The sequence below is a fragment of the Eretmochelys imbricata genome, chromosome 11 (genome assembly GCF_965152235.1).
Source record: "Eretmochelys imbricata isolate rEreImb1 chromosome 11, rEreImb1.hap1, whole genome shotgun sequence".
NCBI classification, from domain to species: Eukaryota; Metazoa; Chordata; order Testudines; family Cheloniidae; genus Eretmochelys; species Eretmochelys imbricata.
Window position 1 is genome coordinate 55,538,177 of NC_135582.1, and position 72,089 is coordinate 55,610,265.

A 72,089-nucleotide genomic window follows, 5' to 3' on the forward strand; every position below is an offset into this window, starting at 1 on the left:
GGTTTGGGGTTGGGCTTTCACTGGGATGGCAATTAGAAAAATTAAACTTGTGAATTTAGCAAATTCAATGTGAAAATCACTGAGAGTAAATAACACCCACAAGGTTTAGATTCACTTTTCTGAATATAAATGCCTTTTTAATCCATGTTTGGTTTCTCCAGATGTCTGGAAATCTGAAAAGTCTTAATGGTAATTGGTTTTATTATAGACTATGAATATATTATTGTCTGGTTAATCTAAAACGTGTTTAGTCGAAACAAAAATGAAGTTTACAAACTGGTTTCCAGTAACTAGCTCTGACTATACAGTATGTACTCATGAAATAATTATGACAGCATTCAGACAACAGGTGGGGAAACAACACAGCCCTCTAGTCTTGGCTGTAAAACAAAAGTATATTTGTCACTCTAGACACCTCCCATTTTGCAATCAAATGTGTAACCAGCAAGATAGAGATGCACATTGCATAAATGTATATATAATATGTATTTATTAGCAGTATAGAGACGTTTCTTTATCAATAATGCATTCATCCCCAACAATATTAGTGTATCTGTTATATATTTAGATATAGTTGGTATGAGTTTTATGAACATTTATATAGGGGAGTAGCTATTGCTAAACAACTTTGTGAACAATTCTGCAGCTAGGCATGCACAGAACTCCTATTTAAACCAATAGGCATTCCAAGCACAGAGTAGCTGTGAGATCATTCCCCATATGCTAAAGAGGAGCTGTGAGAAGGTAGAAAATGGGAATGCTAAGAGGCTGTCCAGTAGGGCAGGCTCTGGCCCCTAATCCATGATACTGAATCTCCAATCTTCCAGTTTAGAGGTGCATACATTTTTCTGAACTTTTTAACCTTTTTCTAATTATTAATCTTTAAGGGGGAAATTCTTTGTTCCTTAAACAGGACACTGATGAGAGGTTGGGCTTTTCACAAGGTGTACACACACAGGAAGACACACAACCTTCACTTTCCATATACAGCCTGTGACAATTATAATCAGACCAGAGATGTCTTCCTGGCAGTGCACTTTATGCATCATCATCATCTTTTTGAGCTATTACTACCAGTGCTTAGTTCTAGTCTACACTGGGAGATGCGGTGATGTGCTGAATATTCACACACATTGAAACGACCTGATCTTGTCAAATCAATGCATATTTTCTTTATGCTGGATTGGACATGTTCAGTTTGGATTCAGTTACCACTTCTGCTTGGAAAAAATATATCATACCACAAATCATACCCAAACTCTTTAGAAAAGTAACCAGTTGATATGTAAACTAGGTTCATTGATCAGTTGGAGTACAATTTTCAAAAAGCATGTAAGTGATTTAGGAGCATATGTCCTGTTTTCAAAAGTGACAAGCATTTAGGAATCTATGACTATGACTAAAAATTTTAAAAGGTGTAAACGTATTAGTAACCTAAGTCCCACTGAATCTCAGTGGGTTTTAGGCTTCTTAGTGACTTAGATACTTTTGAAAATTTTACCCAGTTTTCCATGCTGGAATCTGGCAAGGACACTAGGATTAACACTCTTACAACTACAATACCCACCTGCAGAAGTGAAGAAACAGATTGATAGAGCCAGAAGAGTTCCCAGAAGTCACCTACTACAGGACAGGCCTAACAAAGAAAATAACAGAACGCCACTAGCCGTCACCTTCAGCCCCCAACCAAAACCCCTCCAACGCATTATTAAGGATCTACAACCTATCCTGAAGGATGACCCAACACTCTCACAAATCTTGGGAGACAGGCAAGTCCTTGCTTACAGACAGCCCCCCAACCTGAAGCTAATACTCACCAGCAACCACATACCACACAACAGAACCACTAACCCAGGAACTTATCCTTGCAACAAAGCCTGTTGCCAACTGTGCCCACATATCTATTCAGGGGACACCATCACAGGGCCTAATAACATCAGCCACACTATCAGAGGCTCGTTCACCTGGGCATCTACCAATGTGATATATGCCATCATGTGCCAGCAATGCCCCTCTGCCATGTACATTGGTCAAACTGGACAGTCTCTACGTAAAAGAATAAATGGACACAAATCAGATGTCAAGAATGATAACATTCATAAACCAGTCGGAGAACACTTCAATCTCTCTGGTCACGCGATTACAGACATGAAAGTTGCGATATTACAACAGAAAAACTTCAAAACCAGACTCCAGCGAGAGACTGTTGAATTGGAATTCATTTGTAAATTGGATACAATTAACTTAGGCTTGAATAGAGACTGGGAGTGGCTAAGTCATTATGCAAGGTAACCTATTTCCCCTTGTTTTGTCCTACCCGCCTCCCCCACCCCCCAGATGTTCTTGTTAAACCCTGGATTTGTGCTGGAAATGGCCCACCTTGATTATCATACACATTGTAAGGAGAGTGATCACTTTAGATAAGCTATTACCAACAGGAGAGTGGGGTGTGGGGGGAAAGAAAACCTTTTGTAGTGGTAAACACCCATTTTTTCATGGTTTGTGTGTATAAAAAGATCTTCTGTACTTTCCACAGTATGCATCCGATGAAGTGAGCTGTAGCTCACGAAAGCTTATGCTCAAATAAATTGGTTAGTCTCTAAGGTGCCACAAGTACTCCTTTTCTTTTTACTCTTAAACTTGCAAAATGTTGCATGGAATTTTTAATGATCAAAGTGTTTGGGGCAAGAGTTGAATGAGCTATTAATAGTGAACAGTGTAGCTAAGAAATTTCACCCTTTCTTCTGTTTGAGAATTACCCAGAAAGAACTACTGATGTTTATTAATGTATTCATTATTCATAAGTGTTCAATGAACACTTCATACATATTGCAGCCTATAGCTTGTTCAGAACTATTTGTTTTAACTGTTAATTGATTGTTTTGTTTAACTGGTCACATGGTATAGTTTCTGGTTCCTGTCTGGATGACTGAAATTTTATAGGTGGGTGGCGAAGCACTTCCAGCATGAATAGCAAATCTTCATTTTCACACGTGAATATTGGTATACACATGAATGATGGGCATTCCCCAACATTTACACAAATGAAAAAGAATTGCACACCTGCTGAGGAAAAGCAGTAAAGGGTTATGAGCGAGACAAAATCAAAAATCAGCTGAGAATAAGTGGAAACGTTGATGTATTGACAAATAATTTTCTCCCCTAGCTCTAGTCATTTTGGCATTTAATCTCATCCAAAATGCAGCACTTCACACTGCATAATGGCCTCTAACACCATGCTAGGGCTCTGGTTCAGTATAGACTCAGAGGGAAACACCAGCACCACTTATTGCTACAACCTCTTTTATTTTACGGGATCACCACACAAGGTGATATGGCTGCAAATTTAAAATACACGGGGGTCAAGTCCCCATGGCCCCGGTGGACTTTTGCTATCTTGAGTAAGAATGGCAACAAGTGTGGAAATGGAACTTCCAAACTCTGGCATCTTTGGAAAGAATAGTTGATTCAGTTTTATAGTTCAGTTATCAATTGCCCTCTTAACTAAAATGGATTTCCAACAACATGCTACATATTTCCTATATATGAGCCAAGGGAACGTGAGATAATTGTCTGATTCATGAATAGGAATATTCAAATGCTGCAGTGTTCAGAGCTTTCATAAAAACTATGCTGAGGATAGAGTATTTTTATATTTTAATCTAGTCTAACACAATCATAATAATTAGGTGTCATTGGTTAGATTTGTCATTTGCAATTAGAAATCAATATTAACGCTGTGAACAGTTGCAATGGCACAGTAAGGCATATTTTTTTTCATTTAATGTACAGTTACTTCCAGTGTATTGCATTCTATCTATATTTTCCCCAGCTCCCAGTAAGATTTTCTAATTGCACTGCTGAGACCCTTATTCAAATTATGATTTTTAATGGTTTCCTCCATCACATTAGATAATCAAACATGATGCTCCACCAACAGATTAAGCAGAAAACAAGCTGTGGATGTTCACTAATCAAGGGACTATTTACCATGATGATCTCAATCTCAGTAGACATTATTATTGTACTGTAAATTGCAAAATTTCCAGCAATTTCTAGGCAATGCTTTATAGGAATCGAGGAGAAGTGTAAAATACCCAGAGAAAAACTTAGCACTGATTTTAGAGCTCAAGCCAATGCTTGCCAAAATCAATGGGAGCCTTTCAATTGAGTATAATGGGATCAGGCCCTTGTTATTTGGGCACCGGGGAGAACCTTCTTTTATATTATGAGCCTAACTAGAGGTGGACAATAGAACTACTGCTTGTGGACAACAAGGCTCCTGGTTTACTTTTCATTTGTGCTTAAGTGCAGGATACAAAGATAATGAAGCCCAGCCACTGGGCAAGAGTTTCTGTGACTTGGAAAAGTCCATTTCAATCTCTGCCCACCCCTATCAGACTCAAAGAAACAAATCACATGACTGATTAAAAACTAAGAACTATGCACATGTACAGGGACATAAGGGGAAGTTAGATCATCCCCCATACACACCTGTACCTACTTTCCCAGATCGGGAGAGGAGGGAAGATGCATGGAACCTAGGGGTCTGCCCCAGGGTGCCAACCAAAAAAGCTACCTTGAGTCAGCACAGTGGAAGAGAAGGAGTAGGAAGGTAATAATTTGTTGCTGGTATATGCCAGCAGAAAACAACTAGCCCTCTTGAGCAATGGGTCCTGCTGCAAGGTGCTCATTGCAGGATTAGGGCCTGCATTTGGTTGTTAATAAAAATGATGCACTTTTTAAAGCTTATATTCACTGATGTTAAAGTCAAGTCTCAGTGGAAAAATATGATGGTCCATTAGGAAATGGGACTAAAATTGAAAATAAAACTGATTAAAAATACAGAGATTTGTAAAAATACAAATCCCCGCTGCCACTCATTCCCCGTCTCCTGAAACAGTTTTGTTTCCATTATGTAGTGCTGTGAGATACAAAGAATGTAATGGTCAGTGGATGGCTGCTTCATTTGGCATGGGTGATATGTATAGCAGCTGAATGCTAAGTGCTACTAACACACCCCCAATCTGTCTATGACACTGATGCAGCTGGAATCTTGGCAGGTCAGCACTTTCATAGACAGTGTGATGTGCAAGTTTGATCTGTTTGTTCTGTCTAAAACATCAACAGCTTTCCCCCCACACACATTTTTTAATGATAAGTGGTTATCCGTGACTCAACCATGAATTAATATCTCTTGCTTTTCTGATTCATTTCAATGGTATTTTGGGACCATTTTTTATTCCTGTTCAGTCTTCAAGTTTGCCAACTAACACCATCCTTCCATCCACTTTTAAATGCCATCTAGCAATATGCAGGACAATACCTCTGAGGTGGTGCTCTGTGTAATAGCAGCTACCAAAAGTTCAGGGTATTTGTAGGTAAGTTCAGTATTAATTTACCCATTGGATAGCAGGAACATTAACAATGCTGTATTACAATCAATAATATCATTATTAGCGTTGTTATTTGTTTACAGTAGCACCAAGAGGCCTCAATATTACCAGGGCCCCACCGTGATGGGCACTTTACAAATACAGAGTAAAAGAGACCCCCTGCCCAAGGGGACTTGACAGGGATACACAGATGGATCAAGTTATATACATTCAGTTGTTTGCAAGGTTAGAGTACTAGAGTCCACTTTTGAAAATTGGTCCTGGCTGTCTACAAGACATCACAATAACCAAAGGGAAAACATAAGCCTGTTCTAGATCCTGGTCTAAACTGAAGTCAGTGGGAGTCTCTGACACCTCCGGGCTTTGGATCAGACCCATAGTAATCTCTGATTAAAAGAATCTCCCAGTTTGTTAAAGTGCCGTCACACCTGCAACCTCAATATACACCATCCATTGTTCTCCATGCAACCAAAAGTTTTAAATAACATCTAAGCCCGTTGGATAAATGGGGCAGCCCTATATTTGAACATAATCAGATGCTAGGAATTTGCACATGTAAAAAGTATTGGTAACAGATGCTCCTGACTGCTCATTCAGCAGCAAGAAGTTCATCATTTGTATAATGTTTTCTTTGGGGAAGCATTTTTTGTTCATCTAGCCAGCAGCTTTTCTTAAGACTCTCTGATTGTTCACTGAAACTTCCTTTCCTCATGTGGCTTGCACTTCAGAGATGGCTGGCTCTGAAAAATAACCACAGTTAGATCTGGAAAAAAATACCTGTTTTTTTTTTCTATTCAATTACATTATTCTTTCCTAAAATCACTTGCATGTATTTTTTCAAAGCCTTTATTATCCATTGTCTAAAAAGATCTCTGATTTTTGTTCCTTCCTTATGATTGGTAGCAGTGTTGCCCTGATTTCTATGTCAGAAGACTGAGTGGTATGCTAACTGTATCCATTATAAGTGGATTGCACTCTTCAATTCACTTGCAGTGATGAGGGAGTTTCTAACAGAATCTCTCTCCTCTCTCTCTCTTTATTAATCTTTGATAACCCTCTCTTTGATCCACGCAATGCACCAGGCTAATTTAAGGATGCTTTTAAAACTCAGATATGGGATTACTTCATTTGATTCATGGGAGATCTTGAGCACTTGAAATTAACCTTTTGTTTCCTTGGGAAAGAATTTTTACTTTGGGGATTTGGTTTACCTGTTGAGAAAGAAGCTGTCTCTTCTTTTTAGTATGATTGCTCAGTACCTGAGAGTTGAATCATGCATACTCTGCAGGGCTTGGATGCCATTGTAAATTCATTGCTATTATACTTCTGGGCCTGATCCAAAACCCACTGAAGTCAAAGGAAACACTTCTGACATCAGTGGACAGTCCTGCATTGTGCTGTGTGTACTCAGTTCCCACAGAAATTAATGGGAGCTGAGGGTGCCATTGTAGAATCATGGAAGAATCATTGTACACTGAGTACCCTCAGCAGGGGGAGGAGGTGGTTATACTTAACACTATTTTACCTATTTTCAAAAATGTAATGAAACCTGACAATCCACAAACAGATCGATCAGATCACCAATTGTATACATTTGGTCCTGACCGTTTTTATCTGACAATATCCCCCTACTCCCTTCTCTCTTTAAAATCTTATTTCCTGAATTTTGCACTTGCCACATCATTGCCTTTAGATTTCTTCATGTTTGGGTCCTGGCTCTCCACTGTTTTTAACCTTGAATAGTAATTTACACCTCTGAAAAGTGACTGTAAAATCCTACCATTCTGATATAAGATGTAAGACAGAATCAGGCCCTCTGCTTTGATGAGGCGTTACTTGTTCATTGGATAGTTGGGTCCTGCCATCACTGTGAGTTGCTTGAATTTGTGGTGAATTTAACTCTTATTTTCTGTTTGCAAATCACAAACCAATTCTGATTTCTACAAATACATGACACATAAATACTTGCTGGACAGCTTATGCAAACCAGTTTCAACTTGTCTAGATTACAGGCTAAAGATTATGTCACAGAGATCACAGAAGTCACAGAATCCGTGACTTCCAGAGACCTCCATGACATTTTCCGCTTCAGCCTCAGGGCCACAGTACTGGAACTGTCAGCCAGTGGGGACCCTGAGTGGTGAGGGAGAGCCCAGATCTCCGAGCCAGTGTGGGCACCTGGGGGCCCTAGAGCCTCAGCAGCGGGGTGCTGGACCTCCCTCTCCATTTTGTCAGTTATTTTTAGTAAAAATCAGAGACAGGTCATGGGCTTCTGTGAATTTTTGTTTATTTCCCGTGACCTCTCCCATTATTTATGTTTTGTGACTGATCACCTAAGTAACACGTGTGTTCTGTTCTGTGCTTGGATGACTGAAACTTTTTAAATGAACAAATAAATACTAATAATAAATAAGGTACTTCTGGTACAATTTGTTTTCATTTATTAATATTTATTTATTTATTTTTGACAAATCTGTTGTACTAGAGGCTAGCGAAAGTTCATTAAACTTCAGAGACTAGCAAAAGTTTTTGTGAACAGCTCATGGCTATTTGAACAATGAACTAGTGTAAGCAGTGACTTTCTCAACATGCTTCATAAGAAATGTACATAATTTGTAGAGTTAGCACTCACCTTCTATCTGGAGTTTGGCTTTACTAACAAAAAACTAACAGCAAGATAACGTAAAGCATGAAGGGAACTATTGTTTGTTTGAATGGCTGAGAGCTTCAGGGTTCTCTGGGAGAGTTCCCACCTCACATTTGTTATTGGCAGGCTCAGGTAACACTGACTAAGGCAATGGGAGAGACAGCCAATAAGGATAGAGTGAAAATATTAGAGCTATGAAAATATATGGCTTGAGAACCTTCCCAGTCAGAGAATGCAAGCGTTAATACCCAGCTAAAAGAGTCCTCCCTCGAAGGAAGGAGAGAACAGCATGTCTACCTCTCTATTTATTCCACGGTGCACCTGGCCCAGGCACTCCCACAGGGTACTGAGGTGGCTTGTCAAGAAGAGAAACTATTGTGCATTGTGAGAGATGTAATTTGGTCTAGGCTTCTTGGCTGGAATACAGATCCCAAGGGGCAAGGCAATGGGATGTCGTAATGGAAATTTTCCGTTTTAAAATGCAAGTTTTCAGCCAAAAATGTTTGGTTTTCAAATTTTTGCAGAAAAGTAGAAAAAAAATCCATAGACAATTGAAACCAAAATTATTTTTTTCATTTTCATTGAAATTTTCCACATTTTCTGATCACTTCTATGAGAACTAAACCAAGCTTTTCTGAATCACACTACAGTGACTTAACTACAAGACTTTCCATCCTTCATTTCTACAGTCATGTCAATAGTACAGGACCATACAGGGTGTTATTAGGGAACTTAACCCATTAGGACTTTACTATCGTGTTTCTGAGTTGGGAACCAGAGACCATGAGGTAGGAGCTATTGTCCAAAGATGGTCTCAGTTCCCAAACTGTGAAGTCTCCCATTACTGGCATCTCACTGAAGACCCAGCAGGTTATCATCAAAGAAGCAAATGAATTAGGGAGGGGACTAATTCCTCAATGTGGCCAGAGACAGAGATGTCAGCTGAAGAAAAAAACAGCTGAAGATGCTAGGTGAGCTCTAGAGTAATGGTCAAAGATTTGATGCCAGGCTGTGAAAAGAGCCCTCCCAGGAGCATGTTACCCATGAGCAAAGAAAGTATTGTCTGGTACATGACCATGAACGGTAATCTGAGCAGAAATGCTTTGAAGCATTGAACCTGGTGTCCCTTTGTTTGAGAAACAGTTCTATCTGAACTCATTTCATCCCTGTCTCTGGCTGTGAGACAAGAAACATCACACCATAGTTCTGAGAGAATAAAAGGTGCCAGGGCTGGATGAAAAAGAACAAAAATTGAATGTGTTTTTGCTCTTCTAAGCATTTTACAAACAAGAAAACTATAATTACGAAACTTCATGAGTTGACTGAAATCTTTCACACAAGAGAAGTTTGCTTCTTCCACACCTCAGTGTTGTGAGGTAAGCCTTTCTTCCTCTACACTAATCATCCAAAACCCTGGCTCATGGTAATTAACTGAGTGTACATAGCATTTCACAAACGAACAGGAACTACCGCAGACTTGAGAGGGTAAGTATTTTACAACAGTGTTCAATATAAGATTAGATTGCATAGCATCTTTCATATTAGCTGTAGCCCATGACATTTCATAGGGTTAAGAAGGGTAGGCAAAAGAGAAAAGACATAGTCAGTGGAGATCTGAAATGAGACAGATTACAGATGCAGCAATTACAGGAACTGTTCAGAGCATAGTTTTGCTTTGGGTTTATTAAACCAAGAGTTGGTGAAAGCAGCAGAGGAGAAGGAGAAGGAAAAGTGAGCCTGGATGTTCTAATAATTCATTATTATGTTGAATCTCTACAAGTTCCAACTCTGGCCTGCATTCAGTCTAGTAGCTGCCCTCTCCACAATGCTGAAACTGCTCTCACCAAGTTCCCTAATGACCTCTTCATGGCCAAATCTCAGCACCTCTTCTCCATCCTCAAACACCTCAACTCCCCAGCTGCTTTTGATGTGATTGACCATTCCCCCCTTCTTGAAAACCTTGTGCACCCTTGGATTTTGTACTCCTCCTAACTCTCTGCTTGTTCCATCCAAATCTCTTTCAGTGGATTCTCCTTATCTCCTTTCTCCCCTTCTATGGATACCCAATAAGGCTCCATTTTCTGCCCACTCCTCCTCTCCCCCCTGCACAATTCATGTAAATTACCTCATCCGCTTAGATGGCATTAGCTATTCTCTATACACAGATGACTCACAAATGTGGCTGTCGATTGTTATCACAAGTTATATACTCACTTGTTCCACAGCACATCTTTGGGATCGATAGGTTGTCTAATTAGTGTGGTCTGACCTATCTCCACCAGCACAAAAGGAGGTAAAGGCCCTTCATCTTAACTCGTTTTCTGCCAACCTTTCCATTTGTTTCTTGGGTAACAGTTCACTAGTGGAAAAGTAATATTTCTTACCAAAAACTACAGCGTGTCAGGTTGAATATTGTATTTTCATATCTGGAGAAGCTGGTTCCTGGGGTTCATGCAGCACTCCCCATTGGATTAATTTTAGCAAAGTGCCTTAATTACTGATATGTGGCTCAGTAGAAACTGCTGGCTTGCTCTGTTAAATCTCCTCAGTTATGAAGTTGCAGCAATTACAGGAACTGTTCAACACATAGTTTTGTTTTGGGTTTATTGTACCAAGTAATAGAGCCAGACCAACATCGTAAGTTAAGATTTAGATTATACAAATAACACAATGGTGTCCATCACTGGGGCTCCTAGGTGCTATGATAATAATTATAGTAATATTAATAATGATAATTTTCTAGGGATTGGGTAGGCAGGACACTAAACATTTTCATAAACAATATTATCTGAACCACATAATATTCCTTCCTTCTCTCTTTCTTCTTCCTCCTCCTCATCCTCCACTTCTCTGCAAAAGTCAAGAACTCCCATAAATCAATCTTCACAAGTTCCTGAGGAAATAACTTAGAGTGCCAAAGGGACTGAAGAAACAATATTATGCATAGTGATACCAAAAGCTGCAGTAACACCTGAACTAGCAGCAAAATGTGCAAGATTTATGGGCCCAACTGAGACAATGCTGAGCGCAACACTTAAGTCATCAGCTTGGCATGAAGCAGAAAAGTTCATTTTGCTGTTGCACTTGTTGAAGATTTTTTTCAAGGTCAGTTGATACCCAGAGGGTCTAAAGTTTTTAGGAAGATAATGTCCATAGTGCACAAACAAAATATTGCTCTGTTTCTATGCTGTTCTCTTTGTTCTCTCTGTTCTCTCACTACTGTTTTCATGCTATTGAGAATAACACTGTGGGTCCAGCTCCCCGAATGAATGATAGATGTTCTTAAAAGGCCAGATTCTCTACTACATTGCACATTATATATAGTCATTTCCACATGTGCAGAGTGCAAAGTAGATGTAAAAAATGGCACAAAATCAGAATGGTTGAGCTTTACATGCGTGTAAATGATCACGCAAGATGCACAGAAGAGAAGAATCAGGCTTTCATCCTGCTGTAATATATGTAGTTATTTAGTGTGCCTACCCAACACCAAACCAAATAGCCAACTTTTTGCTAGGACCTCTAAGATAACTAAGCAAGGTGAGATATTTTTAATGCTCACAGTTTTATACGAACAGTGGAAGTATTAGTATTCATTCCTTATATGACAAGAACTTGAATGTCTTCATTACAAAACACCACAGTACTCTTGATTTCAGGGATACAAATTATTTGAACAGACTGTAAGTCTTAGCCTTTATTTATTTTTGAGAAAAACATTGCTGACTTTTCACAATAAGCTTTTCAATAAATATGAGTTTTTCTCTGCCACAATTGGCTTTGTTTAGTAGCAAGAGAACAACTAACTAAGAAAGACTAAAGTAGTGTCTCCATGCAGGAGCACATTGTTTATGTCACCAGGTTGCAATGATGAAATAGGATGAAATAGGAGTAATATGCCAAAATTCTACACCTCTTAAAAATCTCCAGTAAGCCAAAAATTAACATTTTATCAATACTGCAGCTCTGACATTATTGACAAATACGCCACAAGGAAAATAATATCAGGATGAAAATCCAGGATTGAGCAAAATTGCCTTTACCTTCCTTTTAAATTACTTTTCATAGTGATTTAGTTAAATTATCTCTGTTTGGCTTTACTAATGAGCTATAACAGTGTGCTCAGTGCATGCACAAGTGTAGGCTGAACATAAAATGGACTCTGATATGTTATTTATAGGCTCTTTGTACAAGCCACATTGTAAGAGTATTTATTAATTGCTTGCAAAATCAGCAAAATATGTGCAATAAGAGTCAGCTCAGCATATACCAAACATAATTGCACATTTGAGTTACACAGTTGTTTATGTCAGGTTGTAACCACACTAATAATTACCAAACAACCAAGTAATTCAATGCACAGTAAATGTAACACTTATTGACTTTATTAATTTCCATGTAACGCAAAATAAGGAAAGTAACCAGACAAATCCATAATTTCACTCTATTTGCAAATCCTATCGTCTTTCAGATATATGGGATGAATTATCAAAACACAGCACAGGAGATGCGCACACATAACTCAGTGTTTGCTTGATGTTTTTTTTGCACTGGCATCTCTCCTGCAAGGAGCTTTGAAAATTTATCCCATTATGTCAAGCAACTTCAAGGCATCCTGGACTTCGAAAATTAAAAGCAAAGGAAAAAATAAATAAGTAAATCTTCCACTGAGATACAAATTCCACCTTCTGTCAGGAACTAACTGATTAGAAAACTCTTTATAGGTTAAGCCAACCATTACATTTTTATGTTGCTGTATATTTCAAAACATAAAAAATAAAACATTTTCACCATAAAATCTTTCAAAACAGGAAAGACTAGCACAGTCCACAGCTCTAGACGAAGTTGCAATTTATTATTTATCTATTTTTATTCCACTACAGTATCTTTTACTTTAGAAGTCTGACAAATTTCCCAAAAAAGTTTCTTCACCAGCAATAATTTGTAAGCTGTGGTCCTTTATAGTTTACACTGCATTTGTGCAGCACCAACCCAGAGGAAATTGAGTATATTTACAAGCAAAGTTTCTTGGTCAGGAAAATACAAAATCAATTTGCAGATAGAGGGCATTACGCAACCTATTTAAAATTCAAATTAATCATTTTGGGACAGATTGCCATACTCTATACTGTGTAGTACCTTCCTCCACAAGTGGTCCCATAGACTTCAGTGGGACGATTCCTAGTGTAAGGCCCCCTGAATCTAATCCAGGGTATTACTGTTCAGCCCATTATTTTGTGTAAACCATCATTCATTGTGTTTGGTGTCTCCTCTCCAGGCATACACTCTAGGGGCCAGGCCACAGAAATAAATCTACTGTATAACTGCCACTTACAGGACTACTCTTTCAGTCCAAAAGTCTATTGTTTTAGCACAGGAGGTTCCAAGTTCAATCCCCAGTGACAGCCCATGATGATATTCAATAGGCTTCATCTTCTCTTGCTCCCATAGACATGAATGAGACATAATCAGACCCTATATTTTCCCCATTTTAAGTCATACAGTGATTATAATTAGAATACACTACTTATTAATTACTATTAATAATAATGATATTGTCATTTATTAAATGGGTACATTTCATGGACTTAGCATTTCTCATGCCATGTCTCATTATTATTTTATTTCTTATTGACATTTTATTATTTCTTTGTTTATTTATTATTAATACAGTGGCAAAAAAAAGAGAGATAGGAATGCAAGTATGACAGTGAAGGTCTTAATGAAACACTATGCAATGTGCTTAATATTAGGTGCACATTTCATTAGCCCCTCTTTTGATTCTCTTTTAAATACATTTATTTACTATATTAGTTCTAGAGTGTAGACTGAAGGTCAAAGCTGGATTTTCAAATCTTAAATCGCTAAACTCTGAAAAGTTTTATATTCAGACCCAAAAGCTCAAACCCATTGTTATTTACATCAGAAAATCTCTCTTCTGGAGAGTCCAGAGGAAGTCTTGTTTTTAAAATCCTGTCTCTTTTCAGAAGTATTTAGTACTTTTCTTTTCTTACTGCTGTGGTAATATTTAAGCATCCATGGACAATTCACCAGTCAGGTAGTAGAGAACCCAAATGTGTAGTCCTCAAAAAGTTAGGCAGAGAAAGTAGATGATACGTTGAGTTATGAATATAAAAAGGCTTTAGTGAAAAATGTAAATGCTTGGTTTTGTCCTTGATATTTAATGCTCCTATCTTACAGTTCATCAGCTTTATTTATTAGTCTTTCACCTTGCCCCTCACATTTGCTCTGACATGCAGAAGTTCTTAGTTCATAGAGTAAATATAATACAATGCAGTAGGTTACGAACATAAAAAATGCATTAGAGAAAAATTTAAATGCTTAGATTTGTCCTTGATGTTTAATAGTCATATCTTTCAATTCATCTGCTGTATTTATTAGACCTTCACCTTATCCCTCACAGTTGCTGTGACAGATGGAACTTCTTAGTTCATCAAAGAGTAAGGGTGCCTGTGCTGAGTACCAAATACATATTCCTGCTGTGACTGTTAAAATTACAAAAGGTTTCATAGCCTCCACAATTCTCTTTGGAAGGAGAATCTACAGTATTTTAAAGAAAGTCACTGGCATGCAGACCATTATAAAGTCTGAATTGCTCTTGTATTTAAATGGAGTAATTAAACAGAAAGAAAGGGTAGGTAAGGTAATATCTTTTATTGGACCAACGTCTTCTGTTGGAAGAGACAAGCTTTCAAGCTTCACAGAGTTCTTCCTCCAGTATGGAGAAGGTAACTAGAGTGTCCAAGCTAAATATTAGATGTGATAATCCTCTCAGTCCTTGTCCTCAAGGGAAACCTGCACAATGTCTTCAAAAGACAAGCCTGGGAACTTAAATTCATGACTCTGCTGGACACTAAAAACCATGGACTTAAGAGAGACACTGGTTTTATCGCTCATTACCACATTTGGTAACACACCCTACTTAACCCTTAATTGCCCACTTCATTCTAAGTCGTTTCCGACAGCTTGTGTGAACCCCTTATGCTTAACAACCTGTCCCACCTTGTATTTAGCTTGGATATTCTGGTTACCTGAGGAAGAACTCTCTGAAGATTGAAAGCTTATCCCTGACACCAAGAGAAGTTGGTCCAACAGAAGATATTACCTGACCTACCTTGCCTTCCTCATCTCCTAGGACCAACACGGCTACAACAACACTGCAAATAGTAATTATAGAATCATTTCTATTTGGAAACAGTACACTAGAAGCGCTATGTATCTGAAAGTATTGCTACTGTTGAACCATTTTTGCTAAAGTGTAATATCTGAGCCATTTCAAATCACATCAAGCTGAAATTTAGCAGACTTATGCATTTGTCAGCCTATATACAACTGGAACAGATCCTCAGCCGATGTCAGTCAGTTAGTTAAACTCCACTGACTGAATTAAGCTGTACCCAGACCACTTGCTTTTACCATGCACATTTTTATTTCTTCAATTATTAAAAGTCAGTGTAGCCTTTGTTTTAGTTACCAAGTAATAGAAAATACAGATTTCTGAGATTTCAAACACAAGAATTTGCTAGACAAACAGCCATGGATAAAGCTAGCTATAGTGCAGACAGTAGCTGTGCAGGCTTCTCTGCACATGTCTGCCCATAGAGCTATATCACCCCCTGTTACTCTAGATCAAAAACAGTTCTTTAGTGATGTGGACAAACATCGAACAGGCCCCACTCTTCAAGGCCTTTACTGATTTTTGCAAAAGTCCAAGGTACTGAACACGGCTCAGTGCTATTTTAGGACCCAATCCTCATGGCATTCCACAAACAGAACTCTCATTAGTTTTTTCTGAGGGAAAACTGAGAAGGGTCTCTAGAACTGAGCCTATATCTCATTACATGTCTCTACTCTTTTTTTAAAATGTAATGAAGGAGCTACTGAATTAAGCCAGGAAAATTTGTTAAAATGCTGCTAGAAATCTGATATATTTATATAAGCAAAAAAACCCACACAATTAAGGTGCTGTACTATCCTTCACCCACCACCATGTATCTAAGTGATTCTCTGTTTAGGTTCTCAGGATAACTTGTCATTTCATTTTCCCTATGAGTACCAGTGTCTGAGCTGGATGAGTTAAAAATGGCCTTTCATCCTCAGCTCTGAAAGTCCTTGATTTTTTGAGTCTGTGTCAGACTGCTATTATTATTTGAATGCATTCTGATATGTACTGCAATCACACAAGTGTTTTTATGCTCTCCTTTTCAGATCAGTCTGGACAAGTTTCCCTATCTCAATCACATAGAATGTTATGTAAAGAAGTAATAATTGGATCCATGAGAGCTACACTGGCCATGAAAAAAAAATTCTAATATTATTTCATACTTTCATGTAGTAGAATCTGTAGCATTAGATTTGCCAAAGCAACTTCTAGTTATATTTTTAGTTCTTGACTTTTAGAAACCACTGTATGTGAGATAAATGATTTTTTTTTGCTACACTTGAAGTGCAAGCTATAAAATATATCTTCCTCACAAATCACTTGCAAATCATCTTTATAAAACCTAATAAGCCATGTACAATGATGGCAGGAGATATGCTTTTGAACAAGTGGAAGCCATCAGACTATACCTGTCAAGAAATAGCCTCCAGTGAACATGGAGCTGCATATGGGCAACTTTGCTGCCTATTAAAGTACAGTTTTATAATAGGCTATTATTAGAATGTTAAATTTTGTTTTTCTGACAGGTGGCATAGACATGCTTTGCAAAAAATACAGTGTCTCTAAATGGGATTGGTTGCATACAGAAAGGCTTAGCTCAGCCAGAGCTGTGAGGCCTGGAACATGACTTTTGTCAAGGTGAGTACCAACCTCTTCTCAGATGGGGGCCCTGATAAGACAATAGTAAAGATCTGAATCTAGCCTTCTGTCTTGTACACCTAACTGAAGGAATAATGGTTAAATAAATACAAAAAGTATATTTACAGATGGCCTTGTGCTCAGCTAAATGCTATTTTACTTTCTCGTAGAAACCCTCCTCCTGCTTAAAAATGGATGATGAACATACATGTTTTCATTCCAATGAAGAAAGCAGCATAGACATTAAAGAAAATACACTGAAAGACTTTGAGTTCAACTGGGCACCTCATACAGAATGTATCAAGAAAAAATACAAAAGGCCACTTGGACAGAATAATCACATCAGAATTAATTAGCGGATCCAAGAATTATAATGTCCCCATCACAAAATAGCTACAACATTTACAAATATACGCAGTAAGGTACACACCCTCCATTTGGTTTGAATATCAGAGACTAAACTGAAAAGATACCAACATAATTACAAATATAGGCCCAGGTTGTGCTAATCTGCCTCGGCTGAGTAGCACCTGACTCTGCTTAGAGTCCCACTGACTTCAGTAGGATGGCTAATGGAATAAAGTACATCCAAATTGAGTAATAGTATTAGAATCTACCCTGTTGTTTGTATAATTCTTACCCACAAAAACTCCCTTTTGTGTGCTTTACCATTTGCTCATGTGCCCTCTTGGGTATCTGGACACTGAAAAGACACTTGGACTATAATGTACATAACTGATTGTGTTGGTGTTTGGGGAAATCCAACCAGTGAAGGGTTGGGTCACTTCTTGCCCTGAAACCCTGGGTGCCTCACAGTGCTTTGCTGCTGTAACTTACAACCTGGAATCCTCACAACCAGCATACAAGCATGCAGATCACACCCTGTGTGTCTGTGTACTAGACAGCTCTTGTTCAACAGCTCTGACCCAGCAACCTGTCTACAGTGCCACAGCCCCAGTCTGACTTCAACCAGCCTTGGTTACTACTTCTGGAGTGACCCCAACACACTCCAAGTTCCAAATTTTTCCAAAACCATGTTCTCTGCGATGTCCGGCCCTGTCCTGGACAGTTCAGAGAAACAATAACAATTGTTTGTTCCTATAAAGACATCACAGCTTATTAACTCACCTTTCCATTTAAACACAGCACTGACTTGGTTCATAGTAAAAACAAAACAAATTTATTAATGATAAGACACAGGTTAAGTGATGCCAAGTAAAAAGAATGAAGTTAGAAAGGGTTACAAGCACATAAGAGTGAAAACATGCTTATAAAAGTCTAAATCTTAATCTAGCAAGGTATGGGCTTTGTTCAAGATGTTTTTTCTCACCTATATTCAGTTCCCAGTGATTTCAACCCCCACTTGGTTGAAGGACTCATCCTTCTCAGCTTTCAAGAGATGTGTCCCCTTGTGTCTGTCTAGTGATGGATACCAAAGATAGCTTCTCTCCTTGCTTATATCTTCTGAAGTTCAATTAGCTTGTTTCAAAAGGCAAGATCACCTCATGCTGTTGTCCATTCCTCCAGACTTCCCATCCTACTGCTGATTTCTGTATAAACAGAACTTCCATTTTTTTTTATTCCATCATGCTTAACTTACATAGAAGACAAATAAATAGCTGCCTTCTCTTCTGTGTGGGAGGAAACCTATTTCTCCTGTTTGGCCACAGACTTGAGAACAGAATGTCATTAAGTAGCCACATTTCCTCATATAGTGTTAATACATACATTTCACAATTATATTAATAATCAGTGTGTCATTAGCTTTCAGAAAAGAAATTACTTTATACACTTTTATGATACAATAATATTGTATGCAATCAGTTGATGCAATTGCTTATCACTTGAGTTTTAGCCCCTGTCTTTATAGATCAATAGACCTCTGTAATGAGTTCTTCTGAGGGCTACCCCTCAAAGTAAAGTTTATTCAAGTGGTGTGGATGGTGAGATGGAGTCTGGTGATGAAGAAAACTGCACGCTCTTTCTTCCCCCATTTATTAGCTCAGTTCATTTGTTTACCTAATATGTAAAAATGGATCTTCACTGTCTGAAGATCTGGCTGGTCAGAGAACCAAATACACATTCCTTTGTGTAAGGCAGACCTGTTTACCAGTTCCCGTGACATGCTTGGTTTAAGCACATGTTAGTCATAATTCTAGCATATATATTTAACCGTTAATGCCACCATGTGAATACATCACACAAGAATATTAATGAACACTTTTAGTTTTCCAATGATACCTCATAAGGCATATTGTGTACAAAGATTATTATAATAGTGTCACACTGATCAATAACAATAAAAGGATCTTGAAAAGGAATAATTTAAAACTGGCACTCTCTCTTTCTCACTTTCTCTGTCAGAGAGATTTTATGCATAAAGAAACTGTCATAATATGTGGTCTAACCACAGTAATTAGATACCTCAGATGTGAGCCTTATGTACCTGGTTCTAAGCTCACTAGAGATGAGTTTAGCCTTTGGCTTGACCTCTGGCTAAAATCAATCGGAAACAGCTGACATGTAATCTTTCCTTGCATTGTCATTTAATTCCACAGATTCATATTTCCTATCATTAGAGATATGCTGTACAGTATGTGAGAAATACTAGGTTACTGAAGCTCTGAATTCTAACTTTAAAAGTTTTCAAGAGAGGCAAAAAGTATTTTTCCTCTTAGAAATTGATGGCAGGGAGGTGACTAAGTGGCCTTATCACAGAATCATAGAACCATAGGGTTAGAAGGGGCCGCCAGGGTCACCTACTATAACCCCCTTCCAAGATGCAGGATTTGTAGTGTCTAAAGTATACAAGACAGATGGCTATCCAGCCTCTTTTTGAAAACCTCCAGTGAAGGGGATTCCACGACTACCCTACAGTTCTGACAGGAAGTTTTTCATGAGATTTAATCTAAATCTGCTATGCTGTAGTTTTAACCCATTGCCTCTTGTCCTGCCCTCTGTTGCAAAAGAAAACAATTTTCCCCATCCTTTTTTGGTAGCCTTTCAAGTATTTATTTGAAGACCACTATCATGTGCCCCCTTAATCTCCTTTTTTTCCAAACTAAACATACCCAGTTCCTTCAGCCTTTGCTCATATGGTTTTCATTCCTTTGGTCATCTTTGTTGCTTGCCTCTGGATCCTTTCCAGTTTCTCTACATCCTTTTTAAACAGTGCTGACCAAAATTGAACTCAGTGCTCCAGCTAAGGTCTAACCAGCAGCAAGTAGACCAGTACTATCATCTCCCATGATTTGTATGCTATGCCTCTGTTAATGCAACCCAAAATTCTTTGCCTTGCAGTGTTTCACTGCAGTGTGCAGTTGGGAAGAGTTTTGTCTAGTTCCTCATTCTTTTTTATGGTATGACAAGGACTCTTCATAGGAAGCAATTCTTGCTTCATTCAACAGCCATTCATGCGCAGCACTGCATGGGGAGGAGGTGTCCAGACCTCTGTGAAGAAAGAAGTGGTTCGGGACTATTTAGAAAAACTGGACAAGCACAAGTCGAATGGGCCAGATGCGCTGCATCCGAAAGTGCTAAAGGAGTTGGCGGACGTGATTGCAGAGCCATTGGCCATTATCTTTGAAAACTCATGGCGATCAGGGGAGCTCCCGGATGACTGGAAAAAGGCTAATGTAGTGCCCATCTTTAAAAAAGGAAAGAAGGAGGATCCTGGAAACTACAGGCCAGTCAGCCTCACCTCAGTCCCTGGAAAAATCATGAAGCAGATCCTCAAGGAATCAATTCTGAAGCACTTAGAGGAGAGGAAAATGATCAGGAACAGTCAGCATGGATTCACCAAGGACAAGTCATGTCTGACTAATCTAATTGCCATCTATGACAAGATAACTGGCTCTGCGGATGAGGGGAAAGCAGTGGACATGTTGTTCCTTGACTTTAGCAAAGCTTTTGACACAGTCTCCCACAGTATTCTTGCCAGAAAGTTAAAGAAGTATGGGCTGGATGAGTGGACTATAAGGTTAATAGAAAGCTGGCTAGATTGTGGGGGTTAACTGGTAGTGATCAATGGCTCCATGTCTAGTTGGCAGCCAGTATCAAGTGGAGTGCCCCAAGGGTCGGTCCTCGGGCTGGTTGGGTTCAATATCTTCATTAATGATGTGGAGGATGCTGTGGATTGCACCCTCAGCAAGTTTGCAGGTGACACGAAACTGGGAGGAGAGGTAGATACATTGGAGGCTAGGGATAGGATACAGAGGGCCCTAGACAAATTAGAGAATTGGGCCAAAAGAAATCTGATGAGGTTCAACAAGGACAAGTGCAGAGTCCTGCACTTAGGACGGAAGAATCCCGTGCACCGCTACATACTAGGGACCGAATGGCTCGGCAGCAGTTCTGCAGAAAAGGACCTACGGGTTATAGTGGATGAGAAGCTGCATATGAGTCAACATTGTGCCCTTGTTGCCAAGAAGTCCAATGGCATTTTGGGATGTATAAGTAGGAGCATTGCCAGTAGATCGAGGGACGTGATAGTTCCCCTCTATTCGACATTGGTGAGGCCTCATCTGGAGTATTTTGTCCAGTTTTGGGCCCCACATGACAAGAAGGATGTGGAAAAATTGGAAAGAGTCCAGCGGAGGGCAACAAAAATTATTAGGGGACTGGAACACATGACTTATGAGGAGAGGCTGAGGGAACTGGGATTGTTTAGTCTGCGGAAGAGAAGAATGAGGGTGGATTTGATAGCTGCTTTCAACTACCTGAAAGGGGGTTCCAAAGAGGATGGATCTAGACTGCTCTCAGTGGTAGCAGATGACAGAACGAGGAGTAATGGTCTCAAGTTGCAGTGGGGGAGGTTTAGGTTGGATATTAGGAAAAACTTTTTCACTAGGAAGGTGGTGAAACACTGGAATGCGTTACCTAGGGAGGTGGTGGAATCTACTTCCTTAGAAGTTTTTAAGGTCAGGTTTGACAAAGCCCTGGCTGGGATGATTTAGTTGGGGATTGGTCCTGCTTTTAACAGGGGGTTGGACTAGATGACCTCCAGAGGCCCCTTCCAACCCTGATATTCTATGATTCTATGATTCTATGATCTGGCCAATTCAGATTATATGGACTCAGAAGGGAATCCAATCCAGTTTTCTTTGACTTAACATGATCCAGAGGCAAGCATGGTCAGATCATTACAGAACACTTGAGGAGTTAAAGCAGAGGGAAACTCTCAAAGCTCTGTAAGCAACATGGATGATCCTGAGTCAGGAAAGGGAGAAAATGATATAGCATGGGACTTCACTTGATGATCTTACTGTCTTATTGTTCTCATAAAGTAATGAGCCCTGTATGGATTATGTAAACTTCAAAACTTAACAAGTTACATTGCTGAATGACTTGTATGATTTTTATTGCTTTGTTTTATATATTGTAAATGTAGGAAGTAGCACAAGATGATATTCAAGGGAAGGTTAAAATTCATGAATTGTTGGCATCGTTCTTATTTGTAAAAAATGGAGCAGTCAGGTAAAGTTTTCAAAAGTCTCAAAGTGACATAAAGGGCAGAGGTTCTAAGGTATTCAGGTGCCCAAAGACACAGAGGGGTGCCTAGTGGGATTTTCAAAAAATGCCTAAGCAGGTGAAGTGCCAAACTCCCTTAGATTTCAATTGTAGCTAGGCATCTAACCTGCTTGCATGTTTTTTTAAAATCCCACTAAGCACCCATTTGCATCTTTACTTGCCTAAGTATTTTTGAAAATGACACTCCTAAGTCGCTTTTGAAAATGAAACTTAGAGCCTCTCTACATGGTGTGGCAAAGCACACTAGAGTGTTGTGATTTGTAAAGTTCAGTAAAGCACTGTGCTCTAACTGCCCCATGTGACCCTGCTGGTGTGATCTGAAAGGTACTCAGTTTACATTTAATGTAGGCCAATTTAAAAAACAGAGCAGACCTGCCTAGGTGGCATGGAGGCCAGGCAATGGCAGCACAGCAAGGAAAATTACCATACTGATGGTGTTACAAGGGTCACTGCAAAAGGAATGGGTGACCCAACATCCCAAGAAAATGTCTCTTTCGTTCTTTCAGATTTCAGTCTTCCAACAGAACAGGTTCCTGTGCCCCTGGCTGTTCTGCATTAACACTTATCTTGTCTCCAGAAGGGAAAGACAGCACAAAATACTGCGGGAAGCAAAGGCTAGAGAAGGCCAGAGATGTTCCCTTCAGTGGGCTTCCAAAAGGAAAAGAGAAGACATGGGCCTATGTTAAAATAGTTCAAAAATAAAAAGTGTTGTAAAAGAAAATAGAAATTATTTGCATATGAAACAATGTATTTCGTCCTTAATAGCGGCTTAAATTAAATCTCTGATCAGCTGAAATCTTATAGTAAAATATGTCTTGGAGAAGTTGTCCTTGAGTATTCCACAGAGAGCCGAACTTCAATTTTAAGGTTATTAAATGAAATCACCAAAAGTCATGATCCCTCTCGAATGAAGACTGTAATTGCAAAGACTGTGAAGAACCATACTTGACCTTTAAAAATATTGACATGCCTGCAGTTATAAATGTATTTGTTAAGACCGCATATCCTACACTCCTTAAATATTTAATAACATAGCAGTTGCACTTAAAATCTAGCTTTTTCTTTTTTTCCATCCTGACTTTTGACTGCAGTTAAAGATGAATGGAAACATTATGCATTTTCCTGATGTGGAAAATTTCCTTGCTTTTCCTTCTTACTTCAAAATTCTGAAGTAAGGCTTCAGTAAATAAGACTGATGATGTGGAAACAGCCATTAAGGCCAGTAAAGGAAAAATCTGGGAATGGGACTTAGAACCTTCTAGCATTAGCTCACTATTCTCCCCTGAGCCATTTTGGTGGGGAATGCAGCAGCAAGAAAAATCTCTTTTATCAAATACATTCCCAAGTCTCCCACAATATTTGCTAAATGTATCATGGCAAGTTGGGTGTCATTCTGAGGACTAAAGCATGATGTGTGTACTCAGCTATGAATGTATGGATGGTGCATCATTCCTTAGGTGCATACTTAATAAATCAAGCAAAAAATATACTGGATTTGTTGAAGATATGCTATTCATTATGTATTACTGGTCAAATCAAAACCAACTTCTTCCAGAATAAAGCCATGCATTACAGCTGGGTAAGGACTACTTCTATGTTAAATTGTAAGTTTTAAACCAAAGCCATTTTGGTTGCAGAACTGTTCAAAAATGGTCACAAGACTATTTTATAATAGGAGAAAGTATCTGTTTTCATTCTCCTCTCACTCAAAATATGGATGAGTTATTTTTGTTCATGCTTTACAAAAATCAGCTTTGGCATAGACCCAGAATGGAAATGTCAGCATGAAAGGGAAATGTTTCAGAAATGTATTAGTGACTGAAAACAGGAACTTACAATACTAACTACTTTTCAACCTTAATTACAGAAATTGCTACCCGGCACCTGCTATAAATAACAATCCACTTCTCCAAGAGTAACAACAGAACTTTCTGTGATCATGTTATCACATTAATTCAGGGGTTCTCATATTTTTGCAGTTTAAACCGAATTTCAGTACAGAGATTTTTCTCCTGAACCATCCACTTCCTCTCCCATTTTCAATTCTGAAGGCCACCTCTGTTCCCATTCATGACTGTATAATATACCTGTCCCAGCTACAGTAATTATTTACATGGACACAGTGAGATTATGGCAGCATTTAATGTATGTTTAGCCATCTTTAAAAGCAATTTTACTGCCGGAAATGACATTAGCCAAATCTCCTTGCACTGCCAGTTCTCCACAGACCAATATTTGGGAACCTCTCCTCTAAGATATTCTAAATAAAGTATTTCAACACTCACACAACAAAACAATTTAATTGTCTGAACATTCTTAGACCCCACTGCTGAAATTTGTTACAACCAAGCAGAAGACAGTTGAGCTCTGCACAGAGGCTGGAGTCCACCTGCAGGAGCCCCACAGTTGCAGCTCTATAGTTAACTACACTGATTAACATTACACACAAAATCTTGGCATGAGACCACAGGTGTGAGCTAAGAAGTGAACTATTTGCAGTGAATTTTGTTGCACGTAGCCCGTTTTTCTCTTTGCTAATTGCCTACAAACAGAACATGATTTCTCAAAATGTATCCATGATCAAATGTATTTGGTGGTTGTTTCAGTCTGTAGATTGCAAACTAACTGTTCATGACAAGTATTGCTTTGAGTGTTCAGTATTAGCAAGTTGAAATTGAAGGTGTTTTTCTTATTTGCATAGGTCACGCACGGTATGTTTCTATTCCTTGATTGGAATTAGAATTAGATTTCCAGGTTTTGAATTCTGTGAATATTCTACAATATTTTCTTACAAATTGCTGTCTTGATTAATCTTCCCGCAAATTCATTCACTAGAATACTGGAAGGAAGTGAGCAAACAAGGAGCCAGGATACAGTGAAAGCAAATTCATTTAATAGAAAATAAGTTATAAAAAATAAAGCAGGTATTCCAATCATGATACCCCGGCTACCAGTTAATTGTTGGTTTGCTAACAATTTTGAGGTAGAATTATTTTAACGTTAATAAAAACAAACGCGAATGCTTTCAGTTTCCCATCTTCATGAGAATTAATCAAGTGAACAAAGTTACAATCAAATTGGCTAATTAATAATGCATTTAAAACTAAAGACGAGCAGAAATGGAGTTAAAATAATTGGTGCAATTATTTGGTCAAATGAAGCTGAAGAAACAATTTCATTGGATTGACTTGTTTGTATCAACAGGCCTACGTGCCAGATTCAGTCAGTTTGTGTATGGCCCAGTTTTTTTGATTACGTAATGCAGGCCTAATGTCATATCACCTGCAAGGAGATCCTGCAAGGTCATGAGGGACAGAATGCTACCCTTCAGCCTTGAGACTGCAATAGCATCCACAGTTCCCATATCCCCTTCCCCAGAGGGTTGGATGGTGGATCTGTCAGCCCTCTCCCACCCTCTCCCTTATTCCTACCTCCTACCTGCTCAAATACGCACACACACACATATGGTTGTGCACAGGGAGCCTCTGTGGATTTGTCCATGGTACAAGCCTTCTGTACCCATCTCTCACCTCCAGCACGCCCCAGCATAGTAGAACCAACCCAGTAACCACCTAAGAATTATACAACCACCTCAGAGATGATGTTATGTCTTCAGAATATATAGGAGGTCTTGTGGCTGTGGGGTTCCAGCAGGCTGCCAAGTTTTTCATGGCTTCTGTAGCCATGGAAACAGTTTATGGGTGTATCGAGCGAGAGAGAGAGAGAGAGAGAGAGCACAATTCTGCAGCTGCGGTAGCATCCATATGATGTCAATGCACAGCAAAAGATATTTCAAGTGAGAGCAGCTTCCGCTGGTGTAAAACAAATCTCTTTTACCTACAAAAATTACCTTTATACTACTTCCAGTCTTTGGCCTTGTCAGGCTAAGTCTGCTGAATACATTTTAGATAATGCATCAGTCCTCTATAGGTGTTTTTTCTAATTTATTTTAGCCCTTCACTTTGTGATCTAGACAGTTTTGATTTATTCTCATAGTCCCTCTTGCACACAAGTATCCTAGTGCTCAGTACCAGCTCTGTGAACTGATCAATAGAGGGATTTACTATTTATTTATTACATCGTATTAATAATTATTTATTAGAGCTGCCACAAAAATGGTCCGAGTTTTTGTGAATGGGTAATTCTAGTTTTTTGAGTGAATTTTCAACTAGCCCTATTTCTGATGGGACAATATGCAGTGCGGGGGAGGGGCAGAAACGGCATCAATGTCTGATGTTTCCATGACATTTTTCAATCAGTTCTACTATTTATACATCTGCATAGATGGTGTTTTGTTTTGTTTTCATTAAGTCAAACCATGCTGAGCTTTGAAAGCCCAAAAAAGATTACTTCTAGAGAAGGTCCCTGCCTTACAATCAATGTATGGCTGGACTTCAGAAGGGATTTGGTATTTTGGTTCCATTTGGGTAAGCACCCAAAACAATTAATTTGTCAAAACAAAGCTGACCTATCTGATTTTCTTGGGTTTGCAAAACTGAGTGGGCCAAAGATTTCTGTTACATCCTGGTTCTGATATTTTCATAAACAAGGAAAAACAGCTTTTGTAATATTTTGGTATTTCTGCTCCCAAGATTGTCTGGGATCTGTGAAAACATATATGCTTTTAAAAATATGATGAAAGAGTTAACCAAGCATATTCAAAATTATGCCTGTTTGGATGCCATTTGAGGTGGCCAAGAGAGGAGTTACATTTATTTTATCCAGTCTGGTTTTCTAATCTTTAGTTATACTTTAAGTCACTTTGTATTGTAAGACTGTAGATTAGGATTTTCAAAAGTGTTCCACATTTCCTTAACTTTGCTGTCCACAAAGTCTGTCTGTCTGTCTTAGATACTTCTATGATACCCATTATTATTGTACCTGAGAGCCTATTTAATGGTAAAACTCCCAATGACTTCACTGAGACCAGAATTAGGCCAATGCCGAGCCCTTTTGAATATCCACTTGTGGTTTTCAGAATGTTTTCTTTGTACTGTTTCCTTTTTTGGTTCATCTAAGCAAAATCACAGAAACCTATAGAAGTCTCCATATCAAATGTAGGAAAAATTAGCTTTGTTCAGATGCTACTGTGACAGTCTGGGAAATCTGCATGTACAACTTATAAATTCTGGTTGATATTATGAAGCTCTTACTATGAAAATTGTTGTATCACTGGCTGCTTGCATGTATATGTGGAATCTACCATGGGCTGACAGCGCTTTCCCTGTCAGATCAGGGGTAATGGAGGGTGTGATGTTGCACCTCATAATGCTTTATGGAAATATGCTTATGAATGTGTATATGACATGACTGGAATATGTTTTATGCTACATATGCCATGTAACATCTCTCTATAAGGTTATGATCTACTGAATATATCATCCTATTTGCATTCATGTATCCTTTTGTATTCAAAGTTATGAACATTGGCTATGTACTTGCTTGATTTTAAGTAGCCTTAGTAAAGTATTTGGTCAGCTTCTTGAGAAAGGAATGTGAAAATTAAGTGCCCAATCAAGAATCACTTAATGAACAATGGATCTTGGAAGACTCCAATCCACATAAGAAGTCTACTTGAGGACTTCAAGGTAGCATGTGAACCAGGGCCACTACCTGTAAGTTCTGAGTCATGCATGGACATGTGACTTCCCCATGTGACTCCAAAACTCCAGCTTGTAGCTGGGATTCTACACAGGGAGAGGGAGGGGTGTCCACCCACAAGAAAAAGTCCATTTAAACCCCTGGGAGATCTCTCCATTTTGTCTTCAGCTGACTCAAGAGACAGCCTCTCCACCCCCAAAGGTTACCTGAAAGAGACTGGAACAAAGGACAGTAGCCACAGGGTGGGAGTGATTGCTGGACCCAGACTAGAAGGAGACTAATCTGTAAAAGAAGCTTACTGGAACATCTCTTAGGGTGAGATTTAATCTGTAATCACTTTCTTACTGTATTAGGCATAGAATTGCGTGTTTTGTTTTATTTTGTTTAATAATTTACTTTATTCTGTTTGTTACTACTTGGAAACACTTAAATCCTACTTTTTGTATTTAATAAAATCACATTTTACTTATTAATTCACCCAGAGTATGTATTAATACCTGGGGGGGGAGCAAACAGCTGTGCATATCTCTGTATCAATGTTATATAGGGCGAACAATTTATGAGTTTACCCTGTATACTCTTTATACAGTGTAAAACGGATTTATTTGGGGTTTGGACCCCCTTGGGAATTGGGCATATGAGTGTTGGAGATAGGAACACTTCTTAAGCCATTTTCAGTTAAGCCTGCAGCTTTTGGGGAATGTAGTTCAAACCTGGGTCTGTGTTTGCAGCAGGCAAGCATGTCTGGCACAACCAGGCAGGATTCTGGAGTCCCAAGCTGGCAGGGAAAACAGGTTAGAAGTAGTCTCAGCACATCAGTTGGCAGTTCCCAAGTGGTGTTCTGTGATCCAACCCGTCACAGTGAGTCACTAGGATTTAATGACAGGACAATAAATATACTAAAGTGGTTGCCTGAGTGGGGAAACCAATTCTCCCCAGCTTCCCTAAACATGGGTCTGGAGAATGGAGACTTACCAGCAGCAAAACAATGACAGCAAGGTGGTAATGCAACCATTAAAAAGGACATGGGGTAGACTGAGAAAATCACACAGGAGGCTTAGGCAGCAAAGAGGAGGAGGATGGACCAGCCAAGTTCAGACAAGTAGGGGAGAAGGCTCAGTTTTTCAGGATACAAGCCATGCATTGCAGCAGAGGGTCCCTGGATGCCCTAGATGAATCTGACCCCAGCCCAAAAACTACCATGGAGTAATGGGGAAACTGAGGCAGAGACATGTATGGTTTATTATTTTTGAATAGATCTGTGTATTTCTCATGAGATTAAGAAATGAAACAATGGTTTTTAAACTCTTGCACAAAGTCTGTCTGTTTGTTACATGCTCAGCATGTGCCCCTGGAAGAGGCAAACTGTAGGCCCAGACCACCCATGTGTTGGGCAAACTGTGTGTGAGTTTGTTGAGTCAGCACTGGTTACAGAGTCTGGGCAGTGGGATGCCAGGTCACAATTCTCAGGAGGGGATGCTAGACAGAGGATCTGCACCCTGGCAGAGGGCCTGGCGACCCCAATGCAGGGGCAGTGCCTGGACTCTGCTCAGACTTCAGTGATTTAAAAGCTCTGGGGATTCAGCAGCTGGATCTCCTCTCACCAATCTGATGAGTGGCCATGAGGAAATGCTTAACTGCAGCCATGACAGCTACCCATTGCAGTATAAAAAAATGTAAAAGAAATATTAAGCTTACAACTGGGCTTTGAGCTATAGCCACCCAGTTAGCTTGATTTACATTGCTTCACAGATATCCTATTTTAGATATTTAATAAAAACACTATCTTCTGGGTTCATTCTTTTTTTTTCCTCTTTAGAGAAGAATGCTCTCTTGAATAATCCATGTAATTTGATGCATGTGGGTTGCAAATACCTTAATATCTTGTTACTAAAGTTAAACATTGAATGAAGGTGATTGTTGTAAAAACAGATAACAATTCAAACTAGAAGACGTGCAAATTTATCTCTCCCTCTCCATCTGTCTCTCACTCCATCCTACACACAAAGTTTAATTTCTCTCTCCTTACTATGGTAAGTACAGTGACACCCATGCAGTAGGATCACCCTACTTGAAAAAGTCATAATTAAATGGGAGAAGAAGACAAACCCCTCTGACATCAGGCTCTAAAAATGTCAAGTAATACTTATGAATAGTCCATAATTGTTCCTCCACATACTGCCTGAGTCAAAGGTTTATGACTAGCATAAAACTCTTCTGTAGGAAATTTTGCCACTGTTATATCACAATTTTTGAAGTCTAATAGAATAAATATAAGATTTGCTTTCTACCATTTGTTCTACTTCTACATAGTATGTAATTTAAAAACTTGTTTTAGTTTAGGTTGTGTTTTATGGAGCAAATATTTAAAAGTGCCTCAAGGATTTAGGAGCACAACCCCCATTGAATGTCATTAGCACTTGTGTCCCTTAAGTCCTTAAATATTTCTGAACATTTCCCAAACGTATAGCTGTTTTACTGTGTGAATTTCCCTAACAGTACACTCCTCTTCTAGCTCAGTAATGTCCAACACTAATCTCCCAGAATAGTAGCTTTGTGAGCCTTAAGACTCCAAGTGTTGATTAGGGCCTATTTCACTGACAGTGGAGAAGAATGCTTTCTATGGCCTAAACGTAACTAAAAAGTTACCCTCTTGTCTGAAGAAATTTATCTCATCCAAAGTTCTTCCCAGCATTTTCAGTCAAGCCTGGTTGAGATCCCATTTTCATGAAGCAAATCCACTAACATTTTACTTCCCTCGAGAATGGTATCTGGGAGTCCCTCTGTACCCCAAATATAGTTTCAGACGTTGATTGTCTTTACTCATAAACAGGACACCCCTGCTATTTTTGTTTGTTTTTCCTGCAGCATACCCAATCTATTGATTGTAAATGGGCATCCATTGTGAACCATATAATACTCAATTTGCACATGACCAGCCAGAGAGAGAGAGATAAGCATCTCTTCCCCTCTGCCGCGTAGGAGTATGTGGATCACCTTTTGGTGACCTGCCTTAACTCTCAGACCAAGAGAACAGAATTTTTACTATATATACATAACTCCTCACATACTTACCATACATACATCTCACAATGATTATGATGAGGTTCAACAAGGACAAGTGCAGAGTCCTGCACTTAGGACAGAAGAATCCCATGCACCGCTACAGACTAAGTGGCTAGGCAGCAGTTCTGCAGAAAAGGACCTAGGGGTTACAGTGGACAAGAAGCTGGATATGGGTCAACAGTGTGCCCTTGTTGCCAAGAAGGATCACGGCATTTTGGACTGTATAAGTAGGAGCATTGCCAGCAGATGGAGGGATGTGATCATTCCCCTCTATACAGCATTGGGGTGGCCTCATCTGGAGTACTGTGTCCAGTTTTGGGCCCCATACTACAAGAAGGATGTGGAAAAATTGGAAAGAGTCCAGCGGAGGGCAACAAAAATGATTAGGTGACTGGAACACATGACTTATGAGGAGAGGCTGAGGGAACTGGGATTGTTTAGTCTGCAGAAGAGAAGAATGAGGGGGGATTTGATAGCTGCTTTCAACTACCTGAAAGGGGGTTCCAAAGAGGATGGATCTAGACTGCTCTCAGTGGTAGCAGATGACAGAACGAGAAGTAATGGTCTCAAGTTTCAAGTGGGGGAGGTTTAGGTTGGATATTAGGAAAAACTTTTTCACTAGGAGGGTGGTGAAACACTGGAATGGGTTAGCTAGGGAGGTGGTGGAATCTCCTTCCTTAGGTATTTTTAAGGTCAGGTTTGACAAAGCCCTGGCTGGGATGATTTAGTTGGGGATTGGTCCTGCTTTTAGCAGAAGGTTGGACTAGATGACCTCGTGAGGTCCCTTCCAACCCTGATATTCTATGATTCTATGCCCAGTGTGACACAAATTTACATGATAGTTTTTGGTGGACTGGTAGGTAGATACCAGACCCAGAGGATCCCTGTAACCAGTTGACAGAGGTCCCTTTATCACAGCTTGTGCTTTAACTTTAAGCACATGCTTAAGTTCCCATTAAAAATCAGGGACGGATAGCTGAAGCAGTGTCCTTATGATGTGGAAAGATTAATCAAATGACATACAGGCAGCAGTGTCTGAGTGCTTTTTGTTTTTTAATAATTTTATCATAACAGTATTATCCAGTTCACAATAACATAGTAGCTGTTCACTCAGCATCCCACAGTCTTACATTTTTAGCCAGTCTTAGCTGCACAGAAAGTACAATGGCTTTAGTTACAGCTATTTATGTTTCCTATGGGGGCGATTAAACTTAGGGCCAAATTTTTCCATAGAGATAATTTTGCTATTATTTTCTTGCTCCTATTTTTGGCCAATATGTTTCTGAACTCAGAGATGGGGAAATTACCACATAGATATTGACAAATTGGGGAAAGTTCAGAGAAGAGCAATAAAAATGATAAAAGGGCTGGAGTGACCAATTTATGAGGAAAAAGTGAAAATATCTAACTATGTATAGTTTGGTAAAAGGATTATAATAACAATAAATATTTGGGTGGAACTATGGAGGGGGATGACTTATTTAGTGGAATATGTGTATTCACTAAAAATAATGGGGTGTGCTTAAGAGAGAGAAAATTTAGGCTGACTTATCCTGAAATACAGCCTGCGATTTAGGATGTAGAGCAGTCTTCCAAGGAAGATAGGAAGCCACATCTGGGACTGGGACTTATACAACTAGCCTAGATAGAATTCTAACAATGTACTGCCCAGAACAATCATGTTTTGGGATCTCGGAGTAATTCTTTCCCATCTCTAATTTCTATGATAGTTTGAAAGGAAGACTTGGGCAATTTTCCTGTCTAATCTGGAGTTCTTCCCTTCCCCTTCCTCCCCCCAGCATCTGTGACCATAAATCCTTGCCAGGATTGACTTACCCTTATCATAAAAATACTTCTGAAGAGCAGACATTTATCTTTGGAATTCACTGGATGGCATGTTCTTTCAGAACATTTTCAAAGGGAGATTTAACCCCAGACTTTCTGCAAAGTCTTTATTCTCTCCCTGCCCCTCATAACCTTGCTCTGAAAATTAACCTGTTTAAAAACTCAGATGCACTGTATATGTAAAGGAAATGAATTTCTCCCAATGAAAGTCACAAGAAAAGGAAAGATATAATAATACATACTACCAGAAGATTTTTTTTTTAATTTAAGTCTCTGTGAGTCATGACTTATTCATAGGCAGACTTTTTCTAGTCCTTATGTGATGATCCATGCGTGAGGGAAAGCGTAAGGGACTCTCCTCTCTCTGTTCCTCCTGGGTGCACAGTTCCCCAAAATGAGACAAAACTTTTTCTTCCCATATGTTAAGAGATGATGTCAAGAACTGCACAGAAAATCCATTTGCATGCACAAATAACAAGAAATGTCATTGGTCCTACAAAACCTAGGAACTATGCTACAGATTCTATAGCCCAATCCACTGATATCTGTCTATTAACTGTTTAACTATATACAGACATCTCTTGTAACACCACACATATTGGCTGGCTGAGCTAGCCAGCTGCATGGGGATAGCGAGCTACACCCCCCAGAGGGATTCACAAACATATGACTTCTGTACATTTGGGAGATCTGGAAAGGGGAATGCTTCCCAGTGCTCCCTGAGAGATATTGTAATTCCCCACCTCCCCTGTGCTAAAATGGCATAGTCTAGCTTTCAGTGATAAGCATCAGAGTTTGTGTTTGCCATCCATTTCAAAGCTTTGTGAGAAGGGCAATGAAAGCAGTTATGCAAAAGAAGTGTGCAACATAGAATTGAAATTATGCATTCTGGTGTCCTGCTCATTCAGTACTTTAATTGTAAGACCTAGAAGAAATTGTCCTCTGTGGTCTTGCATACTCTCTGGTAAATGGCTGTATTTTGCAGCTAAACTAAAAGTTTTCATATCTTTTAGCTTTTTTACTGGTATTACAGTGTATTCTCTGTTTGCCAAAGCATAAACTCTGGAGAACATAAACTCTGTCTAGATCCAACAACAAGATCAAACAACAATGTTTAACAACGATTAAACATACCATAAATAATGGCGGTAGATAAGCTGAGATTTGATTGCCATTATTTGTCTATAATTGGGGTTAAGTTAATGAATTTGTATTTATGTCAACCACAAAAACACTCAAAATAGTCAGGATACCAAGACCAATATATTTTAAACAATGTTCCTTAGGAGTAAGCAAATTATCATTATTATTAACATTAATTATTTGTATTTCACATTTTATTCTTTCCTTTTGCTAGAAAATATACTGATGCTTGTCACTTTCATATTAATTTCTTTCCAGGAATAGATTCAGAAATGAAAACCATATTATTTTCTAAGTAAGAATGACTGTATGATTCACTTAAGAATTAGATCTTTGCCTCTACTAAAGTATTTACAATTAAATAAATACATTTAATTGACTCATCAAAAGTGCCCAAATCAAAATACAGTAGTGCTGCCATGCAGTAGCTAGATCATTAATTTAACATAGTCGCTTTATGGTGGATAAGGCCTGTTTATCAGCATTATTGATGCATGCACAATTAATTTAACTGTTAAGTCGATTGGTATATCGCTACGACTGATTGTTTTTTTCTTTCATTCTTCTTCATTTGAGGACCTACAAGAGTGGGAAGACAAGGATTTTGGAAGCTGCATTGCTTCCAAACCATGTGAATATTGGGCATGTGCCACAAAGGGGCTTCCATGCAGAGCCAGGAGGCATTCTGTAGGGAGAGCTGCTTTTCCCTTCACCCCCACAGAGCTCAGCTCTCCTAGGACTAGCATTGATATTGGCTGAGCCCTCTCTGGCAGCTCAGCTGTATTATGTCTTGCCAAGATTTCTGCAACATACCAATACACCCCAGCATCAACCTCCCACAGAGCTCCATCTGCACAGAGTCCTAGCCTAAGGGCCCTCATATGGGGAAGGAGACAGGTGCTTGGAGCTAGCACAAACTTCCTTCTGAGAGTTAGGCACCTAAATATCTTTGATGATCTGGGCTTTAGTGCTTAAGATGCTTGCAAGAGATCCTGTTTATTCCATGTCTGGTTCCAATTGGCTGAGCAGAACAAGAAGCGTTTCACGGTGCCCTGCCCAGATTCTCCCTCTGTGAGAAGCTCAGTCCTTAAAGGGACAGTCTCCAGTACCACAGAGCAAGCCCTCTTCACAATAATCATGAGCCAACTCGGGTATTTTTAAGAACCGCATTAATTAATTGAGTCTCACACGTTCTATAGGTACATGACAAAATCCCCATTTTAAATAAATGGAAACTGAGATATCAACCAAATTGCCAAAGGTCACAGAAAACATTTTAGCCAAGATAGAAATAGATCCAGCATATCCTGAGTCCTGGTCTGGCACATTAACCACAGGACTAGTTGAGTGTATTCGTGAAAGTAAATTATTGCAGGTATTATTGTTTTCTAGTTTTCCATTCTTAAAGCTCCAGCTTTACTCACTCACATTTTAGCCTCTAATTTGATTTGAGGTGGTGATTCCCAGTTACCTTATTACTGTGGCTGAGCTTGTGCAGTTCTGGCTATGGCTAACAGCAGTTATTAGAGCTAACTTCTTTTCTCAGTTACACTGGTGCAAATCTGGAATAACCCCATGGACTTCAATTAAATTACTCCAGATTAATACCACTTTAATTAGGAGCTCAATATGGCCATTAATGCTTGATGTAAGAATTCTATATTACTTAGTGTTGTAATGTGTACCATTTATTGTTTAGAAGTTCCCCCTAAACTTGCTGAATTAATAAGACTTCCTAGGACATAGGGGGAGAGAACAGATATTTAGCCAATTTCTGTTAAAGAGCTCACACTTTTCTTACTAAGAAGTAGGGAGTAGCATAGTCTTTTGAATATACTTTTAAATATAGTCAAATATACCCTTGATTTTAACCGGACAGATGTGAATTGATTTGGGACTGTGGACTACCTTGCTTGTGAATCATTATGCTGCAAATTCCAGTAATATAAATACATCTGTCCCTTAGGGAGCTGTAAATATTAGAAATCATTGGCATTATGTACCCGGCAATTCCCTTGCAAACTATTCTTGCTACTCAAGTGATTGCAAATCCTCATTACAAAACACAAACTTGATCAATAACAGACCTTGATTAGTTCCCTCTCTAATCTTCCAATACATTAGATGTATTGATATTATTATAACAACTTACAATTTGCCAGGGAAAATGTGGGGAACTTCCCAAGTTTGATTCAAATGAACATCCATAAGTGAGATGTTTTTGTGAACCTTTTCCTTGTGGTAACATCATAATACTATAATGCTCCCTGGTTTTAAACCAGACATAGAAAAGTCAGATAGGTACAAATATACAGTAAATTTTGTAGGTGAGCTCTGATTTTCCACCTAAATCTTTCCTCAGGCTGTAATGTATTTGGACCAAATTTAGACTGCTGTAAACAAGTGTGAATAACTGGGTATAAAGGTTGTTCTATGCTGCCTCAGGGGGTACCACAAGCTTGCTGCATTCAGCTCCAGTTTTGCCCCTAGGAGGAAGACATGCTGAGCTGGAGAGTGGCATTCAACTATAGGCATTAAATCCCAGCTGAGATTTCACATCCCCAGCTCAGAGTGTCTCCCTCTGCTGAGGCAATCAGGTGCAGCTGAGGCTAATTAGGCTCAGAACCTTAAAAGGGTGAGGGGCAAGCCTGAGTCAGGCTGTTCTTATTGTAGGAGGAGATAGGGGTTTGTTAGCCATAAGCACTTATGCTCAGAGCGGGAGTGACTGGAGCCTGTAGACTTTCATACTGCATGTAGGGAATGTGGCCAGACACTATATTGCTTTGTGTTACTCTGCACAAATATAAAGCCTGTAAATACACTGAATCCCCTAGGGAGAAAGTGTTTTGCTTAACCTAGGCTTCCTGTGAACTTTCTCTACAGCTACCCAGACTAGATCTACTACAGGGTGCAATTCTATTGTGCTAATAGAGATGCAGCCAGTTGCCTGACTTGAATTTAGTCCAGTGAGTGTCACCTAATACTAATGGAGGTTACATCTATGCATAGATCCCACAGAGATCATTAGAATCATAGATTTCCTATATTCAGACCTCATATGTTAGGAGGGAAAAAATCTTCAATTGATCTGCTTTTCCACAGGGTTTTGATTAACCTAAAACTTTGCAGCAATTAGTGACTCATTTATTCCCACAACTTTTCCACACACTATCAAACAACTCTACCTACAGAGGAAAAATATTTGTCAAACTCAAAACTTTTCACACAAGGGAAAGGCTCTGAACAGTCAAATTCAAAGGTATTTTATAAACTTCTAACTTTGTCCCTTGCTCTGTAATTCTTTGCTGTCAGTATCACACTAATCCTCAGAGACAATTTATGTGTAAATCTGAAGCACTACTCATCTGGAATCCAAAAGTTCTCTATCTGCAAGCCAGATATACAAACGCAGTCTAGTCTCTCCCACATTGCCTGACTCCCAATGACCTGAGCTCTGGTGAGAAATAGCCAATCTGTAGCTGACAGGCAGGGCAGCCTGTATTCTAACCCAGTCTTGAGGAAATTTACAGTGAGATCTCTTTAAAATTAACAAAATAATATATATAAAACTACAGCTCACGATGTGCATGATTTATTTATTTTTCTGTTATGAAAAATATACTCATCATTATATCTTTAGGTGAATTATTAGTGCATGCAAAGCTTAATTTTTTAACTCTATGCTCTTTGGGGAAGGAACTTCGTTTTCCTGTGAATATGAAAAAAATGTTTGCTACATTGTAACACAATGTTATTTTACTAGGGCTGTCGATTAAGTACAGTTAACTCATGCAATTAACTCAAAATATTAATAGTGATTAATCACAGTTTTAATTGCACTGTTAAACAATAGAATACCAATTGAAATTTGTTAAATATTTTGGATGTTTGGCTACATTTTCAAATATATTGATTTCAATTACAATACAGAATACAAAGTGTAGTGCACAGTTCTCACTTTATATTATTTTTATTACAAATATTTGCACTGTAAAAGTGATAAACAAATAAATAGTATTTTTCAGTTCCACTCATACAAGTACCATAGTGCAATCTCTTTATTGTGAAAGCACATCTTACAAATGTAGACTTATTTTTTGTTACTTACTGCACTCAAAAAAATAAAATAATGTAAAACTTTAGAACCTACAAGTCTACTCAGTCCTACTTCTTGTTCAGCCAATTGATAAGAGAAACTAGTTTGTTTACATTTATGGGAGATACTGCTGCCCACTTCTTATTTACAGTGTCACCTGAAAGCGAGAACAGACATTCGCCTGGCACTTTTGTAGCTGGCATTGCAAGGTATTTACATGTCAGATATGCTAAACATTCGTATGCTTTGGCCACCATTTAATGACATGCGTCTGTCCAAACTACAGTACCTGACGGGGGGGGAATAACTGCCCTGTGGATTCAGCCCTCAGTTTGAGATTTGGGGACAGCAAGCAGTTTCCACTGACTTTATAGGGCACAGAGGGACTCAATGACAACGTGATATTGCTTTGTATCTTGTTGCTGTTAAACTTGACTTTTGAAGACCAAGGCTTTTCGTGGTTAAGGCTAAACTGCTCCTTTACTGAAACTGATTTTTGAAGGGTAGAGAGAGATTGGAGGTAAAAGGAAAAGAACCCTGTTGAGTCCTTCAGCAAGTCATTCACCCTGCAGAACACTAGCCACAGAGAGCTCAAACACTATTTTACATAAGCTCAAAAACACTAATTTAAGTAACGAGCTCAGACTCCACTTGGGATCCAGACTGAGGCATATGTGGATTATGCAGTCTGAACTTCCAAATACTATGATTTGAAGAAAAAAACAAGTCCTTTTAAAAGTAGTAACACAAGGTCTAAGTCTCCAACTTGTTTGAAGATTTCAAGGATTATTCCTGTTCCAAATTGTTCTTAACTGCAAATATTAAACTTTAAAAGGCACAGAGTATTTTTTTTAATTCAAATCATTAGTTTTCTGTCCCTGAAGAATCACTAAATCTGTGCCTATTTTTATCAATTCAACTTTGGAGGAAAGTAAAATATTTGTGCTTTAAGACTGAAAGTTCACAACTTGCTAACTGAAGAGGTAAAAGATGCATGGACAACTCCATCCTGGATGCCTGAATGGCACATATAACAATGGGTTTTAAAAGCTGAACTAGTTAATACCAACAAAATAAAAACATGAGGCTATTTGCAAAGTGACAGATTAAGAAACCAAACCTCATTCACCAGAAAGTCATTTCACACAGAAAAGCCCTGATCCAAAGTCAATTGAAGCTTGTGAAAGTGTTTCCATTTTAATGGATTTTGAATCAGGCCCAAAGACATTAAAAATTCTGTTCAAAAACAGGAACGTGATGTTAATCAGCTAGTTACAGTAAATTGTCCTGTGTGTTCCACACACTCTTCTCATTAATTAAAATGTCACTTTTAAAACTAAAGTTAGCCAAAGGGAAAATAAACTCATTTTAGAACTTGTCAATAGAAATTCTATGTCTCATTTAAAGTGGTGAATATCTGTTGAGTCAAAGGTAAATAAATCACATTTGAATTGACATGTGTCATAAATATAAAGGGAAGGGTAAACACCTTTAAATCCCTCCTGGCCAGAGGAAAAATCCTTTCACCTGTAAAGGGTTAAGAAGCTAAGACAACCTCTCTGGCACCTGACCAAAATGACCCATGAGGAGACAAGATACTTTCAAAGCTGGAGGGAGGGAAACAAAGGGTTCTCTCTGTCTGTGTTGCTTTTGCCGGGACCAGGAATCAGGACCAGGCATCTGACCAGGAATCAGGTCAGAACTCCTGTAAAGGGTTAATAAGCAATCTAGTTAGATATGCGTTAGATTCTGTTTTGTTTAAATGGCTGATAAAATAAATTGTGCTGAATGGAATGTATATTCCTGTGTTTGTGTCTTTTTGTAACTTAAGGTTTTGCCTAGAGGGATTCTTTATGTTTTGAATCTGATTACCCTGTAAGGTATTTACCATCCTGATTTTACAGAGGTGATTCTTTTTCTTCCATTAAAATTCTTCTTTTAAGAACCTGATTGCTTTTTCATTGTTCTTAAGATCTAAGGGTTTGGGTCTGTGTTCACCTATGCAAATTGGTGAGGATTTTTATCAAGCCTTCCCCAGGAAAGGGGATGTAGAGCTTGGGGGGATTTTCGGGGAGAAAGATGTTTCCAAGTGGGCTCTTTCCCTGTTATATATATATATATATATATATATATAGACGCTTGGTGGTGGCAGCAATAAAGTCCAGAGACAAAAGGAAAAATAGTTTGTACCTTGGGGAAGTTTTAACCTAAGCTAGTAAAAATAAGCTTAGGGGTTTTTTCATGCAGGTCCCCACATCTGTACCCTAGAGTTCAGAGTGGGGAAGGAACCTTGACAACATGTGAGTATCTTGTTTTTTCCAAAATCCTTTTCTGTGTGGGTTTGTGTGGAAATTTGGGGTGGGAAAAAGAGAGATGGTGATGGAAGAATGATTCTTGAAGCCTCTAGAACTTTTAATTTAAATATGGGTTCTTGCAAAACATTTTTGAGTTTCAGAAAACATTTTTGTAAATTTTTCCAATTTCCTAACTATTGTTTTACAAGGTGTTTTGTTGGTTGGTTTTTTGTTTTGTTTTTTAATATCTATTTCTAACTTAACAGAAGGCTGTACTATACAAACAATCAAGTCTTTTTCTAGAACAATTATTGCGCACCTCCTGGAACTACAGGGAGTATAACCAAATGTACAGCAGTGCAAGGCTTACATTTTGTCAGATATCAATGTCCAGGGTAGGTATCTGGGTCTGGATCTGAGGCTGGTCGGAGGGAGTGCTCCACCATGAGAAGCCAAACTTTAGTCTTCCAGGTTTTTTAAATCTTTTTTGAAAGCTGAGCAGATATTGCACTGAGCTGGGATGTGTGTGTGTGTGTGTGTGTGTGTGTCCCAGACAGTGGGGACAGCAGGATATATTCCCAGCAGGTAAGGCAGCCCTTGAATCCCAGGGATCGCTACGTTCTAGGTCAATGACAACCCCTGAGGCAAACCCCTCAGAATGGAGAGGGGAGAAAGAAGGTACGAAACAGAAATCCCCCAAATTAACTAAAGAGGTATGATTATCAAAAGAACTAAATAAACTAATCTAAGATAACACCAGAGCTAAGAACTCACTGCTAAGCTAGAGTGTACCTGAAGCAGGCATGCTAGACACTCCACCTCAAGCTGTTGGGTGGCTGATAAGGAACTGAGGGCAGTTTGCCTACACAGCTCTATATATCCTCAGTACAAAGGAGAAGGATGTCTGGAGTGCATGCAGAACTGAACAGGCACTGCTAGCAACATCTCCAATCAAAGCTGCGTGGGGCACGTGTGCACCTGAAGTGGAGCACCAAAGGGACATTGCTCTAAAACAGAACAGTGTTGTAGCTTACCAGTCTCCTCAAGTCCTTTTAGCCAACATGAGAGCCAAAAGCACTAACTCAAGCTTTTTCCAGGGTCACACTGTACTTACAGGAGCCTGGCTGGCTTTTTCTTGTCTCTTTTCCTCTCTCTCTCTCTCTCTGTTCTTGCTTGTATCCTCAGTATCTGTGTGTTCTCTCACACTCCCACACACACCTACCCAAAACAATGCTCAGCCCCAAAGCTCCTGGGCAGGCTCTCACCCACCTTTGGTCTTATAGGGGGCTTATGTTTATAGATATGGTAACTGAAAGGTGAGGTCACAACTATCAACCTCAATAGGGTTTTCACTCAACCCACAACAACATTTCATCCAGCTCGTAACAGTATAAATGAGACTGAGGAGCCCGATTTTGAAAGGTATTTGGATACCCAGCTCCCATTGAAATTGATGGCCCCAAACTTTTAAGGCACTTTTGAAAATCACACTAGGCACCTGACTGCATCTTTAGATGCCTACACACCTTTGAAAATCTGGTCCCAAATTCCTTAGGCTATATTAAACCTGAGGGGTTTTTGTGTGGATTAAAATGGGAACAGGCAGAAATATTTGACCTTGAGTGGAACATAATTGTTGATGCCCATGATAAAATGTCTATGTAATCAACCCAAATTAGTTGTTCTGTTTATCTAAACACTTTATCTAAATGCAGTAGACATCAAAGTTCTAAGTGCATATTTTTTAGAATAATTTGACAATTACACTAAAATTAGGAGTCTTTGTCCAAATTAAACAATATATCAGAGAAGTCCTACATCCATGTTCAATTAAAACTCCCACTGAGTCAATAGACATTTTACCTCATTGCAGGCTGAGTGTAAACTGCAGCATTTTGGCCCTTAGCATTAATTTAGATGTAATTGCATCATTATTGTATGTTTATTAAATTCCAGCCAGTTATTAAATGTATTAACCTCAACTGATTAGTTTTTAATGAAAAGCTGTTTTCTTTGCATTAATATGCAATTATTACACTGATTGGTCCAAAGAGACACAACTAATTAGAATACTTATTTAAAGCTATTTAAGCTCCAATTATTAAAATAACTTTTGAAATATCCATATGAGTCTGCTGTAGTGCTGTCAAAACTCAAAAATCTGTTTTTCAAACTGGTACATGCAGTAAGTATTCTTTTAGTGATCCTTATGTTAAAATGTAATGTAAAGTATTACTGTTTTCTGTACATCAGAGTCAAAAGGTACATATCCCTGAGTGTGCACAGAACACATTTATCTCTGTTCAGCTTAAAATATTGGCATGCAGTTAAAGTCTTATAAGCTTCTCCTATTGATGCATGGGGATTTATATGTGTGACATCTATTAGCACTAATGGGAGTTGCCCAGGTAGATCTCCTATCCATTGGTTAGAGAAAAGACCTGCAATGCACTTTACCACGTAGAGCAAGACAAGTTTCATTTATCATTTCCCACCTTCAAACATTCACTTAAGAAATCTTTTTACTTGGCAGAGTTAAAACGTGTATAAATAACATCTTGTTTCCATTTCTGTTTGTATCACCAACTTCATATGTTATCCCTGCTTTTTTTCATCATGTCCTCTTCCACAGTTCAAAGCATCTGTGAAAGAAAGATAAAGCAATGGATACTGCTCCTCAGGAATGCAATATGAGATCTTTACACTTAACATTCATAGAAAGAACAATCAGAAATGTTATCTCTGACGGGTAAACTGACACTTTATCTAAATCCAGTAGACATCAAATTTCTAGTAAAACTCCTGCCAAAGATACATGGGGATTTTGCAGTAACACAGGCAGAAACTAGAACCAACATGATATGAAAGCATTTTTATGACAAAAAGTATGTGTTTTTTCTAGGAATTTGATGGTACAGAAAAGTATGATGCAGTGGAGCTGCTTATTTTGTTAAACTGGAGTAGGAACTAACTAAGCTGAACCTGAACATATCTTTGTTTCTTCCCCTATGGGTTAGACACATAATAACCCTCTTCTGCTGAACTATTAAATTACTAGGTTTCAGACTTTCATTAGGACATTGGGAAAACCTCTTAGGCTCTTCTTTCACTAAACCCCTTAGGCTCATAGAATCATAGAATATCAAGGTTGGAAGGGACCTCGGGAGGTCATCTAGTCCAACCCCCTGCTCAAAGCAGGACCGATCCCCAGTTAAATCGAACTCCCAGTGTAGACTGCGCTATGTCGACAGGAGGACTTCTCCCACTGACATAGCTACCGTCTCTCGGGGAGGTAGAGAAGATCTCCTGTCAGCATAGGTAGCATCTTCAGGAAGCACTACGGTAGCATAACTGCAGCACTGTGTGTGAAGCCCTTAAACTTCGAGCCTAAATATTTTGTCTTTCTTTCTTTTTCTTTTGGGGCTAATGCTATTGATCTTTCTGACTCAAATGGTAATTCTGTCACTTCATTTTCTCCCTTTCCCTTCTGCTCCTTCCTTCACAGGAGGGGGGTCTCTGCTTCCCTTTCTTACACATTTGGTTTGAGAGTCCTGGTGAAGTGGTGCTTCTCTAAGCCTGTTTCAGTTAATATTATTTTTCTGTCAATCTAGGACAGAAGGGTTACAAGGAACAAAAACAGGGGAATTAGGGCAGAGAGGCCTTGGGGCAAAAGTATTTCCTTGGTCTCACATGGGCCTTACTATCTCATTCCCAGCCTAGGGATGGTGATGACTTGGCTTGGTGGCTTGTCAGGAAAGTCTTAGCATTCATCATTTTACCTCTCTCTTCCCGGATTCAGGGCAACAATTTCTATAACCTTTAAATCACAAAGAACCAAATTCTGGACCATTTAACAAGTCTCGAGTAAATGGGCCTTGCACACGTACAAAGGATGCAGGGAATGGAATCTTTCCCCAAACCATCGGGTCACAGTCATTCACATATCTCTACTGCTCTGAAGCTCTGAAGTTACTGCAAAATGCTGCCTCTGAGCTCCCGTTAGGCGAGGTTGTTGGCTAGTAGATCCATTCCAAACTGAATAGCCACAATCAAAACATAAAGAATTGGGGATCATAATAGCATTTTTCAGGGCTGCCCATTTCAAGCAAATGAGAACATATTGGAAGGTAGATCTTTACATTTGCAACAAAGAATTGAAAATACGGTGCAGGTCAGTCACAGCACAATTCATAACCACCTGATGGATACTGGATAGCCCATATGGAATCATTTAGATGTCTTGCACCACTGAACCCATCAGAAGCAACAGGCAGTAAATAGCTATTTGACAGCCTCAGCAAAATGTCCAAGGATTCAATGGGCATGAAAAATGTTATATCTCTCACTCATTGAGGTGATCCTAGCCTTGGGCATACTAATGTGTATGAGAGAAATCTTGCCCTACCAGTGCCCATAAAATATTTGTACTGCGGTTGCATATAGGGTTTTCTTTTCCAGTGCTGTCTCCTGACACTATTCACAAGCACTAAATACAATACAATAAAAATGAAGAAACAAATCTCAAGGCTTCTGAGAGAGAGTTATTTTAAAGAAGATCTGCATTTGCTTTTCATTTGAATTCACTTTAATTGTAAATTCACTCTCTGGAATTGGAAACGTGTCTCTGTATTTATTTTAACATCAGGCCCGAGGATAGCTCTTTTTAAAAACAGTACTGCAACATCTGCAGCCTCCCACCTGCAGAAACACTGTTCAGAAGACAAAGTTCAAATTTCCAGCAACATGATGATGATTATTGCTTTCCCAGTAAATTACTCTTAGCCTTCGGCTCTAAGTTGTCAGCTAGGTGAAGGACAATTGGTGTTAAGGAAGTGCTGTGTGGGGAGCTGAGCTGTCAGACCCAAACCAGAATTGGATTTTCTTTTTTCCCCAAAAAATGTACAGAGACCTATTGATATTCTTCTTTAATAATACATCATTTATTAGCAGGGAGTGCTTGTTTGTCACTGACATTTATTAGAAATTGAAGATATCAAAGAAATTATTCCTATATTTGGAGTTGTATCTTTTCCATGATTTCTTTGTATTGGCTCCTCTTTCTTATGCTGCCCTGTTTCCCTACCCTGCCTTCATTATAGTGGAGGGAACAACAGTAGCTCTTCAGCCTCCTACAAAGGCGGTAGTCGCAAGGTTGGTTCCACTTTAGCCCCCTGCAGTGACACCAAGGAGGGGATTATAAGCAATTCCGTGCTTGGGAACCAGAGATGAGAAAGGCAGCAGGTGTCCAGGCCCCTGCAGTGTGGCCAAGGATGGGAATAGCGAGAGCTCTCCAACTAACCACATGGGGACCCAGCAGGAGAGTGGTAACAGCTCTTAAACCCTCTGCAAGGCATAAGAGATGGGTACTAAAAAATACTGGAAAATGACTCAGGGGTACTTCAATATTACTTGGTCATTAGCCTAGTAATTATAACAGTGCTGCTCCTGCCTGATGCCATAATTTAAGAGGTTTCAGCATTTCCATTATAATCAGCTGCAGTTATTTCCTGGGGTTCATGGGCCATAAAATGTACACCAGGAAAAGGATAAGGGCTTGCCATGCTGACAATTGAGTTCAGCTGCAGTGCTTCGGCAGTCTCTGAGCTGCAAATAGCTCGGGTGGGTCTTTCATCATGCTCCAGGGTGCCATGCAAGCTCTCCTGAGAGCTGTTAATGGAGACTTTTAACTGAGGTTTTTAATTGGATCTTTTTTACAGAAGTGGGGCAGTTCAGTGTGTGCTCGTCACAGAGCTCTCCCTCTGCGAGATAGTGGGGTTGGACCATTCGAAGAAGAAGGGGCTGACTTTTAGAAATGCTGAGAACCTTTTAGACTGACTTTTACAATGTTAGAGAAATTATTCAGGACCATCCATTGCTCCTTCCTTGTAACAGCCGATGGGGCCTATGCTCCTTCGTGAGCAATATAAGCCTCCTCCCCCGCAGAAGAAGGTTCTATAATAAGATGTGGCAGGTTTCTTCCTCCTCTTTGTTGAGCCTGAGTAGCTCATGCACTCAGATCTCACATGCTTCTGGGTTCTTTTCCATCAGCCACAGCTTTGAGCGTCCTGTGTATTTGCAGAGGAATATACTGAATCTTGCAAGATCCAGAGGCTGGAGTGCAATAAGGAGAAGCATATCTCTGCCTCTACTAGGCCCTGATAGGAAAGCTATATACATTTAGGGAAGCCAGACAACTATGTGTTTGGGAGGAGAGGGCTGGGTGGGAGGAAAGAGAAGGATAGGAGAGTGCAAGAGGGTTTTCTTTTAGAGGTCAAGGAAAGAGAGAGACAGGCAAAACTTGAAACCTGACCTCAGTGCCATTCAGAATGGTTGCCAACAGTCCCATTTTTGATTAAATGGTCCAGTGTTTTGAAAGTCTGTCCAGGGTAACTGCAATGCTGGTCTGTGTCCTGGAACCATAGGCCTGATCCAAAATCCACTGAAGTCACTGGAAAGACTCTCACTGGATTTAATGGGCTGTGGACTTGCAGCAGCAGGTGGCCAGCCATACCTCTGCTCTGCTAAGAGTCAAGCAACATTTTCCCCAGCGGCTCAGGAGCCCCTCACAATCCTTTTTCTCGCTCTCTCCCTACTACACAAGTGCAGGGTGACAATTGGCAGATTAAACATTCAGCCTAAGTGTGATTTTTTCCTCTAAATATCAGAAAAATGGTATTGATGTTTTACACCATTCTTCAGTCATCCAGGATGCACTGAAACCCATTTTATTTTTCAATTTGCACCCCTCTCTCATGACATGATGCAGGCACCACTAAGTCCATCAGGAGCATCTGGGCCTGGATATTTACATCTTTCCAATAACTGAGGTTTTGTTTAAGAAACATGGCTCTCGGTATATGAACATTTGTTCTAATTTCAGTGACACTTTCAGGGCAAAGATTTTTCTCTCACCGGATGCTCTAGCTCATACCCAGCTGCGTGTTCAATAGCACAGACCATAACATTTCTACAAGATACATTATTTTCTATCAGGTCAACAATCCTTGAGCTAAAATGGGTTTACAGGACAGATTATCACATCTCTGCTGCCATCAAAACCACACTTTGAAACAATTCACCAGATACATATTTATCCAACAAACTATCTCACATTTTGAAAATGGAAACTTAAAAGATGGGTCTCATCCACCAAGCTGCGTGTGTGATTAATTAATGCATTTTTAAAAGAAAACACTGATATTTACAGTAAGATTGGGTGACTGTCTCAGTGTATTAGGTTTTACACTTTTGACTTGGGCTGGGCAAAGAATTACACCATTCAGTCAACTTGAACTGTTTGTATTGATCTGCATCGCAGATTGGGGGGAAATGATATATTGTCTCACTAGAAGCTTTTTCCTGGTTTTATTTGCTTTGCAGCAGTGCAATATTTTTCTCAGCATAGATGGAGTGCAATGGCTTCATAAAATGGCCCAGGAGGCATCCATGCTGCCATTAAAAGAGAGTCTCTCTGCTCAGAACTTACCAAGTTGTAGTGCTGAAGAAATGGAGTCTCCTGGTATATTATTCCCACAGCTGCCATGATGAGCCAGCACTTGAAATTCACTTGAAATACTTCTCAGCCGCGCTGACTCTGATAAAAATACGGTATAGCAATTTCTCCTTTAAAACATTACTACCCCCATGAATGAGAAATAGAGCTCCTTCAAGAACTAAATACCCTGGGAAATCATTTGAAATGGGATAATTAATACCAGAATCGCCGTCAGAGCCTGGTGCATTTATAACAGGCATTTCTTTAATTTATTTTCCCCCTTTTTCTATTCACCTGTTTTCCATGAGCAGATTGTGGTTTCCTTGAATTCATCTGTTAACTGAAATTATTCACCAAAGACTGAATTGATCCATTAGGCTGAGCCCAGAGAAGGGGATATGGTACCTCAAGAGAAGCTTGAGGAAGTCATTGTGACGCAGGGAGGGTCAATTTCCTTGCTTGTACCCCCTTTTCTCGGAGTGGGGAATAAGTGACTTCATTTCATGATGCAGCTGCCCATCAGTCTATGTTAACATATGTGTGTTGTTTTTAGTTTCTAACACTGAATTTTCCTGAGTATAAATGAAGTGCTAGCAAGGCAGCTATAATGAGCAAACTACAGAGCTCTGTCTATGAAAACCCCCCACAGAAAGGCCAATCTGATCAGAATTAACAGAGTATGTGACAACTTAAAAGACTTCTCAAGCATCTGGACAAAATGGGCCAAATTCTCCTCTCAGTTAATCCACTGACGTCACTGAGAGTCATACTGCTCTCCTGGCAGGAGTGTTTGTCCCTAACTGTTTAACTTTGCCACATTTTGTACCATCTGTGATGACACTTCGTTTCTATAGAATGACAATGGCAAAACCACTGGGCAGCAATCAGCAAGAAGGGAAATTAGTGCTGATAATTATTCACAAAACAACTTTGGTTTCGACCACGTTAAGAGAAGACCGTATCAGAAAGAGTCACACAAAAGCTGGCAGTAGTAGGAAATTGAAGTGTGAGTGCCTTCACTTGCTCCACTTCTTCCAATGTTGAGGTGGAAGGAAATGGCCAATGAAACCAAATGGGACATGCATCTGACAAAATCATTCTTTTCTGGGATTCCAAACGTTCCTTTTGCCAAGCCTTACCCTGAGAAACTACCATTGGTCCCCATCCCTCCTGAATAGCAAGGCACAAAGTGATTTAAAAAGAAAGTGATCAACACTTGTTGGTTTAGGGCCCAGTGCAGTTCCCACTGAAGTCAATAGAAATATTCTCATTGTGTAAGTGACAGCTGCATCAGGCCCTTGACCTTCTGTTGCTGTAACACCATTAACTGTGCACATAAGGACACTGTGATATGGAGAAATGCATACAGGCTGGAAAGCATGAGATCCTTAGTTTTAATCTGGGCTCTGTCACTGATTTATGAGTGGTTTTCATCATAAATATCTATAGCACAATGGATTGGTCACATTAGTTTGCTTTGATGACAAAACTCAACCTTTTTAAAATTTAAACATGGCGTGCAACATATTTATCCCCATTCACACTTGCCTTTTGACTTACTTAAGGTGCTAAATTCAAATGACATCTTTAGCTAATTCACTTGACATACAGTATGTTTCACTTAATCCCCATTGTCCCAGTTCAATAAACTCCATGTGAGCAAGGGCCCATGTCATAAATATAAAGGGAAGGGTAAACCCCTTTGAAATCCCTCCTGGGCAGGGGAAAGCTCCTCTCACCTGTAAAGAGTTAAGAAGCTAAAGGTAACCTCGTTGGCACCTGACCAAAATGACCAATGAGGAGACAAGATACTTTCAAAAGCTGGGAGGAGGGAGAGAAACAAAGGGTCTGTGTGTCTGTCTATATTCTGTCTTGGCTAGGGATAGACCAGGAATGGAGTCTTAGAACTTTTAGTAAGTAATCTAGCTAGGTACGTATTAGATTATGATTTCTTTAAATGGCTGAGAAAAGAACTGTGCTGAATAGAATAACTATTTCTGTCTGTGTGTCTTTTTTGTAACTTAAGGTTTTGCCTAGAGGGGTTCTCTATGTTTTTGAATCTAATTACCCTGTAAGGTATCTACCATCCTGATTTTACGGGGGGATTTCTTTATTTCTATTTACTTCTATTTTTATTAAAAGTCTTCTTGTAAGAAAACTGAATACTTTTTCATTGTTCTCAGATCCAAGGGTCTGGGTCTGTAGTCACCTAGGCAAATTGGTGAGGCTTTTTACCAAACCTTGTCCAGGAAGTGGGGTGCAAGGTTTTGGGAAGTATTTTGGGGGGGAAAGACGCGTCCAAACAGCTCTTCCCCAGTAACCAGTATTAGTTTGGTGGTGGTAGCGGCCAATCCAAGGACAAAGGGTGGAATATTTTGTACCTTGGGGAAGTTTTGACCTAAGCTGGTAAAGATAAGCTTAGGAGATTTGTCATGCAGGTCCCCACATCTGTACCCTAGAGTTCAGAGTGGGGGAGGAACCTTGACAGCTCATGAAGAACTAATTGCAGTCTCAGGGGTTCTATGTTTATTTCAACAGTAAATATCAAAAACAGAGGTAGTTCTCTAAGAGATAATACAGGAAAATGAATGCACCATGCTAAGGGATGGTTTTTACATAACTATCAATATATACAGCTCCAACTTTTCATTTGCTTTTATCCATTGACCCTCAGTAAATTACTGAGGGCATAAATATAGTACATTTGAATAGACTTCTGAATGAAATCCTTGAATACATCTTAGAAATGAGCCATGTGAGGAGACATTTGCCACAAAAACAACAGAAATTATTTTGTCTGTATTTTGACTAAGAGTTGACTCTGCAATCCTAATCTAAGAAAAACCACCGCTGCTTTACATAGAAGTTTGCCTAAGTAAGAACTGCTGTATTAGGGTCTGTAGCAGAGTTTGTGGTAGTTCAAAAAGCAAAAACTTAACATCTAATGTAATATAAAATAGTCTGTAGGTATTATCATAGAATCATAGAATATCAGGGTTGGAAGGGACCCCTGAAGGTCATCTAGTCCAACCCCCTGCTCGAAGCAGGACCAATTCCCAGTTAAATCATCCCAGCCAGGGCTTTGTCAAGCCTGACCTTAAAAACCTCTAAGGAAGGAGATTCTACCACCTCCCTAGGTAACGCATTCCAGTGTTTCACCACCCTCTTAGTGAAAAAGTTTTTCCTAATATCCAATCTAAACCTCCCCTAACTGAAAGGATCTTTGACTGTGAACCAGTCCTCTAAGGGAAGTGGTGGAAACTCCCTCCCTTGAGTCATTTAAAAGTAGACTGGACAAAGCACTCAAGAAGACAAAGTAAAGGTTATTACCAAGGCAATGCATAATGTGTTCTAGTAGAAATTTCCCATTTCTGATTATAATGGCATTGGCTGACAGTGATAATAAACGCTTCATCACCATATGATGGTGGTAAGTCTTCCAGCCATGACTTCATTAAGGACTTGATCCAAGGGCCACTGAAGTCAGTAGAAAGACACTTAATAATTTAGGGGTTGACCCATAGTCCATCAAAGTGACTTTGATGGACTATGGATCAACCCCTAAATTATTAACCTTAGTATACCGCAAACACTTAGCCTAGGAGTAGCCAGTGATCCTAATCAGCTCTAAGCCTTAAGCCTGACAGGCAACTCACTGCCCACACACTTGGCCACAAACAGTTTATCTGTGGATGTTGCATTATATCTATGCACGTCAGTATGGTCTACTTCCAGAGGTTCAAACCAGTACCGGCCTTAGCACTAATAGTTCTCCAAAACCCAGTCTCAGACTTCGGAATTATAGGCCCCGAGCCCTATGTATATACTCCGAAAGCACAAATTCCCATGACAAATAAATCCCCATTGCTAACTGCCTGATAGGCTCCAAAACAAAGATGCTACAACCCTGGACCAAACACCTTACCACTCTTAAATTGTAACACTCCCTCACCCCAGCCACACAGGGTATGAACTTCTCCTCCTTTATGGTGTTCCAGAAGATGGTGAGAAAACCAAGAGCTAGGTCTATGTATTGCCCATGGAAAACACCTTCTCAACCCCCAAACCAAAAAGCTAGCTCTGAGCATTTGAGTGAGGATCTCTAAGCATACTCCCCTGTACCCAGCCATAATCTCTGCCAACTCCTCTAGCTCATCTTGAGATGTCAAGCCTGGCCAAAGTCAGCGACTTAAATTAGGGCATAAATATAGCACAGAAACTGTCACACCAGATCAGACCACTGGTCTGTCTACTCCAGTGTCTTGTCTTGACAGTGGCCAATACAAGTTGTCTTACAGGAAGATACAAGAATCCTACAGTGGACAATTATCATCCTGAGCTGGATTCTCTTTGTTATGCAAGAAAAGGCAACGAGCAAGGCATTCTCTGTGGGAGCTCCAACGCTATGAAAATTGTCAATCTAAAACACCACTAATGTGGTGAACTTCAGGACCTGCCGCAAAAGATATCTGTTTGAGGGAGTTTGGGGAGGTGACTGAGAGTAGGCTTCCCACAACAGCTAAGGAGTGGGAAAGAGATTCTGTACTTGGCTGGATGAATGGATGGCTGAGTTCTTGTCGAAATGATTGCTTTAATACTGATGGGATTTTATTGTTTTGGTAATCATGTTTTATGGTGCCTAAAGCCTTGGATGGGCATCTTTTTTTATTATTTTAAAATCTAAATAAATAAATAAAATAAAAATAGGAGTAAACTGTCATATGGAAAACTGTTTGTTTAACCTCATTAGTTAATGGTTATTTTATGCCAAGGAGCTATTAAAAATAAAAACACTTAAGCATTATACATATTTAAATAAGAATATATGGGAATATGGAAACTCTGATTTCAATTCAGAAGCAAAGGAAAAGGACAATATCTAAATTGGGACAAACCAACTTTCCCACTAACTTTATATTGTTCCAGTACTTGTTTAGTAAGCTACTAGGGAGAAATTTAAGCCACTAGACAAGCAATGCTATAATCACCTTGCCATGATCACAAAAGAGATTTTTTAATATACATTCCGAACCCTGTTTTTATAGCAGATCTTAGGTACTCTTTGAGATATGGGAATATCCTTCTTATTTTATTTGTGCGCTTTCTCACTACTTCTTCATTCAAACTACTGTACATCATTTTTTAAAGCACTGTAAAAAGAAATTATTTGCTACCTATAAAAATAAACCCATCACAAATAAGTTTATATTTTTTCTATTTTTTCAAGCATGTTATGGGAGAAGTCTATTATTCTTACTACTGCCAATTATTTTTTTTTTAATCAGTATGAGTGGAAAATATCTGACTGGTGGTTGGCTACTACTGCCACAAATTCTGTACATGTTGAAATACATCTGGGCCAAATCTGTCCAGCTGTCTGTGGGCAATTCATAATGTAGCTGGAGAAAGTGGCACAGAACTAATTCTCTAATTGTGATAAATAGGTGTCCTTAGGTAAAATGATCCTTCATTATGAAAGAGAAAAAAATCACAGTATTGACTAAGAAAGAATTCACAGTATTCACTAAGTGTAAGAAGTTTTTTTACACAGCAGTTTTACTGTACCTTCACAGTAGTGTGTGTGTGTGTGGGGGGGTGCGTGTGTGTTTGTAGTAGCATCTTCACAGTCATGAGTTATATACTTAATTTTGGGTACATCAGATTAAAATTGGTTTACATGGATTTAACCTGCCCCTGTTAAACAGGATTAATCATTGTAAGAGTGTCAATATACAATGTGGAAGCAATTTAAATTGGTACCGCATCACAACTGTATTTAAACTGGTGTAATTGCTGTGTGCAGACAGGCCCTCGGTCAGTTTCTCTCTTTCACTCTTCTTATTCATAATGGAATTGTCCTCTAAAAAAATTAACCACAGTAAAAAGGTTCTTTTGTGTGTCTATCCAGTGGGCATGTTCTGTAAATTAGTGGAAGGATATTGTGATAAAAAAGAACATAAGAATGGTCCTACTGGGTCACACCAATGGTCCATCTAGTCCTGTATCCTGTCTTCTAACAGTAGCTAGTGCCAGATGCTTCAGAGGGCATGAACAGAACAGGACAATTATTGCGTGATCCAACCCCTTCAAGTTATGTTGCCATTTCCTCCTGGCCTGTTTCCGTTCAGTTAAGAAACAACCATATTCATTCTCATCACCTTATTCTTATTTTCTCCCCTCTCACTACATACATGTTTCACACAGCTCAGTGCTATACTCTGCTGAGACCAAACTTGGAGCATCACCAAGAATTCATAATTTTGGTATTTTTTTCAAACTGTTCATTTGATTATTCCATTTGGTTTGGTATTTCAGTTCTAACCCATTACAGGTTGAAGCTCCTTTTCCTACCCTGAACATCTAAAGGGGAGCTAAGAAATAGGTTTACATTGGCTTTCAGAAATTATTCTGAATTATACTTCCCAATGCTTCCCTGGGGCAGCAGAGATTCACACCACCCCTTCAAGTCTTAAAGATAAAATCTAGTTCTTAATGTTCCTAAAATATGCTCTATTCCCTAGAGGTGGTTCCCTGAACACAAAGCTGTCAGTTACTTAGAAATATCTGTGATATCATAGTGGAAATGTCCACTGGTTTCCAATTAGCTGAGAATCCCAAACTCACTTCACTTGTAGTCTTGTAAAACAGTTTTAGTGGCAAAAGACCAAAGCTTTCTTTGGGAGCCTTCATATCAGCTAATTTTCTTTTAAATTTCATTTTTAACCTTTTTTACATTATAGAAAAGTACATGTCAACAGACTGGAATTAAAAAGGTGACAAACTGTGAAGAATTAGAACTTCTAATTTAACAGATGAGCAACTGCAAATAACAAAATCTCAAACAAACACAGTTTTAATGAAAGGTGACATGCTAGAGATGCATTTTTTTTCTCATCATCAGGTGGTAACAAATGAGTTTAGGAAGCCATACAGTAATACCGTGATTGCAATAACAAATTCATATCCTGTGCTGTTAATTTTGTTTTGTTGCTTGCTTTCTGAAACTACCTCGAAGTGTCAGAATTTGTTCATGTCTGGACTAGCTCTCCTCTCTTATTACTATCAAGTATTGCTCTTATTTTTCATCCCCTATGGAGTTTAATTTTTTAGCCTGCTGCGTGAGATGGGGGTTGTAGCAAGTGTTGCGAAGGTATATAGTTCTGTGGGGCATTGTGCAATATTTGATGTATATAGAAGGGCTGTGTTCTGTTCAAGTTGCAGACCTGCTTAGAGAGAAATATTTAATTATGGTAAAACGCCGAACAAAAATTCAACATGAATTAAGCAAACCATTAAACTAAATTAATTATGGATCTAAGAATTGCTAAAATTTTTCTGACTGATTGCAAAGAACCAGGGACACGGTTAGCTGTCCCTTATACATTTTTAGGTCTTATTTCCAAAGAATGCATGTGCAAGTCCCATTAGTTGTTGATGAGATTTTTTTTGTATGTACCTCCCACTCATTGCTTGGTAAGTGTATCCCTTAGCGTGCTTACCTATTTGTTCCGCTCATTGGCTTTGAATATTTGATCATGCTCTTAGCCTTTTCCCAGTTTGTGTTCTGAATGGTTGTTTTCGTTTTGTTTTTAAGAGACTATCAGAATTAACACAACTGGAAAGAGTGTTTGATCTATTTTGCTGCTTTCATTGAACATTTGTTGGCAAGGTTTTTATCTTTGCCTGTGTCTTCTAGCATATCCATATATTGTTTCCCAGAGTTTAACTATAATAGTTATCTCTCTGGTCTGCCTAAGGCTTCATTTGTTCTCTCTCTATGCCCACATTTTAAAAAAATACTTTGAAAACAAAAAGCTTTAGATAAGAGCTAAGGGCTTGTCTACACAGTGACTTAGTGCACGGCAAGCCAGGGTGTGAATGTACAGCACACTAGCCTGCAACACACTAACTGGCTGTGTGTGTTATGTGTACAGAATACACACAAAGATATTTGATAAAAACATAAAATACTCTTGCTGGAAGGTTGCAATGTTACACTACTTTATTTCTTCAAATTTAGAACTACAACATACAAGAAAGAGACAAAATAGGCTGCTCCCTAAAACAGAGAGGAACACCTCACCCCACCTTACTCTCAGCTGTTTGGCTGCACACTGATTGCTGCTATGCCTGGATTGCATGCTTCTCTGCCGAGTCCCCTAGCCTGCAAGCAGGGCCAGGGGGAAAAGGCTGAAATTTAAAGTTACAGCCTATAATTTGAATACAGTTTTTAAATACACCTGCTACCATGCACTAAAAGTTGTTCCCATGCACCTAAAGTAACCACGCACTTTGACATGCTCTCACTTCAAACGCAGTACATTGAAATGCAATGTGGAATTTTTAGATGTGATAGCAGGGTCCACATAGCCAGCTATGCATGGCAGGCAAGTGTGCTGTACATTCACACTCTGGCTTGAAGCGTACTAACTCTCCATGTAGACAAGCCCTAAGAATTGTAACTATTATTACCACTCTTCTTAATGCCAAAGAGCATTGTACTTCTACAGTGAGCATGTTTAAACAGCTATATTGGTTTTATTTTGTATTATTATATTACAGGTGCACCAAGAGGCTCCCGCCAAGATCAAGATCCCATTGAACTAGGCATGGTACAAACATATAGACTGAGACAGTCACCGCCATGAAGACCTCAGACAAAAGTAGTTTTATCCCCATGTTACATATGGGGAACACAGAGGGATTAAATAACTTGCTCAAGATCACAGGAAGTTGGTGGCTGTGCTGGAAATTTAATCCTGATTTTCTGAGTCCCAAAACAGTATCCTAACCAGAAAATCTCCCTGCCTTCCCACACCCCATTCTTCTCATCAAGTACCTGCAGTAACATGTCTTTCTGTACTTAGAAAAGGAAACACCATAATTCTGCGGTCGCTGATGAGAGGTGAATGTTTTTTACGGCACCCTCTGTATATGGGGAGGAGAAGATATCCAGCATGTTCGTGAATTTCTAATTTCCAGATGGAGAGTGAATGCTGCTTATGTTGGAGAAAAGCTGCTGGACATTGGTGTATCTTCTTACTAATTTTGCCAAGAGTGGCTAGCATACAGGCTACTACCGTTTCATCATTCAAATCTCTCCTAAAGGTCCACTTCCAGCCGTGACACTTACAAAACACCAAACACCACCAGTATTTATTTGTATTAGCAATTTATTTAGATTTATACAAATGCTAAAAATAGAGGGCCAGTTCTTTCTGTGTAGGGGCCCTTGACATACTTTTAAAATACAATAACATAATGCCCACCCTTAACTAAAGTGCAGAAGTACAAACTAATATTGCCCACCGCCAGCAAACCAGACAAATAAAAAAAAATCATATAATTTTCTTTCTCCCACAGTTCCCCCCATTCCAAATTCCCTTCTCCCAGCATCCCATTTTCAAATGCCTGGGGGTGGGGAGGGAGGAGGGAAGATGAGCCTTACTTATTCCCTGTAGGCCCTGAGAGGCTGATTGTTGTAGAAAGGGGTGTGGAAGCAGGGTGGACAAATTCCAAAGCCTTTGGACCTTCACAGAGTGTGTTTCTACAATACATTACAGATTAACCTAAATTGAAATCCAGATGAAAACTTTTCAAGTTGGGGGTCTTTCTATCCATGCTTTGAGTTCTGGCCTGTTATACAGAATTTAGATGTAAGATTTGCAAAGCTCAAGGGAGTGAGGATCTTAGCATGATGGCTGGTCCCAAGTTTATTATAAATAAATGGACCACTGGCGGCTGTCAGGGGAAAATGATTAAATGTAAATATAGTTCCAGTTGATAAAATCTGCACCAAGGAGTAAGTACTGAGGCCAAATGTTCAAACTTGGGAGGTTTAGAGTAAAGTACCTACCTCTTTCTTTATTTAGGCTCCTAAATATAAGTGGCCTGATTTTCTAAGGCATGGTAGTTATTGGGAGCTGTTACTGTCCAGCACTTTTAAACATGAGGCCACTTTTATTTAAGTACCTACTTACTAGGCAACAGAGTTTGAAAGTGTTTGAATAGATGGTTTGTGTAACTGTTTCTATTTCCCCACATCAACACTCTACACTCCAGGCAGCCAGAAGTGCTAAAGGAGCACAATGATTTCATGCAAGAAACCAAACATGAATTTAGAAGAAAAAGATCCTTCTTCACTGACATCTACAGTTTCTTGACACAGTTAAATTGTAGCAAGTACAGTGCATGATTGCCTCATCATTTGTAAACATGAACATTCAAAGAAGCAAAGTTCCATACAGAATCCTAGAAATGTAGGAATGGAAGGGACATCAGGTGGTCATCTAATCCAGTCCCCTGCACTGAGGCAGGACTAAATATTATCTAGACCAGTGTTTCCCAAACTTGGGACGCCGCTTGTTCAGGGAAAGCCCCGGCAGGCCAGACCGGTTTATTTACCTACTGCATCCGCAGGTTCTGCCAATCGCGGCTCCCCTCACCGCGGTTCACTGTGCCCAGTCAATGGGGGCTGTGGGAAGTGACAGCCAGTGTGTCCCTCAGCCCACGCCACTTCCCGCAGCCCCCATTGGCCAGGCACAGCGAACCACGGCCAGTGGAAGCCGTGATCAGCCAAACCTGTGGACATGGCAGGTAAACAAACCGGCCCGGCCCGCCAGGGGATTTCCTTGAACAAGCAGCAGACCAGAGTTGAGAACCACTGAGTTAGAAATAATGGGAGGCACAGCATATTGTGCACACTGAGAGCACAATTTTTTACAATGCATGATATCTACATAGAATCATAGAATCATAGAACTGGAAGGGACCTCAAGAGGTCATCTAGTCCAGTCCCCTGCACTCGAGGCAGCACTAGACCATCCCTGACATATGTTTGTCCAACCTGCTCTTAAAAATCCCCAATGATGGAGATTCCACCACCTCCCTAGGCAATTTATTCCAGTTTATCGTCCACAAACTTTATAAGTGTACTCTCTATGCCATTATCTAAATCATTGATGAAGATATTGAACAGAACTGGACCCAGAACCGATCCCTGTGGGACCCCACTCATTATGCCCTTCCAGCATGACTGAACCACAGATAATGACTCTCTGGGAATGATTTTCCAACCAGTTATGCACCCACCTTATAGTAGGTTGTATTTCCCTAGTTTGCTTATGAGAAGGTAACATGAGATAGTATCAAAAGCCTTACTAAAGTCAAGATATATCACATTTACCACTTCCCCCCTATCCACAAGGCTTATTACCCTGTCAAAGAAAGCTATCAGGTTGGTTTGACATGATTTGTTCTTGACAGATCCTTGTTGACTGTTATTTATCACCTTATTATCTTCTAGGCATTTGCAAATTGATGGCTTAATTATTTGCTTGATTATCTTTCCAGGTACAGATGTTAAGCTGACTGGTCTGTAATTCCCCGGATTGTCCTTATTTCCGTTTTTATAGATGGGCCCTATCTTTGCCCTTTTCCTGTCTTCTGGAATGTCTCCCGTCTTTCATGACCTTTCAAAGATAATTGCTAATGGCTCAGATATCTCCTCGGTCAGCTCCTTGAGTATTCTAGGATGCATTTCATCAGGCCTGCTGATTTGAAGACATCTAACTTGTCTAGGTAATTTTTGACTTGTTCTTTCCCTCTTTTAGACTCTGATCCTACCTCATTTTCACTGGCATTCGCGATGTTAGAAGTCCAATCACCACCAATCTTCTTGGTGAAAACCGAAACAAAGAAGTCATTAAGTACCTCTGCCATTTCCACATTTTCTGTTATTGTCTTTCCCCCCTCATTGAGTAATGGGCCTACTCTGTCCTTCGTCTTCCTCTTGCTTCAAATGTATTTGTAGAATGTTTTCTTATTTCCTTTTATGTCCCTAGCTAGTTTGATCTCGTTTTGTGCCTTGGCTTTTCTAATTATGTCCCTACATGCTTGTGTTATTTGTTTATATTCATCCTGTGCAGTTTGACCGAGTTTCCACTTTTTGTAGGACTCAGCTCGTGGAAAATCTTCCTCACAACACACACTTCCTCATTCTCTGCCACATTAAAATCAATCAGCAGTCTTCTCATTTTACAGTAGGCATTTAAGGTTTGGGGGGTATTCTGTGAGGATGTACTTTCATAGTATATGGCAAATTGAGTCTCATTTTCAAGTCCTCCTACAGATGTAACTCCAGAAAGAAAGGGACAAACTGGATATGAAAATATGGGCCTGGTTCACCACTGCATTCCTCCAGTTTTTTGCTGGTTTGTCAATGAGCTGACACCAGCATATTTCACCTCTCATTTCCTTGCTACTCTATTCCTTCTACTCCTCAGGAATTACTAAAGAGAAAATGGAGATCAACAAAGGTATGAGAGCCTGCTTTTATACCTGCCCTCTCAAGAAAGCCAGCAGTGTCTGCTGTACTCCAGACCCAGCTCAGCTTCACTGAGCATAAATGAGCAAAACACGACACTTCAACAAGTTTCTCTGGCTGGCCACATTCCAGTATAGGAGGCTGATTGTTTCTACTATTTTAGTTTGTCTCTGACTGTGATGTTTTGTGTAGGCAAACATAACGTTTATATGGTAATAGCTGTTTGCCTATGCACTGTCTCTATGTAACCCTTCAGTGATGCATTTGTGTGTGTTTGCTTTAAGTTTGACTTACTTTATTATAGAATGTGGCCTTGAGCCACATTTTTCTCATTAAACAGCTAACAAATGTTAGACCATGAACTAATTGTACCTCATTTGGATTATCCTAAATTTCCTTATAGATGAGTTTGCTTTATGCATGTTCCAGGAAGAAGGGCTTTGACCAGCTAGCATCCTCCTAGGATAGAAAATAGAACTGGGTGGCCATGTAGTTTAGATTACATGTATCAATTGAAAAGCAAGCAGACAGCAGCAAAGAAATGCTGAAAGCTATCAGGAGTAAGAGCTTGCATGTGTCCAGTTTAAACAGAGAAAACAAATAACTTCCAGTGTTACATTCAGCACTTGTCAGAATTGTCCCAATCCAGCAAAGCACTTGAGCATGTGTTTGTCTTCAATAGTTTAGTAATTCCACCTGCTTCAGTATCCCACTAGCAATGAGCTAAAGGGCCCAATTCTCTGCTGGCATAACTAATGAAGTTACTGGTGTTACCCCAGCAGAAAATTTGACCCATATACTGTATAGTAGAATATTAGTCAAACAAAATAACTAATCAGCATAAGCGTTGAGGATTCAGGCCCTGATCCAGCAAAGTACATGAGCACTTGCTTATCTTTAAGCACATGAGAAGCCCCCCACACTTTTAATGTGATTGTTCAGTTCCAAAAGGAATTATAAAAGAGTGGTTTGACTTTAAGAGAGTGGCTATTTTGAATTGGTTACACTTTTTGTAATGTGCAGTACCATTGTGTACTAACAAAGCTCCAATATTATGTAAGTATTTTCATAAATAAAAAGGAACCTCTCACCTGGAGAACCAAATTGTTTGATTACTAGCTGATCACTGATGTGTTATTGTTTCAAACAATCCCATCTTGCTGCTGAAAATTTTTCCTTGTGCTTGATGTCTAAAGTGTTACAACATCCATCTCCTCCCTGCTCCCCATTCTGATTACGTTCCCCTAGACAGACCTACAGGTGTTGGATCTGCAGAGCAAATACGCTGAGATATTGAGTCTGTTTTCAATATTACATACTACACATTCCTGAATAGCTTTTTAAAATAATTTAAAACACGAAAGCCTATAGAAAACTAAAATAAAGACTTGGATCCCAGTCCTGCTCCCATAGAAGTCAATAACAAATTCCTATTCATGAAATGGTGATCAGGCCCTTGATCTCAAGAGTTGCTGGACTTGGGAATTGCAGGTACTCAGCGCTTCTCAGTCAGGCCCTGCATGAACAAATTTACTGCAATCCAAGCTAGAGCAAAAAGACAAAAAGAAGAAGCATTCAGTATTGCAGCTCCTTTGAACTATACAGGTTATTTAAATAATAAGCCAGAAAGCATAAATCCAATAAGACAAAATATGATGTATAAATTAGAACATTCACTCACATTCAACAAAAATATTGATGATGTGGTGCAGAAGCATCTGCATTGTTCCATCTGCCAGGTAGCAGAAGAAACAGGAAGGTAATAAAATCATTAATAACCCTTTGAGGGGTAGTTACATGTTTTCAATAAATTAGACTACACTGCTATTACACTTTTTTTAAACAGGAGCATACTGTTGTCATCATTTAACTTACATGTAAAATACAGTCTTAACCTGCAATATATGACAGGTACATAAGTAACTCAAATATTAAAGACTACTTATAAAACACTGTAAATTGAGGAAGTTAAGAAACTTAGTGAGCATGGTGAAATTAGAGGAAATATTGAAACCAAGAGTGCCACAGAAGGCTGGTAGATCCTAAAAGTCACCAGACCTAATTTTTTTGAGGTGTTCAGCACCCACAGAACAAATCTCTTGTAGAGTCAGTGAGGGCTATGTGCCATGGAAAGCAGGCCCCATTGTGTTTAAAGACCAATACTACAATGCCAATGGAAAAAATAACGCGGCGGTGAATAAAAGCTGGCTAATGTGATTCCACATCAGGCTTCCCAGAGACTTGAGGGTTAAAAAAATATCTGTCCAGAAAATGGAGAAGTGGAAGGAAACAAACAAACAAAAAATCTACAGAGTCATGGAAAGTGAGGAATGAGATTGAGAGAGAGAGGCTAAGTCGGTCTTTTGGATTTTCCCATCCAGCAGAAATGTTCCTCCTAGCACATGAAAAGATGGGAGTTACCTTACTGAGTGGGACAATTTTATAGTGCTTTATCAAATGCAGTTTTAAGCGTCCCAAGTGATAAGGTTTCCACCACTTCCCTGGGAGGATGGCCCATAGCTGGTACATCTGAGTGTCCGGAAGTTTTTTTTCCTGTCTAAATTTTCCCTTTCCTAATTTCATCCTGTTTCTCTTCTTATATCCCCTTCTGTTTACTATTCACACCCATAAAATATTTGTAGACTGTTACATCCTCTCTTGACTCTTAGCCAAACCATGACTATTTCATTCTTTTAACCTTTCTGCATAAGTCAGTCCATCCAGCCTGCTGATGACTTTTGTGGGCCTTCTTTGAACTCCCTCCAACATGTCAAGATCTTTTTAGTAATGAAGTGCCTTCACCTATATACAGTATTCCAGGTGCAATCTCCCCAAAGCCACAGGACAAAGTCTTGTTTTCCTGTTCTGTAACGTGATGGCTCTGTATGCATCCCTAGATCACAATTTTTACTGCCATTTTGCAAATTCATGTCTAATTTCTGATTTGTTATCACCTGTGATCTCTTTGCTGTATTATGGCTTCCTAAATCCCTCTCTCCCATTGAATCTGTTTGGATTAATTTCCTCTAGATACATTTATCTTTAATTTTCCAAAATTTAATCTCCTGTTGTTTTCTCTCCATACTTATAACTTATTTAGGTCCCTTCTACTATGTTTTTGTCCCCAGTGATACTTATAGCTCCTCTCAGATTAATATCATCTGCAAATTTAATTACTTTGATGTTTATCTGCTTTTCTAGATCATTAATGAAGATATTACATAAGATGCAATGTAACAGAAGTTCTTATAGGAGCCTATAAATTATCTTCCTGCAATCTGATACATTATCATTTTAGTTTAATCTTTGCTTCAGACCTTCTGCCAGGTTTCAGTCCCTATCATGGTGCTCATTTACAAGCCAGTTTGTTCTGGGAGCAAAATGTCTGGTGCATCAAGCGTTCATTCAAATCCAAATATATTATATCTGTGGTGTTGCCGTCCGCATATAATTTTGTAATTCTATCATAAAACCACAGTTGAGTTTGTCTCGCAATATTTATCTGCCATTACACAAGTCCATTAGCCAAACATCCCACAACCTCTTGTATGGAAGAGGGGATGCCATGGCTGTTAGGCTACCGCAACAGCAGCTGGAAACTGTACCCATGTTGCTCTTTATATCCCCTCCTGAACTCACTCTGACTATTCACCGGCATAAGTGTTTGCAGGATCGAGAAAACAGTAGTGTCCACTAGATACAAGCCTCCAGAACTTTCAGTTACAGAAAAATATACATAGGTGAATAAAAATTTTCCTAGACTATTTAGGTTGTTGTTAAACCTAGGGTTGCCAGGTGTCCAGTTTTTGACCGGAACACCGGGTCAAAAAGGGACCCTGGAGGCTCCAGTCAGCACCTCTGACCAGGACATTAAAAGTCTGGTCGGTGGCGCAGTGGAGCTAAGACAGGCTCCCTGTCCTTCTATGCATAGGGACAGCCTGGGGGCTCCACACACTGCTTCTGCCCAAGCACCAGCTCTGCATCTCCCATTGGCCGCGTAGGAACCAGAAGGGAGATATGCCGCTGCTTCCGGGAGCTGCTTGAAGTAAGCACCACCCAGAGTCTGCATTCCTGATCCTCTCCTGCGCCCCAATCCCCTACCCCTGCCCTCCAAACCCCTCATCCCCAGCCCCACCCCAGAGCCTGCCCCTCCCCACACGCCCCAACCTCCTCCCCCTGCCCCAGCCCTGATCCCCCTCCTGCCATCTGAGCCCAGAGACCCCTCCTGCGCCCCAAATCCCTCGTTCCCAGTGTGTTGGGTTCGATCACAGAGACCCCCTTGGGACTGTCACCTGATGTGCTGAAATTACCTCTGAGCCCATTTTCCCTGCGAGCTTGGGACTCCAGAACCCTGCCTTGTTGAGCCAGACACGCTAGTCTGCTGCAACACAGACCCAGGTCTGAACCGTGCCGCCAATGCTGCAGACTTTAACTGAAAACCACTGAGCAGGTTACCTATTTCCAGCACCCAGACACACAGTTTCCAATGGGATCCAAATCCCAAATAAATCCGTTTTATTCTATATAAAGTGTATACAGGGTAAACTCATGAATTGCTCACCCTCTATAACACTGACAGAGAGATATGCACAGCTGTTTGCTCCCCCAGGTATTAATCACTTACTCTGGGTTTACTAATAAACAAAAGTGATTTTATTAAGAATAAAAAGTAGGATTTAAGTGGTTTCAAGTAATAACAGACAGAATAAAGTCAGTTACCAAGCAAAATAAAACAAAACATGTAAGTCTAAGCCTAATACATTAAGAAACTGAATACAGGTAAATCTCACCCTCTGAGATGTTCCAATAAGCTCCTTTCACAGACAAAACTCCTTCCTAGTCTGGGCCCAATCCTTTCCCCTGGTACAGCCCTTGTTAGTTCCAGTTCAGGTGTTAACTAGGGGATTTCTCATGTCTGGCAGCCCCCTTTGTTCTGTTCCACCCCCTTTTATAGCTTTGGCCCAAGGTGGGAATCTTTTGTGTCTCTATGTCCCCACCCCTCCTTCTAAATGGAAAAGCACCAGATTTAAGATGTATTCTAGTATCATGTGACATGGTGACATGTCCTGTGAGACCCCTAGTCTCCAGTCTTCCAGGGCTGGCCCGCACGTACCCCAGAAGGTTTGCAAGTAAACAAAGCCATTCACAATCAATTGTCCTAGTCAATGGGAGCCATCAAGACCCCAAGCCACCATTAATGGCCGACACTTTGAATAATTACAATAGAACCTCAGAGTAATACTTCATATTTCTAGCTTCAGATACAAGAATGATACATTCATACAAATAGGATGAACACACTCAGTAGATTATAAGCTTTGTAATGATACCTTACAAGAGACCTTTTGCATAAAACATATTCCAGTTACATTATGTTCACACTCATAAGCATATTTCCATAAACATATGGAATGCAACGTCACATCCCAGAGTCTTCACGTACAGCCAGAGCCCTCACACAGCCCACACACACCCTAACCCTGTACCCCAGCCTGGAGCCCCCTCCCACATCCTGAACTCCTCATTTCTGGCCCCACCCCAGAGCCTGCACCTCCAGCTGGAGCCCTCACCCCTCCCGCACCTCAAACCCCTGCCCAGCCTGGTGAAAATGAAAGAGTGAGTGGCAGTGGGGAGAGTGAGCGACAAAGGGAGCAGGGATGGACTGAGCAGGGGCGGGCCTCCTTGCCCCAGTTTTGCAAACTCATATATGAAGTGCTTAAAGTAAGGGAAATGCTCACATGAGCAAAAGCTACACACAACCAATCGTGTTCGCAATGCCCAGGCAATGATATGTTTGGGGCATTACTACTTATTCAAAATCACTTTTAGGCTAAAGGATAATAGTTGTCCATTTTAAATATGTGGGCCTCAAACCAAAGAAAATTACTCTGAACAAATTCTAATGAGATGTTTCGCTGACCTTTTAATCCTGCCCAATTGATTCTTGCTATTCCTCGTGACCTCCTGGGTTGATCCCTCACATCCATTGAATTTGTAACTACACTGTAAGTCTCAGACTTCTTGACATCTAGGTCTGATTCATCCCCAATAAAAGTTTTGTATTTAGATATTTGTACGTGTGTTCAGATGTGGAAGGATGAGTTGGACTTGATTTCCATATAATTGTCTCAAACTCCCTCACAATTTTTGACATTGTGTCTATCTTTAAGAACAAAACAAAAACCTGAGGTTTCCAGAAGAGCTGCACAAAATTTTTCCACCAAATTTTTTTTTCACTGAAAAATACAGATTTGAAAACACCAAAATGTTTTGTTCATAAAAAAATCTGAAATAATCCAAGTGTTTTACTTCACCATTTTCAAAAGCAATGTTTTGATTTTCTGGTGTAAAATGACTTTTGCTTCAAATTGTCCTTTCTTTTGCTTTTTTGAAAAGATTTATTCACATTAAAATGACCAAAATCGGAACAAAATGTTTTCATTTAATTCAACCCAAAATAAAATGTTTTCAACTTTTCAATGCACCAAAAGTTTCAAAAATTTAAGGTTTCCGTCCAAACTGAAATCAATAGTTTTTTTACTTTTTGAAATTGCCAATGAACTAAAAAACATTATATTTGCCCTGCTCTAGTCAGCAGCCATTAGTTCTGAAAGCAAGAATGATAAAGTGAGCATTGCACTGTACCTCGCACTCTCTCATTATTTATTGTTTGAATTGCAGTAGCACCTAAGCTCCCTAGTCATGGGCCAGTTCCCCATTGTGCTAGGAGCTGTACAAACACAGAACAACAAAATAGTTCCTGCCCAAAAAAAACCTTATAACCTAAATATAAGACAAGATACAACAGGCGGAGACAGAAGAACCCAAAGAAACAATGAAACAATAGTGGATGGCATGATAGGCAGTAAGCTCAGCATACCAGTTGCCTAACCAGTGTCAAGTTTTTTGTAGGCAGGGAGGACACCAAAGTAAGTTTTAAAGAGGGATTTGCAGGAGGACAATGAAGTAGCTTTGAGGAAGTTATCTTCACCCAACTGTGAGGGGCAGCATGGGAGAAAGCACAAAGTTACTTATTTGAAAATGTAATAAGTGGGAAAAGAAGGCTACCATCACTGACAGAAAGGAGGCAGTGGATGACATCTTGGTAGTGTATGAGAGCTAATAGGCAGTATGAGGATAGGCCTCGAAAGTGAACCGAAGTCTGGCTATCTATCTAGGTACTTCAATATATGCATTGATTTTGGAATAAAGAATTTTGAACATTTATTAACATAAAAAGTGTTACGAAATATATGTTTGTGTATATTTACATTGTGTTTATTCTGTCCACCTTGCAAAAGCAATTGTGTGTATGTATTTATAAAATACGTACATATGTATACATATATATATGCATAGTACTTTCACTAGCTTCACAATGTCATTCCCTGTGGCCTTACCTCTATTACACACATCATTCATTAGATTATGAAAACCATTTATGTCATGCAGCAGAACCAAATGAATTCACTAAGGGACTGCTATTAGCATATCAAGTAGCTATTTCTCAGCTAAATATTCCTGACAGCTCTCATTACATATGATGGATGAGGTTTATAAGAGGTAGTGGTTCCAGAAGAAAATAAAACCTCAGCATTCTACCACATGTGACCCAATAACTAGCTATCATTTTTCTATTGTCTATTTACATTTCTTCCCTTTTTATCCTTTTAGGGTGAAAGAGTTGTAAACCTCACACACAGATTAACTGCTTAATTTGAAATACATTAAAAATTGTGAGCCTAATTTAGACTCGGTTCTGAATTTTGCAGGTGCTTTAATCATGAGATATCAAACACTGCATCGCCACCGCTCCGTCGCAGCCATACGCCAGAGAGGAAAAGAGAGAGGGAGCTGTGGAGAAGCAGGTGAGGCTAGGTTTTAAAAGAACATATATTTCAGAAACTTCTAAAACTAAAGCTGGAATCCGACATGTTCGAAAGCGAGAGGCTGAGTTCTGAAGGCAAAAAGTGTGTATGCAAAAGTACACCCATGACTGCATGAACAGTTACTTCAAAGTTCTATGAAAAGTGGGTTATTGCACATACAAGCACACAGTTGGATACCTCAATAACTGTAAGCTTTTTGGGGCAGGAACCATCTTTTTTGTTCTGTGTTTGCATAATGCCTTGCACACTGGGGTCCTGGTCCATGACTATGGCTCCGAGGCACAATTGTCGTACAAATCAATAATACTGACAGTAAGTTGGGCCTGCAGTTACCCAGTTTGTGCACACAACTGTGGCAAATGTGCATGCAGTTAGGAATACTTTCTGAGTACTTTTTTGCACACAGACCTCCTTCCTCTCTTTTTTAATGTTTTTCTCTGATGTTTTGAAATTTCCTGCTCTAAATTTCACCGTACAATATTAGCACTCAAGGCCAGATCCTCTACTGTGCTGATTAACACCAGCTGAGGATTTGGTTCTAAATTTTAAAAATATGAACCTTTATTTTTTATTGTAAAGAGATTTGTCATTTATATTCTTGGCTACCACAGGCAGAACTAACAATGCAGGGAAGTGGACTGAAAATCAGGAGCCAGAATACCCCAGCAATTACATTGGTTGAGGTCAGGTAAACATTGCTTGAAAAAACATTTTGTCACTCTGGGAAAGATTGTGTATCTATCTATTTTTAGGGGAAAAGTTCTTCTGACTTCTGTTAATCCTATGTCACACATTCATTAATCCCAGAATGTTGTATGGTGGTCCAGTTCTATCTAAAATTGGATCTAATATTTCATTTCACATCTTCCACCCCTCCTTCTAATATATATATACTGTAAAATGGGGATTGGTACAGTAACATTTTGTAGAATATAATAAAATTCACCTTTGTTAACATTAGGAGTATAAACTGGACCAACAGCAAAGTCTAATCCAATTAAACTGATAACTACTACCAAAGCTCTACCCTCCACATTTTCCATTATTTTAGTGACTTGGGAGTTTAGATGTTAACTGGGAAAAATTGCAACTCCTCATAGTTTATTTTAAAGCATCTCTATAAATTCCTACTCTCACCCAGTCTGATTCCACTTCTAAGAACTGGGTCTCTCGCAGTAGAAAGATCAAGTGAGATGTCCTTTGGTTCTTGCTTTTGCAGTTAGGTTGTATTATATTTTAAGATGTTCAATAATTGATAAAAGTTGTGTTTTTGGTATGCAGCTGACAGCAGGGCAATGTTCTTCAAGCTCAGACAAACAAAGGAGAGAGAATGGACATGGAGACCGTACTACCCTCTAATCTCTAGAAGCTATTCCCCCAGGATTGATGCACATTTGTGAGGCTAGTGGGAAAACTCCGCTACTCTTGTCTGTACCATCCCTGTTCTGTGGATTAACACAGGATTTCAGTCTCCTTAGCTGTCAGTTCAGCGCCTTTCCCAAGCAGTATCTTTGCTTAAAAAAAAACAATTAAAGGAAAAACATTACTGTAGATTGAGAGAGAAATTTTAATAACAAAAATACAAAGACACAAAGAAAGTCATGTGTTCCCCATGGAACTTATTTTTCATTCTAATGCAAATTGGGTTCATAATGAAGGGAATATATAATGGGGAAAAGCATTTACATTGCAAAAAAACCCAATATTTTCTCTTTTTAGAAGTCCATTTTTTCAGTTTTAAATGATTTTTCCATTCAAAATGTAAGCCAAAACAAGTAAAAAAAAATTTTAAAGGTCAAAATGATAATATTTTCATTGACCTGAACTGAATATTTGTTTGGGTTGTTGGGTTGTGAACATTTTTGAGATTTCAACTTTTTGTACCAAATTAGAAAAGGGATTTTTCCTGGAACAGTTTCCCATTAGCTCAGGATTTTGGTTTTTTACCTACTTAATACAGCCACCTGAAAACTAGGATGAATACAGCCAGCTGAACATTTTAGAGCACTTACCTGCTTTGTGAGAGATCCCCAGGCTTAAAGTTAGCCATGCATCTTGAGTTTCTAAGTTCAAGGTAAATAAATGCAGAAACTAAGAAAACGGCATAAACAAACAAATAAGCACACTACTATTCACTGCCAACTCCTTTCAAATCTCTAGGCCACTTACCAAAAAATGAGTATGGGGGCTATTAAATATTGTGAATATCTTCAAACTTTGGTGTCTAAAGTTAGGGCCCTAACTCTGCAGGTTTGTTTTGGCCCAGGGCCATAGCCTCCAGTACCAGAAAATAGGAGAGAGCAAGGGAAAAAAGAGTTCCCCCATGCCATGTACCACACTAGATAGTTCTTTAAATCAACCTTGATGTTTATGGTTTTCAATATTTCTAGGCTATTACATCCCCTGTTTTGTTGCCTTTTAAACAAACTGCCTATATTTCACTCATTTAACCTTTGCTTATGAATTAATTTCTCCAGCATCTGTTGTCTGAATTCCTTCTGATCCCTCTAGTAATAAAGGGGTGCCAAAAAATGTATGCAGTATTTTCAGCGTGGTTGCATCAAAACTGTATTGAGAGGAACTATTAACTATCTGCTTTGTATCTTTGTAGCCATCCCAAAAATGTACTGACCCTTCTGATTGCCGTATGACATTGCGAACATGTCTAATTTACTGGTCCCATTTTAGAATTAATGATTTCCAGTTTGTCCTTCCCATTTCTCCAGATATATTGACTTGCATTTTCCAAGCTGAATCTCATTTTGTTATTCTCTTCCTCTGTTTCTAATTTCTCTCATTCCTTTTGTGTTGCTTTCCTGTCTGACTGCTGCCGAATACTATCTACATATTTTATTACCATGTTGTTTACTCCTGCTTCCCATATCACGGACGAGAATGTCAAATAACTGACAGAGCCTCACTAGACACCGAACCTCATGTCAGTGCATTGCCATTTACCTTTGTCCTTTGATTATGGGGCTGTAGATAGTTTTCAGTCCACATGGCAGTGCTCCTATTCAAGCCAATGTGAATTAGTTTTTCAAACAAGATTGCCTGAGATTCAGTATCAGGTGTTTAACTAGAATACAAATACATGATATGTCTTGAATTTCCATCAGCTACAAATTTTATATTCTAACCAAAAAAGCAATAAAGTTTGTCAAGCAAGGATTTATTATTTATGCTATTTATTGTTCATGGGTCTGTTACCCTCTAGATGTTTAGTGATTTGATTTAAATGAAACAGAGGAATCAGCTCCAACCAAACTATCAAAGAGTATATTAATTTTTATTTATTATTATTCAGATGTGAGTGTCACTTTGTAATAGGAAAATAAACACAACACTGACCATATAATTACATACCAGTATAACAGGATGAACAGATGTCCAGTCATCTTCTTTTCCAAATTCAATGCCCACCTACTGTAGCAAGTTTCACTTCCCTTTGTATCATTGTTATTTATCATCTCACTAGTTAAGGGGAGGAGTTTGTTAGAATAACTCCCTTGAAACCAGCATTAGAGAAAGAGAGGCCATTCTGTATTAAATGTGATGGGGTTGCTGGAATAACACAATTTTTGTCCCTACACTGTACTCCACTGGTGTTGATTTTCTTCAAGTCACACCGTGCTAACTCACCACCCTTGAGGTGTCATTCCTGGAAGCACTGGCTTTTATAAAGGACCAAGATTTTTAAAATGACTCATTCAAAGTGAGACACAGAAAGTGGTTTTTCAGAAATGTGATTTTTCTGAAAGTGCTGAGTGTCCACCCCCTGAAAATCAGGCCCCTTTGAAGTACATCAGGTTGGGCACCCAAAAGCTGAGAAACTCTAAATCACTTCATGCATCCGATGAAGTGAGCTGTAGCTCACGAAAGCTTATGCTCTAATAAATTTGTGAGTCTCTAAGGTGCCACAAGTCCTCCTTGTCTTTTTAC